The 72,089-nt window shown below is 40.1% G+C and overlaps 1 protein-coding gene across 2 annotated transcripts; it reads right to left on the bottom strand.

Moving 5' to 3' along the window:
* Positions 1 to 14,439: 14,439 nt before the first annotated feature.
* FRMD1 (FERM domain containing 1) lies at positions 14,440 to 67,072 on the bottom strand. Of its 2 annotated transcripts, none has more exons than XM_087718146.1 (14): positions 66,774 to 67,072; positions 52,213 to 52,412; positions 44,621 to 44,711; positions 40,985 to 41,064; positions 39,228 to 39,304; positions 33,360 to 33,546; positions 29,154 to 29,309; positions 26,785 to 26,850; positions 24,626 to 24,694; positions 20,727 to 20,901; positions 19,150 to 19,485; positions 18,900 to 19,016; positions 17,759 to 17,838; positions 14,440 to 15,204 (listed from the first exon to the last, which is right to left on the bottom strand). In XM_087718146.1, the coding sequence occupies exons 2-14, from the start codon at positions 52,306 to 52,308 to the stop codon at positions 14,917 to 14,919; spliced, it is 1,818 nt and encodes a 605-aa protein (XP_087574272.1). In that variant the 5' UTR covers positions 52,309 to 52,412; positions 66,774 to 67,072; the 3' UTR covers positions 14,440 to 14,916. The 2 variants fall into 2 exon arrangements, with proteins under 2 accessions (XP_087574272.1, XP_087574273.1); XM_087718147.1 differs by lacking the exon at positions 66,774 to 67,072 and adding an exon at positions 64,480 to 64,556.
* Positions 67,073 to 72,089: the final 5,017 nt, after the last annotated feature.

Genomic DNA, 72,089 nt, shown 5'->3' with positions numbered 1-72,089 from the left:
CGGTTCTCTCCGGTTCGGATGAACTGGTAGCAGAGGCTGCAGGAGGCTCCACCCTCCCTCCCCAATGTATTGCATGAGCACTGCACACACGCAGATGGTGGTGCGCATGCACGCACACTAGTGGTGGGTTGCAGGCGGTACGCCCCAGTACAGGTGTACTGGAGCCTGACCGGAGCACCAGGTACCGTTCCAGTACGGTGCTCCGGAGAGCCCCCACGCCTCTGAGATTCTTACCTGTCCTTTAAAGCCTATGGTGCTTCCGTACACATGCATGGTGCATACAGCACCTGCGAAACGCTCCACCGAGCAGCTGGGGCATCGCAGAGGCTTGCGGAGGTATCGCTGGCAGGTATGACGGATGAGAGTGCTGTGAACATGTGCGTGTATGCTGCGCGCGTCCATATGGATGACGTGGGGCCTGTTCCAACTGTACCAGTTAGAACGGGATCCGGAACCCACCACTGGCACACGTTCACATTTGCAAACCAGTAGGGAAGATAAGTGAATCCCACTACTGGTTCCCACTGTTCTAGGATGGGCACATTTCAGATGAAAAACAAAACATGCCTTTCTTCCAATTCAGTTCCTTAGCATTACAGCAACTCATCTGCTGTAAGCACACATTTTTACAGGTTGGTAACTGAAGTAATTCTGTCAGAAAGCATACTGATAAAGTTCAAGTTGCATATTTTGGAAAAAGGTATGTCTTGGGACATGATGCCTGTTGTATGTTAGATAACCATCACATATTTGTGTGAAATCATGCAGCTGCTCTTACTTTTTTCCCCTTGCTGTTTTGGGTGACTTCATTCTATTCCTAAGAGTATGGTCTCAATCCCATGCAAAAGAGAGTTAAGGGCTTACATCTGACTTTCTGGGATGGCCCCTAACTTATTGGTGTCATTACGTGATATTAACGATCAGCCAGGTATCCAGAAGTGAATTATGTGTTCCATTTCAATGCAACTCCCGAATAATTTATGATGAGAAGCAATGAGCGAAGAAGAACGGTACAAAAATAAAATACCAACATTAACAATATTGGGGGAAAGGACTTGACCTGCTTCATGGGGGTCTTTGTTTTGGCCTGGGGTTAAATGACTGCTGTGTCAAGTTGGAGCTGACTTAATATTTGGCAGCAGTTGAAAGCCTGGATAGAGGGAAACGAAAGCTGCACAAGCTTTGCATGTCAACATTGGGGTGTGTTGGAGCCACAAAACAGACAAGTCCAAAGTAAGCTATCAAAGAGCACTCATGAGTGTTTGCTACAGCTTAGTCTGCTCTGTGATCTTGGGACCTTTCCAAAGTTGGTGGTTTGCTGGCTTGTGTCTGTCTCTGTGTGGCTGTCATTAAGCTCTCATTCTTGTCTGTAGAGACATCAAAGGCCATTTGACAAGCCTGGCTGTTCTTGACATGAATCATTTTTCTCTACATTCAACTAATCAGAAAACCTGGGAAAGAACTTTTACCTTTATTTCAGTGGCAAAGAGACTGATTTACATGCTCACATTTCACTTCAGCCACATCAAATTCTATACCTTTCTGCCCAATATACAGTGTACATGAAGGCAGTATGCACCACTTCTCCACATGCAAGGTGGCCTCCCCCACACATCCTAGCATGGACAGAACATCTGAATCCTACCTATAAACATTTTGTTTCTTGTGCAAAACTAGAATAAGGAAAAGAGGTACCCAAAGGGATGACATATTATCTCACCTTCATTTTTCAGTGAACTGAAGCAAGTTTATTCTTTACAAAGGATTTTTCACTACTGGAATGCTCAGCTCAGTAATTGTACACTAGGAAGTATTTACGGTGAGGAAATTGCACAGACAAAAAAAATATTTTTATACATTAGATTTAGAGGCCACCCATCCCACTTGCAGAGTGACTCTGAATATCAGACAAGCTTGTGTCTAGAAGAATGTCAGAATATTCATGAACTGGAATAGGACATAGCAACAGGTCAGTCATTGGGGACTGACTGGAGTATGACATGGAAACAAGGTCAGGCAATGTATAAGCATGGCAACTGGATCAGCCAATGGGAACTATTTGGTGACTGAGAGCCATGTCAGATGGCTCAGAGCCTGGGCGTGGCTTACCTATGTAGCTCTGAGTCTGTGCAAGTGAACTAATCTAGTCTGCTATCTGAATTGAAACTGGAAACCAATCTTTCCTCTGCCTGTGTTTTGCTGGTAACTACTACCACATTGGAGAATCCACTATTGGTATTGTATATTTGCTGATGTGTTATTATGTTTATAAAGAGATTAATGAATCCTGCTGAATCAGTTATCTGCGTGTGCTCTCTGGATGTGATTGCTGCAACAAACTCTGACAAAGTACATATATATTATATATACATACATATATTATGTATTAAGCAAAAAAAAAAAGGATATGAAAATTTAAAATGTGAATGTGATTGTTAGAAATGTAAATTACAGATCTGTTCAAGAAACTGAAAGAAATAAACTGATGATACCTAATTCAAGGGTCCCAAGGCTGCATGAGTGGTGGGCGAGCATGGATGCAGCTCCACTTGCATGAGTGGTGGGCACTTGCACTCATGCATAAGTTCCATTTCTGTGATTGGTGTGTGTGTTTGTCTGCCACACAAGCAAATGGAGCTGAATACAGACCTGCTACCGCTCACACAGAACTATCCCCTCTCCTGCCACCCCACCCCAACCCGGTCAGGCCGCCAAAATGGAAGGGTTGGATACTGCTGACATAATTCACTCCTGTCTTCTTGTCAATATTCCACCCTTGTAGCAAGATATTTTGCACCGAATTAGGTCTGTGAAATGCTTTGAAGTGAATGGGAGCACCAAGTTAGCAACGCTCCGCAGCACTTTAAAATAACCTCACCGATTCCCTGGATCACATGGAAGCTGCACAGAACAGTTATGCAGTCCTGGACGAAGATGTGGTTGCTTTGAGCTAAGTCTGTGTCTCATTCACTTCAAAGCAGCGTTTTTGGATGTGAACCTAAAGCATTGCAGAGCTGTTTTGAATACGGCATTATGGGAAAGTCTGTAAGTTGCTAGTTAAGGTTATTACAATCAGAAATCTTTGGATACAGGTTAGAAGAATGCTCAATATCAATATATGTCAAGGTCTTGATTTTCTTTTCTTTACTTCTGCAGTTGCATCTGCAGAAATGACAGCTTGGCTATTCTTGGTGCCTTATTTGAAATATTACTAAAAAAAAGTTGGACTACATGAAATTAGTCATGTCCATATGCACACAATGTATATGTCAGCGTTCCAAGTGTCATCTAGAATTAAATCAGAGTCCAAGGCAAAACGATCCTTAAAGTTCCAATTTAATAAATCAGACATCTTAGAACATCTGTGTAATCCCAATTCCAAAGAGCTTCCTGAGATTCCACCCAGTTAAAAGTTCATGATCTTGTCCCCACACCCACAAATCCATCACATGGTCCAAGTGTCTTCTTCCACGTTGGTATCTCCACCCAGCTGCTTCCGGTCAGGTGCAAAGGTACGGAGACAAAAGATGACCTTGGTCTTCTAGAAAAGAATGACAACAACACATTCCACAATCCTACTCCTTTCTATTCCCCCCTCCCATCAACTATACTAATGAAACAGCATAATGAAATAAGAGAAAGTGCTACAGGCCAAAATTCTAAAAGGGATATAATTGCAGGCATGACAGTATGTTTTATTATAAATGGACTGAACTCATGTGTCACTGATCCACTTTCATAGTTACCTTTTGGTTTTGGTACAGGTATCTGAATTGCTTGTGCCATGGTCTCTTGAGTCAGACCCTATCTTATTCTATATAACTTATCAATCCAATGTCTGGAATGATAGCCATGAAAAGGAAAGGAAAGGGAAAGAAGAGGAGAGGAGAGAGAAAAGGAAAAAGAAAGAGTCAGGGACTCTTGGAGAATTTATTTTTGCTAGTTTAAACTAGCAAACGGACTGAACTAAACGCAGATAAGTAGACACACAACATACACACTGTGCCAGATTTAATATTGTTGCAAACTGATGAATGTGCTGTAATATTCTAGTCATGCCCTCTTGTGTTACAAAAGGATAATACAAGCACATTTAGGCAAATTAATTTGGAAATTAAAAAAGACACACTTTTTGTAAGCCAATAAGCCATCTCAGGTACAGAGTCAATGTTTGAAAGCTGTAATTGTTTTCTGAATCAAAGGGTATAGGAGAAAGTGCTTCACCACTATCTCCTTTTTTGTGCAAATCACTCAAAGAATATTCTTTCTTGAAACCAGATTCCTAAATAGATAGAAACTACAGGTTTAGTAATCAAAGCTATAACGACTCATTCTAACTATTCTAGAGGATTTCTCTTAAAAGTAATTCTAACAAATAATATATGTCAACAAAAGCATTCCAACTAGTCCCTGAATAGTACTGCAATGAATTATACTCACTACAGAAGTGTGAGGATATTCAATTCAAAGATTTGGATGCTAAAATATGCTACTATATACAGTAGGACACACAAACATACAAACATTATTTAACATTTCTCTCTCTCTCTCTCTCTCTCTCTCTCTCTCTCTCTCTCTCTCTCTCTCTCTCTCTCTCTCCCTCCCTCCCTCCCTCCCTCCCTCCCTCCCTCCCTCCCTCCCTCCCACCCTCCGTGTGTGTGTGTGTGTGTGTGTGTGTGTGTGTGTTAGAATGCTAGAGTATAATCTCTTTCAACTCAGCTTTTGATTCCTGTCAACTGCTTGGACTAGGCCCTATAGTTTTCTTGGCAAAGGATTTAGGAAGTTTGCCATTGTCTCCTTCTCAGGAGTGAGAGCAAGTGATTGGCTCAAGGTCATCAAGCTGGCTTTATGCTTAAGGTGGAATTGGAAATCACAGTCTCTCAGTTTCTAGCTTGACAGTTTAACCACTACACCAAACTGGCTTATTATAATATGCTACTTGCTAAAATTATTTATGACAATGCAAATTCTTTGGGCAGTAAGAACAAATACAGTTTCGTTGATATATGGATGTGTCAGGCTTGTGCACATTCATATTCAATTAAGCATACACCTAGGTGACCTGATCTTAATAAGCTAAATAGCGTGGGGTCTGGTTAATACTTAAATGTGAGACCACCAAGCCTATAGGCTTAGATTGTATGTAAAGAACCAAAGACATAATACATCTCCCAGTTTATGTTGTTCACTATTATGGCCCTGCTGGACATGTTAACAGAAGAGGAAGGTAGGGAGAAAATGGAGCCAGGGGCATCTAAGAAAAATAGAGTGGGTTAATCCAGTAATGTTGGAGCCAATGATTTCACTTTGACTGAGGCAGATCCAGCAAGCCCACAGGAGTCCGTGCCTGCACCTCCCGAAAGTGTCTCAGATTCTGAAGTTCAGCTACGCACCCTAAGAGTGGCATATTTTGAAGATCCAACAGCAGTGGCCTCCGGGTCAGACTGCTTGTCTAAAAACAAGCCATCACAATAGACTCCCATGAGAGTCAGCTGGACTTATTAATGAGGCTCACCATGGTTGGCCTATTGGCCTTAGTTCTGGAAAGAAAGTGTTGAGATCACATTTCAAGTTTCAGCTCTGTCATGTTTACCTTGCTGAGCTTTGCTTAGAGGTGGCGCAGTAGTTAGGGTGCAGTACTGCAGGCCACTTCAGCTGACTGTTATCTGCAGTTCAGCGGTTCAGATCTCACCAGCTCAAGGTTGACTCAGCCTTCCATCCTTCCAAGGTGGGTGAAATGAGGACCCAGACTGTGGGGGCAATATGCTGACTCTGTAAACCACTTAGAGAGGGCTGAAAGCCCTATGAAGCGGTATATAAATCTAACTGCTATTGCTATTGCTATTCTGGCTTCCATTTTAGCTTGTGTCCTATATCTCCTCTTGGAGTTGTTGCTCAAGTCCTGGAATTCCTGGTCTTGGCTCAGGCCAAGTCTGTTGACTAGATTGATGGTGGCCACCTTAAGATACTGGTGAAAGGACATTTTCCTTCCCAAAGATTGTTCTGCCTCAACTCTTGTATTGTTGGACATCCAAATTGCTATCTTGTTGTCTGGCAGCCAGCAAGACCTACCCATGAAGTAGGAGAAGGGGTATCAGACATAGAGTTGATTGATTGATGCTATATAGTTCTTATTCTTGTTAAAATATAACTTGTAACAATACATAACTTTTTGAATTTTTTTCCTACATCTTACAAAATTGATCATACATTTCATATTGTGTGTATCACTATGTGTTCTTTGCACACATTTTATTGCTGCTATCCATGTATTTCATGCCATAGGCTAAATAAATAAAACACTTGTTCTTACTTATGCCATGAGTCTAAACTAGTGTTTCTCCATCTCAGCGATTTTAAGATGTGTGGACTTATGTTGGGTGAGGAATGTTGAAGTCCACACAACTTGAAGTTGAGCTTGAGAAAAGTTGCTGATTGAGAAACACTGCTCTAGCTGAAAGGGTGAAAGCTTCAAGTTCTCTTCATTTGGAAGAGAACTTCAAGCTATACTCAGAACATGGAAAAGCTAAGGAGCCAAAGTTAATGGCTTCATAGATATTTCTAGCAAGATCAATCAATTGTATGGATCCATGTCAGACAGTCATACAATACTGTACCATTAATCCACCTTTTGTAACTCGTAATAAAATTATAGCTACAGAAACAGAAATTTACCAGTGTAGTTAGAAGAGGTGTGGGAAATTATGCCAACTTTATGACCTGGGGACTACAACTTCCAGAATTCTGGGAGTTGGAAGTCCACAGGTTGTAAAGTTGCCATAGTTGTCCATCCCTGAGTTAGGCAATAATTGAGTTCTTTGGGGAAAATAGCAAAATGCAGTAAAAGACTACTATAAGGGAACAAAGTAATTTCACTCTGTGATATTAGGGAAAACAAAGCTGAAGGGAAAAATACCTTGCAGGATATTTGAAAGGTAGGCTGGTTATTATTAAAGAAAGATTTGAAACGTGGACTATACTTGCTTGGGGATTAAAAGATAATTCTTTGCACAGCCAATCTATAAAGAAAGATCATGCATCTGTATAATCTGTTGGTTGCTCAAAAGTTTCAGGAAATGAAGATGCCAAAGAATAGCATGGAGAAGAAAAGCTCCAAGGAGGGGAATCTGGGCAGCTATTATCAAAAGTTTGTGGTGTGTTTTCGGATAAATGAATTAGTTCTAACAGCTATTACCACCCACTTCATCAGAAAAAAGGTTTTGTGTGTTTTAGAGCAGGGGTGCCCAACCCCTGGTCGGTGGAGCACTACTGGTCCACGGCATTCCAGAACCAGGCAAACAAGCGAAGCCCCATCCACGGGATGCAGGCAGCACACGAAACCACCACGTCAAAAAGAGAACCTAACTAGTGGATCAGAACTGCAGATGTGCTTAGAAAATCCCAGATTTGTGTATTTTGTAGGTTGAACAAAAACATATCTTTGCATTTGCAGAAATTCATATCTGAATACTTTTATTTGAATTATCCCTGAAATATATTGCTCAGCAAACTAATACATTCAGCAGATACTCACAGATGTCTGCTTTGTTTCATTTTATAATTCTGACATCTCCCTATTTTCATTATTTTTAAGCATATACCTTGTTTCTTCTCATTTCCCAGACAGTATCTGCTTTCTCCCACAAAACTGTGTGTCCAGATCTTATATCACCTTTTTTTCTCTAGCATTGCATTTCAAATTTGGAGCCATTCTATTTCTGATGAGGTGAGGAAAGCACAGGTATGTTTGACCACAAGTCAGCATTAGGCAGATGTTTGCCTTGTGGAAAGAATGTGGACTTCCCCCAGACTGGTTGGATTTGGGGTTTCTATGATTAAATGCTAGGTTTCATAGGGACATTAGCTGATCCAGCAATAACAGTTACATCGCAAGAATGATGATCAAAGAGATTAGCAGGCAAATATTCCCTTGGGGTGAAGTGACCTTGTTTTTTCATTGTTGTTTCGGTGTAGCACACATTTGTGTAGTTTTGGCTACCTTTTATTGTGTAACTAGATGATTGGTGTGGGTTTTTTAAAATAGAAAATATTTCCTTTCATAAAAAGGAAAACATTGGACACAAAAGATGGAGATGTCATAAATATTATTCAGTTTAGACAGCTGGATTTTCTATCTTCTATAGACTATAAGGCATTTTAAAACATAAATCCCATATATCAGTTAAGCTGTACATGAAGTAGAATCTCAGGATTGAAATTAGAAATACGGGTTGTAACTCTTGGATCAAAAGAAAGTTGCGTGATGAGAGTTTTCATTTAAGACTTTGCATCAGTTGAACCCAATTCTCATTTCCTTTCCAAAGCTTTAAAGATTCTGGGGGCACAGTCTAGTCAGAAATAAAACAATGTTATGAGTTTGATAAAAAAAGAATTAAATATTAAACAATGGCACCTGGAAATACTATTAAACTTACTACTGAATCTCATGGTTCTCCACAAGAACTCATCCTCATATTACCTGTGGTTTCGATATTCCTCCTTTGTCCTGTTCATCTCCTCATATCACTTGTGGGAAATCAAGACAAAATCTGGACAGTTTGCACATTTTCCATTCTCACTTATTGCAAAAAACAATAGCACTACTTATACTACAGATATATAACAGCCTTTTTGTAACGTGGCAGTATGTAAAGAAAGAGATTGGGGGGTGGATTTTTTTCATGCACAAATGTGAAAGTTGGCATCATTTATAATCACACAGATACAATAAAAGAATTGTTGCAAAAAATAATTTGAGCAATTGGTGCAGCTAAGATACTGCTTTAACTGGGCACCACAGAATCTTTCTCTGTGCAAGAGAATTTGTAGCAGAAAAGGCTGAGAGTTTGATGCTGTTCATCTGTGTACTAAATTCTTGTTGTCGTGCCTTTTAACTGGGCAAAATGGTGCATCAAAGAGCAACAATTTTTGAAACAAGGTGCTTCAAATGGGCTAATGTACAGAATGTGTCCATAATCTGAAACCCGTGATTCCTGAGGGGATGAAATTTGGACAAGTTATGGCTGTTTCAGTGTTACTAACTGCTGCTGGTGCTGCTGTCATGTGACCATTTTCAAAATTGTGACAGTTTCTGGCAACCACTCACTCCCCCACCCAGCAGCAGCTACTTACCTGACCGCTGGAAAGGAAGGAAAGGGAAATGGGGGAGACTCACAAGGAAATTCAAGGGGAAAACCAGCAGAAAGTCAGAGGTTGCTCCTACTGCCAATGCTTTTTTACCCATTCTGTTTTTCTGTTTAGTTAAGAAAAGGTCTCTAAAACAATGGCCAAACAGGGAACAGGTTGCCTAGTATTCTTTTAAATGTGGAATCATGAAAATAAAACAATGTTAACAGCAGCCTTTGAATGAATGAATGAATGAATGAATGAATGAATGAATGAATGAATGAATGAATGAATGAATGAATGAATGATTTCTTCCTCTGATTGAATGCAGGTAGTCCTTGCCTTATGATCACAATTGAGCCCAAAATTTCTGTTGCTACACAAGGCAGTTAGTTTTGCCCCATTTTACAATCTTTCTTGTCACAGTTGTTAAGTGAATTATTTCAGTTTTTAAGTTAGTAACATGTGTCAGCGCTCAGGCTGCCATCCAGGGGGAACCTGTCCATCACCATGCCTGCTCGGCCATGCTTATATGCCACTAACGCTGCCACATTGATGTAACTCTTTTGCTCGGATGTGGCTAACCAGGAAAGAGGCTATGATGACACTGAGTGGGGGCGTGGCTGAGGGTGTGGGTCATGGTGATTGGTGATGGTAGGTGGGTGTCATCTGGGTGGAGGTGTGGGTGGAGCTGTGTGGGTAACGGTATATATATATATATATATATATATATATATATATATATATATATATGTGTGTGTGTGTGTGTGTGTGTGTGTGTGTGTGTGTGTGTGTGTGTGTGTGTGTGTGCGCGCATGTATGTATGTATGTATGTATGTATGTGATGGTGTTAACCCCACCCAGCTCCACCCACAACTCCACGCAGAACTCCCTGGAAGTTATCAAGAGAACAGAGGGGATGGCCGGTCAGATAGCAGGAATACATCACAGCCCCTTTCCCAGCCTATCACTCGCTTCCATCTAGCCAGTCCAAAGTTGAGGTTAGGTGCCTCCAGTTGATATCACACAGTCTATTAGAGAGGCACTTCCACTAAGCCCTTGGTTCCAGGTGAATCAGCAGACTCTTACCAAAAGAGATGGTTTAGCCTGGAAAGGGCCAAAAATATATGTTCCAACAGAACAACTGATAGCAGTTTTACAGCATTGTCATGATGCACGGGTAGCAGGACATTATGGATTCCTGAAAACATCGCATTTGATGAATCAGCAGTTCTGGTGGCCAAAGATGAAGTGGGATATTGAGGAATATGTTCAGGGTTGTAACATTTGTGCAACTATGAAAAGCCAGCCAGGAAAGCCACATGGCTTGTTACAACAAGTAGCAAAGCCCACTCAGCCCTGGGAAGACATAGCAATGTGGAGCTGCTGGAAAGTAGGGGGAATACCGTTATCTGGACAGTAGTTGATTTGTTCTCAAAACAGGCTCATTTCATTGCCTGTCCAGGGCTTCTGTCAGCTAAAAAATTGGCCAAACAATTCCTAGTACATATTTACTGTGTGCATGGTGTACCTAAATGTATAACTTCAGATCGTGGGGTACAGTTTACTGCTCAATTTTGGTGCAATTTCCTGAAGAGGGTGGGGTCCTCTCAGGGTTTGAGTTCTGCATTCCATCCAGCTACCAATGGCACAGCAGAGAGAACTAGTGCTGCAGTGGAATGGCATCTCCGTTGTTCTGTGCATTACCAGCAAACTGACTGGGCGTGACTACTGCCATTTTCTGAAGTTGCATATAATAATGCAGTACATAGTAGTACTGGGTATACCCCCTACCGTATTGATTTCATGGCTATACCTGAATGTCCTCAAGCCACTGTTGATCTCAGAACTATAAAGAAATGGACAGACTACATGTATCCAGTGTGGGAAAATGTCTGAAAAGCATTGCGGGTTGCAGCAGACACGTGCAAGAGATATGCCGACAAGAAACGCAGTCTACAACCAACGTTTCAGGTCGGGGATAAGGTTTTTTTATCTACCAGGTATATATATATTTAAGGTATATATATATACCTTAAAGTGCCCTGCCGTAAGCTGGGTCCCAAGTTCATAGATCCATTCCCAATCATCAGAGTAATTAATCTGGTCACAGGAGAATTAAAGATGCCTCCCATGTTGGGGAAAACTCACTTGGTGTTTCACGGCAGTTTACTCAAACCGGTGACCACCACTGGGCTGCGTAATCTTCCAACACCATCATCTCTGGTGTAGGTTGATGGTGAACGCCATTATAAAATCGAATATATAGTAGATTCCCATCATTGTCATGGCACTTTACAGTATTTAGTAGTTTGGAAGGGATACCCGTTTACAGATGCATCGTGGGTGAGGTCATCTGAGGTGCGCGCACCACGCCTGATCGCCCGGTTCCATCATCGATACCCTGATAAACCTATAGGGGATACTGTTAATAGCGCTTTTTGTCTTCCAGAATCCTCTCCACTGGTAGGGGGGTGGCATGTCAGCCCTCAGGTTGCCATCCAGGGGAAACCTGTCCATCACTATGCCCACTTGGCCGTGCTTACACATCACTAATGCTGCCACGTTGATGTTGCTTCTCTGATGTCAATTGATCCTGTAGCTGCATGTGGCTCTTCTACTTGGGTGCAACTGCCTACTTTGATTTAACTCTTTTGCTCGGATGCGGCTAACTAGGAAAGAGGCTATGATGACACTGAGAGGGGGTGTGGCTGGGGGTGTGGCTGAGGCTGTGGGTCATGGTGATTGGTGATGGTGGGTGGGTGTCATCTGGGTGAAGTTGTGGGTGGAGTTGGGTGGGGTAATGGTATATATATATATGGGTGATGGTGTTAACTTGGTTAGAACTGACTTGGATTTGATTACCTTTATATGATTGTCATTTAGTGCTGGTTATCACATAGTTTCTTAGATAGAGATAAAAGTTTTTCACCAAACAAACTGAATCTCTGTTTGTGTGCAACGTGAGCGCTAGAACGTGACAACATGATTCTAACGTGAATCTAGCTTCCCCATTAACTTTCCTTGTCAGAAGGTTGCAAAAATTGATCACGTGGCCCTGGGACATTGCAACCATCATAAATAATACCAAGCAACCAAATTTTGATCACCTGACCATGAGGATGCAGCAATGCTCATAAGAGTGAAAAATGGTTATAAGTCACTTTTTTCAGTGCCATTAATAACTTTGAAGTCACTAAATGAAAGGTTGCAAGTTGAAGACTAGCTGTAATATAGGGTCCACATTGCCAAACTGACCATCTCAGATTGTCTTTCAAAACACACATTTCTTTGAGAGAAGATCATTTCCATTGAAAGAAAGAAGTAAAAGGAAAATTCTAACACAATCTAGCACATGCAACGGGATACCATTTATACTTCTTCCAGCCTTATGATTCTATGGCTCTTAGTCATCCATTTCTCCATTATTCAGAATAAAAACTCAAATTTTCTGGAATGGCATTCATATAATTTTAAAAGGCATCACTTGTTTTTTTTTTAAAAAAAATCATGTGGGAAGTCTGGTTTAGACCATGGCTAATGATGCGTGTTTGTATAAAGTGTGGTAATATGGTAGCCTTTTGACCAATGTGGTAGTCTTCTAAACATGTGTGTGTGTGTGTGTGTGTGTGTGTGTGTATGCAGGGGGAGACTTCTCTATCTAATGTGGTCCATAGAGATTCACCATCAAATACATGTTCCCTCAAAAGTACTAAAGGAGAATAAAAATTGGGGCAATAGTGATGAAATCTATGATAATTTGCTCAAATCTACAGGCTGAAATGTTCCCTTCAATGCTCTGCTTTTTAAAATGGTGAACTAAGAGAAAGTCAACTTATTGCTTTGGGGAGTGAAATTCCACCAATTAGGGAGGAGATTGGAAACATATGGGAATATAGGAAAAATGAGGACAAGAGCATATTTTTCTTTTTTCAGAATAGGTTTACTGCCAAGATATAAATGGCCCCTTTGCCCTTCCAACCCCATCCTTGGAATGACAATGTTTTATGACACAGCATTAATATAAGAGGCCACTGAGAGAGGAAAGAACAGCCACCAGCCCTACTTCCCAATTTAGTTTTGGAAAAAAAAAGAGAGATTCAGAACAGACCTGCTGGCATGATGCTATCAGCTCATCGTAAATAGATGGTACAGTTAATGAGCACTGAACTGTCTCTTAGAAGAAACACATGTTCATGTGTAATAACTCACAAAAGTTATGGCAATGTCATCTTTGTGAAATAAATCAAGCATTAGCAAGCCAACGTTTCGTAAGAATGAGTAGTTAAGAGATTCACGAAACATAGTGCCTTTCCTTCCATGTAGAATAATCATCATATAAAAAGTACACCTCGTCCCAAATCATGACATCGGGCCCTCTCAATTCCTGGCAAATAGATGGGGAAGAAATGGGAGGTAGTGACAGATTTTATTTTCCTGGGCTCCAAGATCACCACAAATGGGGACTGCAGACAAGAAATTAAAAGACGCTTGCTCCTGGGAAGGAAAGCTATGGCAAATCTAGACAGCATACTAAAAAGCAGAGACATCACCTGCCAACAAAAGTGTGTATAGTCAAGGCTATGGTTTTCCTAGTTGCAACGTATGGCTGTGAAGAAAGGACCATAAGAAAGGCTGAGCGCCAAAGAATTGAGGTCTTTGAACGATGGTGCTGGAGAAGACTCACTCCTGTGAGTCCCTTGGACTGCAAGGTGATCAAACCAGTCGGTTCTACAGGAGATCAACCCTGACTGCTCTTTAGAAGGCCAGATCCTGAAGATGAAACTCAAGTACTTTGGCCACCTATTGAGAAGGAGGGACTCACTGGAGAAGAGCCTAATGCTGGGAAAGATTGAGGGCAAAAGAAGAAAGGGACAACAGAAAATGAGGTGGCTGGCTGGAGTCACTGAAGCAGTAGGCGTGAACTTAAATGGACTCCAGAGGATGGTAGAGGAGAGGAAGGCCCAGAGGAATGTTGTCCATGGGGTCATGATGGGTCGGACATGACTTCACAACTACAACAACAACAAAGTCCCAAATCAATGAGATGTCAATACTGAATTGTATTATCCTTCAAAACAGGGGGATACTTTTAATATAGCTCTGAGTACCCTTTATATCAATAGCTTAGAACTTTTTAGTCAGTGACCTCATGATCATTTCTACAAAGGGGGCAACATTCGTTTGTATAATTGTTTGTGTTTCTTACATCTATTACACAGATCAGGCCCCTACATATATTACTGCACGTTAGCAAACTTGGACATGCTCCCTACATAGAAGTAAATAAAACAAGGAGAAGCAAAGCCTGAAAACAGTTTTCCCCACATATATTGATTTATTCACATTGAAAATAGGCAAAAAGGTTGTTTATAATTAAAAAAAGTTGGAAGGAGAGTCATGAATTTAACAATAACAACAAAAAAGAACAGTTTATAAAAACAATGGATATTCTATCTTGATGTAGCCTAGGACGATGGAAGTCACAAGCTTTGGTTGATCATTGCTGGCAGTAGACTGCCTTCACAAAAATAGAAATGTTCCCCTAAATTATACATAGTACAACCAGGTGAAGAAAAAGTGTCTGATGCACCATACTCAGGGGAAAGACTTTTAGATTGGACATTCATTATTTGAGGTCCTTTGCCAGCTGTATTCTTAGTGACAAAATGTTCCAATTGGATATAAAATATTAAAAGATATTTATGCACGTACTGTTTTCCAACAGTAGTAATTCAACTGTTTTGCAGAGGTTCTGAAAAGATGGTCCAGGAGGCTTCCGCCATGTGACTATACCACAAATTCTTCTGGGAACTGATCATCTCCCAAGAGATCTAACGACAAGCAGTTCATGGACCTTTTTCCATAGAGGGCTGACTTAGTTTTACAATCGGCTGTTGAATACACACATCCATAGCTGGCTAGCTTATCCTCTAAGGCACAACCAAATGTATAACTGTGAGACGTATCCGAAGACAGCATGGTACTCAGTGGTGGGTGTAGACATTTGCGGAGACGGACGTCATCTAGACTTTGGCTATACTGCTCTGGGGACTTTGCTGCTTTCGGTAGGGAAATCTGCCAATTAAAGAAGAGCACATCTTTTTAAACATTCCGCATTTAGCAAACAGGACATTGTAAATACGTTTGTTTATGTAAATTGCCCCGATTATCCCTCTCATCCAATACTACCAGCATTTCTTTTGTGAAACCTGTCTCATTGAAAAAGCTATGAACTAACTATAAACAATTATGAAATTGCTCAGTGCTCAACAGCTACATTCTAAGTTCCATATGTATCATTCCCGCTGATATATACACTAAACTAAGTGTTAAATAATCTGAATTAAAAAAATTGAGAAACACGTTTAGCAAATCACATGCATGCAACTTGCTATGAGCACTTTTTTTTATCACTGATTTAATATTTTTATTAATATATTGTTAATATAATTTTGTGTGTATTACGTGATCTAACTTGAACATCAGGTACTGACATTTTGATGTTCTGCTGGAGACTCAAATAGTAAAGTCTGGTAAGGTGGACTGTTTTCAGAAAGGGTCAAATAAATATCAACTGCATAAAAAAGATATGGGAGACAGAATTCCAAAATATATGAATTTTCATTTCTGCAGGTTATTTATGAAACTGTAGCAAATAGAACTTCTGTGCACAGGAGAGACCAATACGATTAAGGAAGATTATTCTAATGTTTGCTTTTCTCTTCATTCCTTTTGGATTGTATCCACTAGACCAGGAGTGTCAAACTTGATTTCATTGAGGGCTACATTAGGGATGTATTTGACCTCAGAGGGCTGGGGTGGGCATGGCCAATTCGACGTCACTCATGTTGGGGGCGCCTCTGACGGCCTGAGCGCTCTGCCAGCGAAAATGGGCTCTCAAGTTCCGTTTTTGCCTGTGATGGCTTCCTACAATCCTCTACCAGAGAAAACAGAGCTCAGGAGGACCACCCGCAGCAGTTTTCGCTGGCAGAGGCACCGCGGGCTGGTCCTTTGCTGTTTCCAGGGTGGCCCCACAGACCAGATCTAAGCACCCCGTGGGCCCAATCCAGCCCCAGGGCCTTGAGTTTGACACGCCTGCACTAGACTTTAAATAGACTTTATTTAATGTGTATACAAGGTTTTCACAGTGTAATAAATATAATGATGACAACAACAAAAATAAAAAAAGAAATGGGTCAGATGAAATATCATTTTGTATTCTGTTCTGACCACCCAGAGCTATCATATGAAGTTAGTAGATATCTTGAACAATGAGCTATATCCGAGAAAACCCCAGTTCAAATCCTTTGTAATCTATGAACTTCATAGGATGTTATTTTTTGTCAGTGTAGCTTATCTTTACTGAATTGTTGTAGGACTAAATAGGGTGTCCTTCCTTCCCATATACCTGCAAGGCAATGACTGAAAATATTAATACTGAGAAGCCTTCAATCAAAAGGACTCCAAGCCCTTAACGGTAACTAAGTTATACTTTATATATCTGGACATGCGCCACCAAATCTGAGCATTGTTATAATTCAACAGAAGAGATATGCAACGTTTTATTATATTTACAGAAATGTGCTACAAGACCACAATCTTAACTCCTTGTTTAGCTCTCATTCTATAGTAAAAAGGGATACATAAGATCTTCCCAGGTTAGGCTGTGTCTATGCAGCTGAACAAATTCAGTGTTACACCGTCAGCACTTGATATGTATCAACTGTTTGAAGAATTTCACAATTTAAAGAGAGTGAACTAAGCTACCTAGGATTATTGATTCCAGGGAAATTAATCATTTTTGCCTTTGCTAAGCTGAACTTGACTTCACTTTCATATCTTTGTTGCTCATGTATGTTAGGAAGTGAAACTTGGGAAACATTCTTCACTGAGCACTTTGAGCTCCCCCAATAAACTGAGAATAAATAGCAAATCCCACAAATATGTTCAGTTTCTTTCAGCCACACTTGGAACATACAGTAGCGACATTAACATTAAAGTGAAAAAATATAAGTATATTTCTATCTCTAGGCCAGGTTATTCTTGCTTAAGCATTTCACAGGACTCTACTTTGGAAACTAAATCCAAAAACTAAGACTTTCTATGAATTCTTTGTTTGGGATCGTATCCAGTTTCTAGAATAGGTTACACTAGGTTTTTAGGTGTAGAAATAGATGTGTCACAAATCCAGATTTCCTCCCAAATAAAACGAGTGGATTTCTTTTGTCAGATGGTAGCATTTTAAACTTCTACATTTTATGAGTAACTCTTCTGTAGCTAGGGAATTTTAAAAGTATGATTTCTGGGGGCCAGCCAGGAACAACAGGATGAAATGATGATGCATAAAATGGGCAATGTATGAATTTGGGCAAAAATATTGGAGGTAAGATTTCCCCCCGAAGTAGTTGATGTGAAACATGCTGTTTTCATTTAGATGTGCACTAAAAAACAAACAAAAAAAAAAGGTAAAAAAAGATTTCATTTCTCAGCACTCTGCCATCAACCATCGTGGCACAATTTTGTGATGGTGGCATTCTGGTGGACTCACAGAGGAATTAAAGTGCCAGGGTAGAGCAGAAGAGAAATGAAATGGGATTTAATTTCACTCTTTAATGGATCATGATCTTACCTGATTAAGCGAGTCCGCACTCTGGCCTTTGACCTTTATTACGGTGACATGTACCACAGATAGAGGGTTCTTATTAGTATCTGTGAGGGACAGAGAAGAAACCAGCAGAGTCGGTGACAGTCAAAAATGAAGACAGGTTCTGCAGCTTCCAGAGACAGAGTTGGAGCCAGCTCTCAACATACAAATCAATACAATTGTAATCAAAAGAAAAGATTCAATTCAATGTATGATAAACTCTGGGTTGCGAAAATGAGATCCTAAAATAGTTCAAGCAAGTCAGCCAGAATAGCAAGACTTATTTCTTGCAGAGGAACACCACAGGAGTAGAGATTGTAGATGTCCCATTAAGTGTAAACCTAATTCAAAGCTTGAGTACGTCTACTGTATAAATGGGCCAACGGTGCTTGGTTTTAGTTGGATCTGGATGCATTGATTTCATAGGTATGCCTACATACAGATTAGAATTTGTATTTATTTAAAAAAAAAAACTTCAGTCCAAAAGACAAGCTTTCCAGTAATATGAATCCCCTTGTTTTAGATTACTTCCTGAAGGTAAGGGATGATAAAATAACAATTTTTCACCAATTTTCCCTCCAATATAATTTATACCTACTGGCCAGTCATAATGGTATGCTGCCCAACAGTTCACACATCCAGTCTTATCTAATACACTATGGTACACTAATACTCCCAGGTAAATGCATCGAAGTATTAAACAACAATTTGTAAAGCAAGCTATAGAGAAAGCAAAAATATTATATATTCAAATTGACTTTAAGTTTCTAAGATTCATAAAAAGTGCCGAATGTGTGAATGCTTCGTTTAGCAATTTAGGAACCTCACTGTTTAGAGAAACTGATGAACTTACAACTATTCCTTATGAAATTCAGACCACACAAAATGTTGACCTTGCAGCTTTCTTAATCAACGGTGTGCAAATAAACCTACCCATACATGTCTTCCTTCACTCTTTACATACAAACCCTTCTAGTTCAGTGAAATGAAGCGTCTTACATAAAATTGATCTCATCTGAATAACAGGTAATCCAGCTTGTTTTAGTTAGAATTAAAGAATATCAACATTTTACTAACAGGAGACAACACTGACACATGAAAAAAAATCATGCAAATACCATCTTACCTTGGCACCAAATATCATCTTTTGCCTGACAATCAATAGATTCCTCATGGATCATTTCTTCAAAATGAGATTCATCTGCAGGTAAAGTGTCTGCCTCATCCACAGCCAATTCCACTTCTGGACACAATATAAGCACAGTTAGCAAGAACGCTGCCTTTTTATAAACCCACCTGCCTACCATTTTTCTGCTGTTTCCATCTAGTCTTGGAGACAAAATGGCTACTAGTGATTCTGTCCTTTCACAACTTACCATCATCATGCAAATCATTTTCGGCTTTCTCTTTGCTGCTGCTATGAATTCCAGAGCTACTATAACTGATGTTGGAACTGCAGGATTGCTCCTTCTGATGGATTGGATCCATCCCAAAGGGTTCGTCCACAGACATCTCCATGGAGATGTGTTGTCTCGAGTCAGCCTCAATGCCAGAGGTGTGTGAACTCCCATGGCTGTCAGTAGACTGTCGAGATAGGCGGTTGTTACTCTCACTTCCTCTGCTGCTCCCACTGTCATGCGAATGCTTATCTGATGGATCAAAATCTATCTCCAAAGTATCACTGATGTAGGATTCTCGATACCTCTTTTTCTCTAAAGAAAAGTGTGAAAAAGAAATAAATAAACCGAGTTTTATGTAACAATTAAAGTTAGATAAATACCAAAAGAAATTACAGCCACACGATACCAAAAATGATATAGGAAAAGGAGAAATAAAACCTAGCAACCAAGAACTAGTTTATTTTTAAAAAGGCAATATCCCATATAATATATAGCATTTGTTGCAGTGGCTAGAATGCAGTACTGCAGGCTACTTCTGCTGCCTGCTGGCTGCCTGTGATTTGGCAGTTCAAATCTCACCAGGCTCAAGGTTGACTCAGCCTTCCATCCTTCCGAGGTGGGTAAAATGAGGACCACTTTATTGGGGGCAATATGCTGACTCTGTAAACCTCTTGGAGAGGGATGTAAAGCACTGTAAAGCAGTATATAAGTCTAAGTGTTATTGCTATTGTTCCACATAGCAGTTTTCCTTGCTCTTCATTCAACTATACTTCTTTTGCATAGGGATTATTCCATGTATTGAAATTAATACAAATGGATATTCTTAGAGGAAAAATAAATTGGAAACAGTATGAATGCATCCCTACCAACATGCAACATTTATTCTGAATGTAAGATGTGATCTTTTTTTATGAGAATTTTATGCTTGTTTTGCAGCTGATTAATGTCACTGAATCAATCCGTGATTAATCAGTGATCAATCAATTAATCAGTGATTAATTTGGTACAAGAAACCATTGGTTGCCCCCTAACACCACTTGATGACATAGCCAAGTCTCGTTGTTTCAGCAGAGTAAGGAAGATACTTAGGGACGATTGACATCCTGGTCAGTGTCTTTTTTCACTTTTACCATTGGGCGGAAGACACAGTAGTATAGCCAGCTGGACAAACAGGTTTAAAAACAGCTTTTATCCATGGACTGTCAGACTTCTAAATACAACTACAATCACTCCATGCATGCATGGAAACATGACTGGTTTCTTTCTAATTACTTCTATAAGGACCATTTTCTACATTATTATTCATGTTGTTTTGTATTTTGTTATGGATTACATCAGTAGAGGCTAAATCAATTTCATTATATATATGTACAATGACAATAAAGGTTATTAAATTATTAAATATTGCTCCTGCTTGACTCAACTGGATCAAATAGTGTATGTGGCTTACCAAATAAATATTTACATATTCAACCCAGCCCACCAACCCACCCACTAACCAACTTAATTTCATTTTTTAAAACATTTTTATTGGCAGTATCATTTTCACATACCTTCTGCATCTTCCATTATCTGGATCTGCTTGAGTATAGGTTGGATATTAAGAAACAACCTGTGACTGTTGCTAAGCAGGTGTAGCAAATGCCGAGATCGGAAGGGGCAGCCTGTGTAGTAAACCAACTTACGGGCAGAAGGCAAGCCATCTGGCTGGATCACAAATTTTTTCCCCTAAATTAAAGAAGAAAAAAAGAAAAAGAGAAGAGAGAAGAGGGAAGGAAAAAAGTAAGACTTTGAAGGACACTACAAAGAGTCATAGAAGCTGTGCATTTAAAAAAAAAGGCCTTTACTATGATGAATAATAAAATTAGACTAGAATAGAATTCTTTATTGGCCAAGTGTGATTTGACACACAAGGAATTCGTCTTTGGTGCATATGCTCTCAGTGTACATAAAGAAATATAAAATACATTCACCAAGAATCATAAGATACAACATTTAGTGATAGTCATAGGTTATTAATGCGCAATCAAATCATACTAGGAAACAAACAAAACAATATAAATTGTAAAGATATAATCAACATGGTTATAGTCATAAGTGGGAAGAGATAGGTACTAGAAAGGAAGAGAAGAATAACAGTAATACAGTCTTAGTAGATCATTTGACAGTGTTGTAGGAATTAGTTGTATAGCAGAGTGATGACAGTCGGGGAAAAACTGTCCTTTTGTCTACTTGTTCTGGTGTGCAGTGCCCTATAGTGTCATTGTCAGGCCTGCAATTATATCCCTTTTAGGATTTTTGGCCTGCAACACTTTCTATTATTTTCCTATGCTGTTTCATTCGTGTAATAATTGGGAGGGGGAATAGAAAGGAGTAGAATTGTGGAATGTGTTGTTGTCATTGTCCGCACCTCTGCACCTGGAGGAACCAGCTGGGTGGAGATGCCAGCATGGCCAAAGAAGATTGGACCATGTGATGGATTTATAGGTGTGGGGATAAGATCATGAACTTTCAACTGGAATCCCAGGAAGTTTTCAGATTTGGGATTTTCCACAATCGTTGCCAACATGTCTGTCTTATTAAATTGGATAGCTCTGCCTTGGACTCTGATTTAATTCTGCATGATATTTGGAACACTGACAGTCATTTTGAGGGTAGAAGTTAAAACAATTTATGTCCAAGATGTGAGGGGTCTGTAGATATTTTCACAGCCCTCTTTTTGACTCGTGCAGTATTCAGGTCCTCAACGGAAGGCAGGTTGGTAGCAATTGTTTTTTCTGCAGTTCTAATTATCCTCTGAAGTCTGTATCTGTCTTACTGGCTTGCACAGCCAAACCAGACAGTTATAGAGGTGCAGATGATAGACTCAATAATTCCTCTGTAGAACTGAATCAGCAGCTCTTTGAGCAGTTTGAGTTTCCTGAGTTGGCGCAGAAAGAATATTCTTTGATGTGCTATTTTGATGACATTTTTGATGTTAGGAGTCCATTTTAAGTTTTGAGATATAATAGAACCGAGAAACTTGAAGGTCTCTACTGATGATACTGTGTTGTCTAATATTGTAAGAGGTATTCAGTATTATTGTAAGAGGTTCTAGTATTGAATAAAGTTATCTAGGGATGTTCAAGTACAACTTTTCTTGTTGAATTGTGACTGCTTCCTATCAGTAAGCTTATCATCCTGGTCCCAACATCTTAAAAACTTGGCTTCTTCAGATGTCAAGATCTTTTTAAGATCCAAACTACCCTCAACTATAAAAGGAGCATATTGGCACACAAGCAGGTAAAGAAACTTTGATGGGTTGAGGCTGTATCTTTGCACTATTGTCTGGGAATTTTTTTTTTTTTTTGCTAAATTCAAGCCTTTTCTGGGGTAAAGAATGTACCTCCACTACATACAAGCATTGATTCCTTTATACCAGGGGTAAGCAATGCATGGCTCTGGAGCCGCATGTGGCTCTTTCATCTCTCTGCTGCAGCTCCGTTGCTCAAAATATGCATCACAACAGCCAATGTGTGATACCTGCCGGCACGTGATTTCTTGAGTTTTTTGACCCCTGGTAGGCCAACCATGGATAAATCCAAGAAAAGAAAAGTTTCAGAAGAAAACAGAATGTTTAATTCAACTACATATGCTAGTTCTGTGGCGGCTCAGGAAATAGTCAGGCACGGGAAGGGTTTTGCGGCTCCCGATGTTTTCTTTTCTGTGGGAAACGGGCCCAAATGGCTCTTTGAGTGTTTAAGGTTGCTGATTCCCTGCTTTATACAGTTTCTCTCCGAGATTCCATACAAGCAATTACCTGTCAGTTCAGAGGCAGACAATTGGGTTTCTTGCACCTAGTGATCCTGGAAGGATCTGGCAGGTTCATATGCCAATGGAGAAGCTAGAGGGCTAATCAGAAGGTGACCATCCTCTTGTGATAAGCTTAAAGGAGATTCTATTCTAAGAAAATCATGACTGATTCTTTTTGACTTTGCTGTGGACATGGACCACCATAGTTTTTGCCAGAGCCAGAGCAGCAGGCATATCACATTTCTAGCACTCAGAATTTTCATCCTCTTCACAGAAACATAGTACAGGGGACTTGAAGCACATTACAATTTTGTTACTACTTTTTTCCCAAAGCACTTCAGGCCTGGACAGATTCATTTTTTGGAAACTCTCTATAAGGGAACCGCAAGTTCATTCCGAGCACATTTGGAGAATAGAGAAGGCTCAATGGATCCACCACTACTAATTTCCTAGGTTATTTAATATATGAGATGAAAGAAGTAATAAGTTAGCCATCAGGTTGACCAGTGAAGGATATGTTCTCTAGGTCAGTGGTCACCAACTGGTGGTCTGCAAGAAAATTTTGGTGGGCCGCAGAAAAATTATTTGCATTTTTTTATATTGCACTAAATCAGGGGTCCTCAAACTACAGCCCCTGGAGTGGATACGTGCAATGAATGCTTGTGGTGCTGCAGAGAGTGTCCTCCTTCGGGGTCTTTTTGTACAGGTTGGAGGGGGTAGAAATTCTGACTTGGGGTCTGCTTTGGCCTCCTGGTGCAGGGCTTTGGGCAAAGGCCAGAGGGAAGTGACGCTGGTGGCACTTCCTTGTTCCAGTGGGACTGCATCATGGTCTGGAACTGGCTGACAATCTCAGCCCATTGAGCCTCCAGGCCCTGCACTCCTGCAGGTCTTCCTTCTGCTTGGAAAGCCTATGCTCGTTGTCCTCAGTGAGGTGCTTCTGCTGAGCCTCCTTCTCTGTCATATCCAGTTTGAACTGAGCCAGCTGTTTTGGCAACTCTTTTTCATGATGGCTGCTTAGCTCCAACAACTGCTTCCTCTTGGGGCCCTAAGGAGCCCAGGTGAGCAGGTGAGGAGTGGCTGGGAGGGGTGGGGTGAGTAAAAGCCAGCGAGGCACCCCTTGGTGTGGCCACACCCACCCAGTCACATGACCACCTAGCCACACCTGCCCACCCAATCATTAGGAAGATCATATTAGTGGTCCACGGGATTTTAAATTATGAATTTAGTGGTCCCTGAGGTCCAAAAGGTTGGGGACCCCTGCTCTAGGTTATGTAAAAAGTCTGTTAGCGCTAACCAAAAATTGGGACCATTTTCACTTCAACTTACATATGTGTGCAGTTTTCTTTTCTCCTCCTATGTATTCACTGCCCTCTTTTGGCATTGCTACTTCAATTTATTTTATTTGAATACATTATCATTGCAATTCTATATAGAAGCTCACTTAATTCACTTGGATTAATTCCTGGGCACACGAATAGAGGACTACAGGATTTTATCTTTTATCTATTTCTTTTCTAGAATACACACACATACAGATTCATGTATGTTCATACAAGGACATTTTGTATTTGATTTATATGTGTCTGTTCTTATCCAAGCTTTTAACAAATAACATGATTTAAACTAAAAGTAGGTTTAAGAAGTCATATTTAACACTTACCAAAAATGCAACTTTTCCAATATGTGACCAAGGAAAATCATAAAGTAGTTGACGAACATGGTTTATTTCCTGTAACAATATTAAATGCATGAAAATCCATTTCCCCCCCAAAAAAACATGATTCTAAAATTTGATCCATGCAATATTAAAGGCTTTTTCTGCATCTAAAAAAAGTGCCACAATGACATTTTTACGTTGAATTTCTAAAATCATCTATTAATAGTTTAATATTATGGTGGATTTGCTTTACTTTTGTAAAGCTGGATCATGCAGGATGAATAACAGAAAGAACTGTATTTTTGAAATTTCCATGCTAAAGTTATTGTCAACATTTTAACAAGAACAGTTAAAACTGAGTATCAGTTCTTTACCTGATCTTAATATGAAATTCAGAATGTAAACCTCAGTAAAACGAGGAAAGAAATATTCTGGTGACATTAACTTCATTATATACTATCAACAATACTGAAGCCAAAATTTCCATTAAAATGTCTATTAAAAATCTATCTGGACCAGGGACTTTCCTTGTTTTTACAGATTTAATTTATAACTATCCAAAAGCTCCTTAATTTTCTTTTCAAAGATACTTGAAAAGTATCTTGAAATTCCTTTGACCTTTTCTTTCAAGATACATATGTAATAATTCAATGTTTAGCATATGTTTTGAAAGTATTCAACATACAGTAATTATCACATTTGCAGAGTGTCTATTAATATGAAAAGCTCATCTCACGTTCCTTTTTGAACTAATCAAGGAAATGTAAATCTTTTAATGGTGATACATTAATGGGTATTCTTAACCTCAAGTCATATTAGCAGAATGTGGCTGGATGTAACAGACTGTGCAATTGTTTCTGTGGTTTACTAAGGATAAAGATATTAAAAAATAATCCAGTCAATAACAAATCTTAAAAGGGGTTAAAACAAAAGGCTTATTTTTACTTTGGTGTATTTAAGGTTTATCATATAACTATCTGATTAAATTCAAACATATAATTTGAAAATACACTTCAACTATGTAATCAAAATCATTTAGAATAATATTGTGAGCTAATGTCAGAATAAAAATATAATTAAAATACACAGCTAATGTCATATAGCAGTGATGGCGAACCTTTTTTGCATTGGGGGCCAAAAGCGTGCCCACCTGCATAATTTAAGCCCCCCGTGCCATGCGCCCTGTGCATGCACATGTGATTCCCCCCACTGCCCCATGCATGTGCACATGGCTTTCTTGGAGCCTGGGGAGGGCAAAAAAAACGGCCTCCCCAACTCCCCAATGGAAACAGCCTGTTTTCCAAATTCCAGTGGGCCCGGTTGCTCAATTTTTCGCCCTGTCCATGGTCCAGAGGCTTTGTACACATGCCATAGATTCACCATCACAGTCATATAGTCTACTTTTTAGTGAAACAGATGAACAGAACATCTATAGAAAATTTCTGGCTTATCTTTTATTGGCTAATAATAATTAATAAAATTAATCAAACATTGATGAAATCCCAAATATTTTTAATATCCAAATCTTAAAACAAAAATTTTAGAACCTATCATTTTCTCCTACAATCTCACTGATGAAAAAGAAAGTAACACGAGTACTTGTGAATAGACCGAAGAATCAACACTAATTTTATTCATTTATATCCCACCTTTATTATTTTTATTCAAGGCAGAGGACATATCCAACATACCTTCCTCCTCCTACTTTCCCCACAACAAAAACCCTGTGAGTTGAGTTGGGCTAAGAGAGAATGACTCGCCCAAAGTCACCCAGCTGGTTTTCCTGGCTAAGGCGGGACTTGAACTGACAGTCTCTTGCTTTCTAGCCTGTTGTCTTAACCACTGGTCCAAACTGGCTCTGGTTATAATACTATATTATGGCTGAAACTCATGTCCAAGAACTGAACTGAAATAAATGTGACTTGTTTCTGAATATAAGCCTGCTCCAACATACATGACTCTTCTATTACGGAAAGACTTGTGTCTATAGGACGGACTTCCTAATTCTGGCCTGGCTACTTTGCATTGCATGGACAATACTCATTTGTATGTACTTGAACACTGAACATGTGACCCATGGAAACATTAAAGTCAAGCTTAATAAAGTGAGACCTTCTATACCTGAAGGGATATCTCCATTCCAATGCTATGGATGTTCCTACCTGATAGATGTGTATCCCTTTCAGTGTCAAACCAAGGATGATTGTGGGACGATCCTCCTTCTTATCCTGAGAAGAGAGATTCAGCATGATAAGGAGTTCTGCATCTTCACTTCCCTGAGAATTAGTGAAGATGCTACTACCCACCAAAAGACAGCCACAGCCTATAGTGATTCTCAACCTTACACTACGCAGGCTAGAACTATGGTCAAGGTTATCGCCCATCAGCAACATTTCTCTCCCGTAAGCAATACCCTCCTTTGGAAAAAAAGATTTTGTTACATTCATCCATGCTTTAGTAATCTCTTGAAGGAATGACTGAAATATTCTATGTAAAGAGCTGACCTTGAAGAGTCAGGAGACTTTAGCTGCTTGCCTCCAGAAGATGTGGACATGTGGGAGCATGTTGAACTAAATTGGGAGTGACTGCATCTGCTGGAGGGAGGCTACAAGTTCTGCTCAAGCTTCTGCTTTAAATTCTTAAAGTTGTTTCGAAGCTGAAATTCCTATGGCAACAATTATCTCAATGTGTCTCTACATTATCACTCTTCACCCTGTTTCCTGTTGAAATCTGCCTTGTAGAGCAGAGGTATCAAACTCACGCCCCGCGGGCCAGATGCGTCATGCACTGGCCACACCGACACCTGCTTTAGCAAAGGGGGGGGGAGGAAAGTTGCAATATGTCACATGACACCGCTGTGACAATGCGGGTTTGGCACCCCTGCTGTAGAGGTTACACCCTGTGGTTGTGTTCATACAATACTTTCAACCAAATCAGGAAAAGACCCAGCAGCTGCTTTTCCACACTTGATACGAATGCTAAGCTGGAATTAACATTAGCTGTTTCATGGCTTGCCTTCTCATGCAAACAGGTTAATTTGTAACTTAATACCTTGTGGTATATATTCTGTGATTGCAACCTATGTGAATGCAAGCTAAGTCCAGCGCTGTTATTTTCTGTTGTTGGGTCTAAACTAAAGAATGGTTTACTTGATCACTTTAAGGAGATAAGCAAGACTTTTTGCAATAGCATTTGAGAATGGAACTGGACATTTCATTGATTTTTAAGATTTTTGGGGAGGGAATCAACTAGTTAAAACAATACTAATGTTGCTGAACACTTAATTCTGTTCTGGATGCTGGGTCCTTTCTCTGTTAAGGAAAACAAATTATCAAGAAAAACCCTTTCTCTCAGATGTCCTACGAAATACTTCTTTCTAGCACTCAGCAGTTTGAGAGGGAAACAGCATAAAACACACACACACATATCACTATTTTTCTGTCCAAAGGGTAACTTGTATCAAACTTTTCCAGTCATTTCAGGACTGATGAAATGGAAGATGGAGTGAGAAAAGCTTTTTTTTTTTTTTTTTTTTTTTTTTAGCAAAAACAGGTTGTAGCTAATAAGCTAACAAGTCAAGCTCCAAAGGATTAGCCAAGACCATCACAAGATCTCTGAGAAAAGCCTCAGCAGGATGCATGGAAGCCTTTTGTTCTCCACCTTGGTTTCATTGCTAGGCAGCATCCACCCATGATAAACAGGAGCTATGAATTAGGGAATTAACAGTTTAAGGATTAGGTTTTGGCTGGAGCAACTCTGAGTAGTAATTCCAGATTTCTCTTTTATCCAATTACGCTGATTATGAAAGAGCTTCTTGTATGGGCAGTTTAACAAATGTTGTTTTGAAAACTTTGGTTGAAATCTATGCCTACTTAATAAACAATTTTCCATCTTTCTTCTTTTTCTTCTCCTTCTTCAACACCACCATCACAGAAAGCAATAGTGAAAGAGAAATAAATAGAGTTTGTCTAACCATCAACATATGGGAGATGGGGAGGAAGAGCACATACACACTCATAATCACTCCCTCCCTCCCTAACTCCAGTATTTCAAGTTAAGCAGGAATCCAAGTATTAAAGCAACCAATTTTCAACTTGTTGCATACTTGGGCATGAGGCATGTTAGATCTTGCCAGTTTTTAACACTTTTAGTTTACGTCAGGCAAAATCCATGAATATCTTAAAAGAAAAAGGAAATATGACAATAGAGGAAGATAGAAGGTTGACAAAAAACAAGATTTCTTTTACTGACTATTCTAGTGAGGTGCAAAGCCTTGCTGTAGAATAATATAATGTGATAGCTACAGCTCTTTCAAAATACATCTAGGATAGGAGCTCAAAAAAGATCTACTGGCAGGCAGAATATTATAAGCAGGGGTGTCCAACTTTTAAAACTTGCAGTCTTCAACTCGCAGAATGCCTCAGACAGCATAGCTGGTTGGAGAATTCTGGAAGTTGAAGTCCATAAATCTTAAAGCTGTCATGGTTGGACACCCCTGTTCTAAAGCTTGAAAAAAGGCCTCTTATTGCACCTTATGCAATCTGTAGAAATGGACAGGGACATCTTCCAGAAGACACGACTCCTTGACATACTTCAGAATTGCTTCTCTGGTTGACAGACCTTTCTGTTCTCGGTGCATCTCCGGTGCATGCTTCAGGATGTAATCACTCCCCCGTTTGGCAATTATCTATCCGAAAGGGGGGAAAAACCATAATCAGTTTCCCTTCAATAAATTGACAGGAGAAGGTAGCTAAAATTCAACACGTAATGATATTAAGCTAAAAGTAAATTGTCTCAGAAGTTCTTAACGGCCAAACTTTTAATTGCATTTAGTACAAGCTGTTTGTGAGAATGCATTTTTACATTTGCCCATCTTTGCCAAATAGAGAGCTTTTTCAGCGCTATTCCTGACTATGGAAGGCCTGACCAATGCCTTCATTACAATCTCTTTAATTTTGTAAACATATCTTTCCCAAAATATGTTAATCTACAGTTTTCTTGCAGCATTAAGGCTTTTATTGTGTACTTAGCCAATTTCTTATTTTTAATGTGAAAAAGAATTAAACTATACAGCATGTTGAACTCCAAACAAGGTGAAGTGCCATATTCAAATGTATAAAAAATAAGATAAAATAAATACAAATATGCATGCATCTTTCTTCTCTAAAGGAGTTAGCTATTATTACTTGCCCCTTGCCATCTGTAATATGAACTTTCTAACTTGGTTTCTCTTTAAGTACATGGCAAAACTGCTCAATAAATAATAATGAAAACATTTATGGTAGGTATATTTGTGATTTTCAAAATAATGTAAATTTAAGTAGTGTAAATTTTAATCTGGACTGGAGAGAAGTACAGCAAATGTTAGTTTTTCTATGTGATTGCAGCTCAATAAAAATTGAATATGTAAAAACTCTTGTCTTCAGAACACATTTTTGCTAATAGACAATTCTGTTCAGACTTCACTACATGGGAACCTTCCAGATGTGTGTATACTTAACAAATGGCCATACTAAATGAATTTTGGTGGTGCCCGAGTTGGGGAACTCTAACTTAGTTTATTTTTAAGTTTTTGCTATCTCATCAAAATGGTTATAACTGATAATTGACCTAATGTTAGCAAACATGGCTGTAGAAAGCGCTCAGAATGCCCCAGGTATCTTAAGGCATTATGGTGGGACTATCATCCTAGATTTGAATCAACAGCTTCTTAGCTTTTCAAAGTGTGTGAACCCAGAAGAATTTCTCCTGCATGCTGGCCTCTATGACAGTTGAGTACTCTGTAAGAGAGTAATCTAAGAAGGTTTAAGAAGTAGGGTTTTGCAGATCTTCAAAGGAGTTCTTCAATTCATCAGAAGTCTGAGCAAACACACCTTCAAAGCAATTCAGTGAAGCAAAGCAATGCCTTCCTCCTAATCGGCAGATCAGGGCCTCCTTGTCATTTTGCTTGCAGAAAAGTGGATCAACCAATCAAAGTGGAAGTAATCTCCACATATTCCCTCCCCCGCATTAAAGGGGCACCCAAATGCAGAGATATTCTTAAATAGAGGAAGAAATGTTATCTATGCTTCCTTGAACTCCTGGAGTAAAGGTGGGACAGAAATCTCATAAATTAAAAAGCTGGTTGAAACCAATAGATGGCAATAAGGAGAGTACAAGGCTCACTGACCTCACCTGGCAGTTTTACAAGTCACCTGGACACTTCTCAATGTATGGAGGCTGTGCCTATCTTTCAACTGGAGACATTTCCTCCAATGTTGTGTCTCTGTGGGTCACCCAGACTCTATGCAATTCTTAGCAGCTGGCCTATGTATGATCATGTTTGTTAGGGAGCTAGTATGGATTTAGGGGGCTTTTACAACTGAGACCGACTATGCTAGCATTCTTCTGCCTAATCACCGTCTGACCTTTAAAAAGCCCTTAAGATCTACCTTGGACAAGAATTCCTCCTGAATATCCTCTTAATTAGAGGGAGGATCCCTTAGGCGGCTATGGTATGTCTGTTCTTTGTGTGCCTCATCAAATTTCACACAGTGTTAATTATCTGGCTGCCTGGGGGCCTGATCTTTCTTAGCTCATCAGCTCAGCACCAAGGGTTTAGGAACCAGATTTCCAAACAAAATTGCTTGTTTGCTTGCTGCTTTTGGCCTCTTCCCCAACAGCTACGACCAAAATCACAATTCTTTGCTGCATGCTGCAACAATCCTGAAACTCGGAATCAACGGAGAAGTATTATATGCATAATCTCACTGCTATACCCTGGGGAATTGGGAGAGACATGTCCCACTGGATGCCATGCTCCTTTCTGGTAGCAAATTACCTACCTGTCTGATAGCAGGCAAATAATAAGATAAGAACAATGAGGTTTGGACTCTAGGTGTTTGCTAGTACCAAAACTGGCTCTAAGGACAGATTGATGCTATTCATTTCCCATATCACTTAGGTTAATTTTATTCTCAATAGAGAATATCCACAGGAGAGGAAACCGTGGTTGGCTGAGACTGAAATACTGTTTTAGGAAGATATGTGTATGCATAATATTAAAACCATCCTTTCTCGATATAAAATTCCCTCCTGATTCCCCAGGAATGTATTTCTGGTTCAGCCTAGTTTTCACAGTCTTCAGGAGAACAGGCTGCGGCCAGTGAAGTGTTTGCTTCAGGAGAATTCCCTGTGTCCCCTTTCCACCCTGCACTCTTAATGACCTTATTGGACGGGGAATTTTCAGGAAAGGCTGAAGATTGAAGGTTGCTGGTTAGGAAAAAACTTGATTCTATACAATCTTCTTTCTCAGTGCCATCCCCCTTTTTTTCATTTCAAACATATTCCAAAGCAGAAGCAGAACGTCCAGATCCAGTCACAGTTTTGTTCCATATAATATTAACCTTGTGAACTCTCAAGCTCCCTCTTTCTGATATGTACTCAAGATGGACAGCAGTAGTGGGCTCCTACCGGTTTGGCCCAGTTTGGCCGAACTGATATTAGTTTGGCGGCCTGGGTCACTGGAACCAGCAACAAACGCAGGCCTGCCATGCCTCCAAACCGGTTTTCCAGGTGGTTCAATAGGCACTGCCATCTTGTTTTTGTTTCTGTGCATGCGCAGAACAATTTTTATTGTAGTGTTCATGCGCACGTAATGCGCAGTGCAGCCATGAGCAAACTGGCAATAACTATTGCCGGTTTGCTCATGGCTGCACTGTGCATATACCCAGAAGAGGAACTGCCCAGGGGTCATGCACACCCCCAAAAATTAACTTCTGGTTTTTGGTGTGCGCATGTGCACCAGTCAGCTAGTCTTCCGGTTACTGGCACACATGTGCACATGATGCTCTGCTGGCCGGCACGCATGTTCACACTGGAAAATGGAAGACCAGCTCTTCCAGTTTCTGGCACTGTTGCATGCACAAAGACCAGCTGATCGTCACACATGCATGCATGCCAAAAACCCAGAAAAGGAATGGGCTATGCCTCACATGCCAGGTAACATGGCTCCGTGTTCCACTTTGGGCACGTGTGCCACAGATTTGCCATCACGGGTATATAGCATGTGTGCATGCATGTTATATATTTGTACACTTTTGAGAACAGGCAATAATTTCATTTTTAATGTGTGCCCGTGTTCCCACAGTAAAAATATGACAATAAAAGTTATCTATCTATCTGCTGAAGATCTGTGAAGAGAGACTCTGGGAGAACTCTACAGCTGCCATGAAAAAAAAACATTTGAGTGGCTCATCCCACAAGGATGTGACCAGCATGAATTGGAGACTGAATTCAGATTACTGCAGTGGTGGGTTGCAGGTGGTACATCCCGGTATGGGTGTCCCGGAGCCTGCCTGGAGCACTGGGTACTATTCCGGTATGGTGCTCCGGAGGGCCCACCCGCTCGCCCGAACTCCTTACCTGCCCTTTAAGCCTCTGGCGCTTCCACACATGGCACGTATGGCACCTGCACGATGCTCCACCAAGCAGCTGGAGCATCACAGAGGCTTCCGGAGGCATCACAGGCAGGTACAATACATGCGAGCGCCACACATGTCCATGTGGGTGACACCGGGCAGGTTCCAACTGTACTAGTTGGAACGTGATCCGGAACCCATCACTGGATTACTTGTATCCTGTCCAGGCAAAGGTGAAACAGGAATGCAAAGAAAGTGCAAAAGAAGAAAAATTCTTAAGCTTCTTTGAACTCACAATGCCTCAAAGCCTAGTGGTTTAGCTTCGTTTCCAGACTCACCCATTGAGGGAAGTATGTCTGAGGTTCAAAATAGTTCTCTCCATGGACGTTATCCTTGTAGTCACCAAGGTCAACCTGCAGACCATAAGCAGCCAATAGGAAATAGATTTCTTCTTTGTTGGTGCACCGTGACTTCAACACTTGTTCCCTCAGATGGCAGTAGTAATAATGCCGGGCCACCCTGTCACTGCAGGAAAGGTAAGAATGAGGTAGGAGAAGAGGACAGACCATTAGTTAAAAGCAAAACGGTAGAAGGGAAAAGAGGATATGTAACCAAATTCCCATCATTACAGGATTTTTATACTGATGAACAATCAATTCCAACCATTTATTGTTAGTTATGTTGTTTAGGGAATAATCTAAAATCTTCCTAAAATCATCTGAGAGGCAGAAAATTACTCCTTGGATATTATTTAAGGCAACCTCTTTACTCAATTTTCTCCTAAGATATCGAATACCGTTTTTATTATTCTCAGCAACTTAATCAATAGAAGCACTGGCCATACTAACTATGAGTGAAGGGAATTTTAACTATGAATTCGGTGAAGCCAGACCACTTAGAAGTTTAGCTAAGGAACAAACCCTATACAATGTTGAATAATTAGGCACAAGGGGAGATTATTCTGAGAGAGAAGAAACCTATAGAGGGACATATTCCATATTTTGTTGCCCTGATTCTAAGTGAAGACTTTGAGGTTATTTTGACATAAAACACATATAGAGCAACTGTGCTGCAAAGTTAATATATTGTTCATGCTAGGAATACGCAGCAAATCTCAATAAAGCACCTGAGTGCCGTTTTGTTCTTGAATCCTATTTCTTGACACACAAAAGAATGCTATGAACAGAGAAAACTCCAGTCTAGAAAATGTTTGAGATTTTTGCTTTGTACAACATATGCCATTCTGAGGATCTGGTTTCTCCTGGAATGAACAGCAAAGTATTTTTCTGATTTCAGAAGAGAATTATGTCTGCTTCAGTCATTCCCCACCTAAAACAGACAGAAATGGCACCTGCTTAGAACACCCTGAGGCATGTCTACAGAGGCCATGAACCTTCTTCTTGTGATTGGAGGTCCAGATCATACATGGAGATAACAGAAGCAGCCTATGTAAATTCAGAAGTCAATCCTTTTGTTAAAAAAAGGGAAGCCCTGCTGGGTTTCTGGTAACAGAAGTCAAATTAATTCATCACAAAATAACCACAACCAAATGATTCTAGTGGTTAAAGAATCAGGCTAAAACCTAGGACAGGACTTCTAGTTCCATTTTTAGCATGGTGCTAGTTAAGTGACTTTGGCCTTGTCAATTTCAGCTGTAAGAAGAAGGCAATGGCAAACTACTTCCAAAAATGTTGCCAAGAAAACTCCAGGGACTTGCCATGAGTCATCAATGACTCAAAGGAACCAAAAAAAGAGAAAGAGAAGACTCTAGGGCAGTATTTCTCAACCTTGGCAACTTGAAGATGTCTGGACTTCAACTCCCAGAATTCCCCAGCTGGCTGGGGAATTCTGGGAGTTGAAGTCCAGACATCTTCAAGTTGCCAAGGTTGAGAAACACTGCTCTAGGGCCATGATGGCAAACCTATGGCGTGTGTGCCAGAGGTGGGATGCAGAGCCCTCTCTGTGGGCATGCGTGCCGTTGCCAGCTGCTCCTCTGGTTTCCGATGTGTGCCAGCCAGTTGGTCTTCATGCGTGCAGGAGTACCGGAAACCCAAAGACCAACTGGCCAGTGCACATGCATACGCCGGCCAACTGGTTATCGGGTTTCCAGCTCTCCGGCGCACAGGAAGACCAGCTGGCCAGTGCAAAACCCAAAGACCAGCACACACACATGCACACACATTCTGATTTGGGGAACTTGGTGCTGAAAAAGTTTGCCTTTGGGAATTGAACAGAATTAAATTGAACTTTCCTTGTTACTGAGACAGATGATAAAGAAAGTTATTTTACCTGTGTCATCCCCACATTATAACAATGGGCCATAAGGAAGACAAACCAGTCAATTGTGTACAAAAATGACCTCTGAATGGCATCCTAAAGGGAGGTTTTCTTAGAACAAGAGAAACAAAGAAACCATTTCAACATGAAGCTACCTTTCTAGGATTGTGGCTAAGGATATATACTTTAAGGAGCGCTCGTAATTATAGAGTTTTGCTTTGACCAAGTGGCTTTGGAAAGCAGTAAGGGAAACTGTGAGAAACATTCTTATAAAGGCGGGGGAGAGATGCCCTCCATTCAGCCCAAAGGAAAAGAAGCAACATAGCCTTGTTCAGATCCAAACTTGAAATGATTATGCAAATGAAAATGCTAAGCTTCAATTTAGACATTTTGAACGTTTCTTGTCCTAACCTAAGGGCACAAATTCAGCTTGCTGTAAGGGACTATCACACAAATATGTTCTTTACTTGCCCATTTTTGAAAGGCTATCTGTCACTTGCAGGCTGAATTCATTCCATAAGAATCAAATCTATCCCAAGTTCTAGTTTCTTTTTCCTCTACTCGTACTGTTTTTTCTTCACTAATAAAACTAAACCTCCCCCACCAAAAAAATGTAATTAAAGATGAGTAGAAGATAGTTTGTAGCATTGTCAGATATTATTAGATATTAGTATGAAAGTGAGATAGCTGATAAAGAACATCTGAAAGTGTTCGATGCTTTAAACACCTATTGCGCTTCCTCGGTAGTGTTTCTGCAATGTATTTGGTGCACCAGTAGTTCCCATTCCTAGATTAGGGGCACTTCAAATGGCCACTCATATTCTGATCATGCCATGACTTGACTACTTCAATGTTCTGTACGTGGGGCTACCCTTGAAGACTACCCAGAAACTTCAATTGCTGCAAAATGTGGACATGAACAGTAATGGCAAGATAGAGTGACTATGGATATTTGGATCTTCAGAGACAAGGGTTTGTCCATCTTTAGTTCTGGATGAACTACTCCAGACAGACCCAGTGTGCAGACTGGGGGTCTTCCCAGACTTGTAATACCTGCTTGAAGAACAGGTGGCAGCCATGACTAGGAAGGTCACCTTGGCGTGGTGCACTAGTTGTGCCTATTCTTGGACCAGGAGCCTCTGCTCACTACAACTCATGCCCTTTCAACATCTCATTTAGACTACTGTAACATGCTCTACATGGGCCACCCCCTGAAGGGCCTTCAGAAAATTCAACTGGTGCAGAACATGGTTGTACAGGTATGGTTCCAAAATATACAACATGCATAGTACCACGTCTGCAGGGACTGTATTGGTTGCCAGTATGTTTCCAGGTGCAATTCAAGATGCTGGTTGTCACTTTTAAATCTCTATATGACTCCAGACCAGGTTACTTGAGAGATCACCTTTTCCCAAGAATCTTTACCAGTGCAACTTGATCTAGCAGAATTGGGCATGCTGCAGATCTCATCAGCCAAAGAGTATTTGGCTGGCAGGGTTTTTTCCACGGTGGCTCTTCTCTATGGAACATCCTCCCTTTGGAGATTAGAATGGTCCCAATCCTGTTAGCCTTTCTTAAGGACCTAAAAACCTGGATATATTTCCAAACCTGGGTCAAGGGCCCCTTTCCTGGCTTTATTACTAACGGGCCAGGTTTTTCACCTGCTATGCATATTGATTTTGAATGTTTTAACTGTGATGTATTTTTTGAATTGTAAGCCACTCAGATTAGGCAGCTATAGAAATGTACTGAATGAATGCATGGATGGGCATGCCTTGGCACTATAATACCTCTGCTTTATCAGCTGATTTGGTTACTGATTTGACTCTGAAAGTGATTCAAGGCTCTGGTTGTTATCTATAAAGCCCTTCATGACCTAGGGATCTGGTTACTTAAGAAACCATGTATCTCTCATAATATCTGCCTAGCTGGATTAATATGCTCCAAATTTCTTTGATTAAACAATGTCATTTTTCAGAATCCCATAATTATACTTATTTTCTTTTCACCCACAAAATATGGCTTGGGCCTTATTATGAGGGAAGGGTTGTTTTGGGATTGCTGAGCGGCTGTTCTATTCTGAGCGGGCTTCCAAAGAGCCGGGCACAGCCTCATGGGCGAATGGCTGTGCACTGTCACAGCAGAGCAACACAACAGCCATGAAGCGACTATGCTCATGAGCAGCAACCCGGCAAACCCCCTTTCCAGCTGGCACAGTGCCATTCACTGACCTAGGGGTATCACCAAGCCACATGAGCTTCATCGCTGCCCGGCTCCCGTGGCTTATGCACCTTCGAAATGCCAGTGAATGGTGCTCTGCATGACTGGAGAGGGCAATTGCATGAACAGCTGTTCTGCTTGCGCTCACGCACCTCCCAGCCTCACGATGCCTTAGCGCCGCTCTCCCTACAGAGCCAGGGCACCTTGGCTGCCGCCGCCGCCATCCCAGCATGGCTTTTTCGGCGGCTTCCAAACTGAATCTTCTAACAGTGGCCGCTCTGGGCGTACGCTCTATGGTTGTATGCTCTGCTGGCAGCTGGCCCACAACCATAGAGTGTATGCCCAGAGTGGCCACTGCTGGAAGACTCAGTTTGCGTGATCGCTTCATGGCTGTTGTGTTGTGCTGCTGTGACAGTGCAACATAGCCATTCACCCTTGAGGCTGTACCTGGCTCTTTGGGAGCCAACTCGCAAGAGGGAATCCACCCAGCAACCCCTCTCTTCAGCTGGGCACAGCACTGCTCACCAACGTAGCGGTATCCTGAAGGTGCCAAACAACGTGATCACCTTTGCCTCTCCCTCCGGTTGCCGCGGCTTGGCACCTTCGGGATACTGCTAGGTTGGTGAGCGGTGCTCTGCCTGGATGGAGGTGGAGGGTTGTCCAGGGCACTTTTTGTGGGGGAGGCTTATATTTTTGCCCACCAGAAAAATGTGGCATGGCCTTATTATCAGGACATGTCATATTTTCGGGGAAACACGGTAATAGTATCTGCCCTCTGAATCAATGCTCTCGCCATCTGGATGGATCCCACTCTGCTGTTGTTTAGAAGAGTCATGAAGCCCTGACTCTTCACACAGCCTTTGGCAAGGCAGGATGAGATACACATACACCATTTTGCTTGCCATATTTTCTTTATTTTTATATTTTAGTGACTTTATTGTAATTTCTTTGATTATTATGAATAGTCCATAGGCATACCGGGTTGTGCAGCATACAATATTAATAAATTATTATCATTTTTATATACGCAAAAATGTTTTGTGCAGGGGGGAAAGGTGAGTTGGGACTGCCTACAGGTATATGTGTTATACCTGCCTACATCACCTTAAATATGATTCATTTTTCCTGAAATCAGATAGCAGTAACCACGTGAATCCGGAAAAGACAAAGTTTCTTTGGATTTCATTTAAAGTGATGCCCAAGTGTCTGATGTGCCTTCTCACACATGGTACATATCACCTTTTCCTTTTCAAATCCAGATCACTGCACAACCCTGGTAGAGAATGCAGCTCTGTTAAAGGTGTGTGCACAGGTGTTTCCATGCACCTGCCATTCATACTTTCATGTCTGCTATGCAAAAAAGCTCTGCAAGTATGACAACAGGCCATTATAGGTAATACAGTTAATGAAAGAGTTAATCTAACTTCTATTGTGGAAAGGGAGCACCTTCAGAACTCTCTGACAGTTTGAAGAAAGGCAACATTTTTTTCTAGCCAAAGTCGTCTTATGACTTGTATGACTACCTTAGTGCGAAACTATTATTTTGTGTTTGACAGTGTAGGCTAAGCTACTTGAATCCAACACATTCACAATCCATTGCCTCCTAAGCAAACTGTCTACAGAAAGTAAATACGACATTATATTAAATAGAAGAACAAAAGGGTGACATTGATGTAGAGGATTTTTTAAAAAGTAATAATCAACAGTACCTTATAACGCGTCCATTTTCTACATAATACTGTACTCTGAAGAATGCAACCAAAGGAGGGATGAACTTTTCTGTTCCCTTTGAAATAAAAAACAAAAAAGTCAGACAACTTCCAGAATCAATCAATCTATCAGTCTATCTATCTGTCCATCCGTCCGTCCGTACATCCATCCACTAATCCATCTATCTCATTTCTAGGTCTTCCTGATCTCTCAAAACTATCTCCTGATTCTAATTGTTTGACAGTTTTATTCTCAGTCCATTTTGAAGCTATGCAACCATCAAAGGGCTCAATCACAATAGTCTACTGACATGCATGATCCCAGACAGAGGATCCTAAAGAGCAATCTGCAGGTTATATTTATTAAACTACTTTAAACTATCTCTGAACCTCACTCTCCACTAGTTTGATTTTCTGTAACAACAGAGATTAAAATTGTTTTAACTGGAGTCAGATTGCACTGGATATCTGCCAGCAAATGACAATTAGGTATAGGTGTGTTGATGCTTACTTGTATTTTATTTACAACATTTATTTTAAAATATTAAATTATTATACTTTAGTCTCTGTCTTTTTAATACTGATTTCTGAGAGACCCTACATAATCAAACCCACATATTTAACCAGGTATGTAACAGCCAACATGAAAACGTGGCTGCCAAAGTAGATAAATAAACTGATAAAGATACATTATACTTAAGTCCCATAATGACTCATCCTGATGTTTATGGCAGTGGCACCACAAACAGTGAAGCCTAAAGTTAAATAACATAAATAAATAATAACTGAAAAACCTTGCTGTGCTTACAGAAAAACACTGCAAACATGAGCATGAACATTAAATATTGGGACAAAAACAAGCCATGGTATTTTTGGATCAATTTCCCATTGAATGACATATTTCCTCAACAATCACCAACGTACATTTATATACCATAGGGCTTAATTCTGACTAGATAGGCAGTGTTGCATAGCAATTAGTGTTGGATTGGCTTTGGGAAGTTCCACATACAAGTCTACTTGTAACTAAATCCAGATACAAGGTACCCTACCTCAAGAAATTATTCTTGTAGGAAAAAAGGAGAAGGAAAAAATGCGACATACAGACATGCATGCATAGAGAGCCATTTTGGTCTAGTGTTTAGAACGCAAGAGACCATGAATTCAAGTCTTGCCTTAGCCATGAACACCATCTTTGTGACTTTGGGGCAATTGTTCTCTCTCTGTCCAACACAGGGTTGTTGTTGTTGTAATGAGGAGGAAAGTGTGTTGGATATGTTTTGCAAAAAATAACAAAGGCATAATATAAATACATATATACTATTGCCCAGGATCAAATACTTTGACCACCTAATGAGAAGGAAGGTCTAATGCTGGGAGCGATGGAGGGCAAAAGAAGATGACAACAGAGAATGAGGTGGCTGGATGGAGTCACTGAAGCAGTAGACGTGAGCTTAAATGGACTCCAGAGGATGGTAGGGGACAGGAAGGCCTGGAGAAACATTGTCCATTGGGTCGTGATGGGTCGGACATAACTTCTCAACCAACAACAATATTGCCCAAATAACTAAAGCATATGATCGCATTGTTAGAATTTTAGAATGCTCCAAGAGAAGAAAAATCATTGGAGCAGACAAATGTATGTGGACTATAAAACTGACATTGGACCCAAGTTATAATTAGTTTTAGTTCAATCAGATGCAGCGATACAACAGAGAAAAGAGTTGAATGTTACAAATACACACTGAAGGACTTACTCTGCTTCCTTCTTTCTTCCACTCCTTTACAAAATATTTACAAAGTTTCTGCTCCAGATCAATAAATACATATTCATTATCTAAAAAGGAGAGAGAATAAATGTTAGCAGGAACACCTGAAATTATTTAAATGCTCATGATTTTAAATATAGAGAATTTTATGAAATGCAGTTTTTGCAAGCCAACCAGATTAATATTATTATTTGACATACATTGTAAGTTTACCATACGCATATACTGAATATATTAAAATTCATTTTACATAGCCATCCACCTTCCTACCAGCTTTTTCCTAGCATAAATATCACTATAAGGTGAAGCTCTGTATTGTATTAAGATGGTATATTCCAAATTATAATTTTCCAGCTACATACAAAGATACAGGAAACCACAGCAGTTACAGGCTCAATATTACACAACTAGTTTCATCAGGTAGCTGATGATTTATCAGTACCACAATCATTTGGAGGGTTTCCGTGGGTTAGGATGTGGCTATAATAATCTTACTTTAATCTCTCTCCATTTCACTGCTAAGAAAAGTTGATTATTTCCTAGGGACAAATCTCCCTTTGGTATTAACCAGGAATTTTGCCTACAATTAGCTCATGAAAACAACATTTTCAGAACTGAAAAAAGGAAGAACTACTCCCCTTAAACTCTTTTTGCAAGGATCTCATTAATTATCAGCCTGCTTCCCAGCTGAAGGTGTTCAGATTTAGGGGGAAACTCCGTTATGCTTTATGTGGGTAATATGTCATGGTAATCCCTCCCTCCCTCCCTCCCTCCCTCCCTTCCTTCCTTCCTTGGGATTCAATTTTTTTTACTACCGGTTCTGTGGGCGTGGCTTGGTGGCATGGCTTGGTGGACATGGCAGGGGAAGGAAACTGTAAAATCCCCATTCCCTCCCTATCAGCTGGGGCTTGGGAGACAGAGAATAGATGGGGACAGGGCCACTCAGAGGTGGCATTTACCAGTTCTCCGAACTACTCAAAATTTCCGCTACCGGTTCTCCAGAACTGGTCAGAACCTGCTGAATACCACCTCCCCTTCCTTCCCCCCTTCCTTCCCTTCCCTTCCCCTCCCTCCCTCCCTGAACTAGCCTTGTGGGTTCCACCTGGGAGATTAGCTCCCGTTTTTTGTTAAGAATTGGCCTTTGAGACTATTTTGTACCTAAAGAGGAATTCAGGTGTTTAATTGCTTGGGTGGGGGAAGGATTGGGAAGACCAAACATAAGAGCCAAGCAGGATTTCTTTGCACCAAAAGTCAAACTTTGTGACTCACTAAGCCATTTTGAAATTTCTGTAAACACCAAGTGACCTGCCTGCCCTCTTCTGCCACGTGACCCCCCCTCCTTTTACTCCTCCATCCCCAACCTGTCTCCAGTCTCACCCTGCAGTTGCCGCGTGCAGGAATGCAACCTTACATTCCAACTCTAATGAGGTTAATGTTGTCAAAATGCCAACTTGCAGGGTAATCCTCCAGCTACAAAACCCCCACTGCTCAGCTATCCCATCCCCACCTTTCACAAGAAAAGCAGTGTGCAAGAATGTGTATTTCCAAGATTAAAGATAAAGTTTAGAGATCCTTGTCATGTGCTTAGGTTTCCTTCTCTTTGGCGGAGAGGAGGGGAGATATGTTCTCCTGAAAAAAATGACACCTGAATGCTCATTTAATTAAGCTGGCCTGTTTGGCAGATGGGAGGTGGGGGAGTGAGAAAACAGGCCTGCAAATAACTGCAAGTGTAATCCTGCTGAAAACATCCATCTTCAACAAAATGACACAAGGGGGGGGAGAGGTTTGATTCCTGTTCATGGCGTGGCCACAACCATAAATGACAGCTCCATCCATTCTCTTTCCAACCAAGTCTGATGCAACTGAGAACATGGGTGGTTATAATCTCCCATCATTCTTCTGACCAAAAAAGGAGGGCCAGGGCAGAAATCAGACTAGGGTAAAAGTAAATCCTTTCAAAATAATAATGAGCACGAAAGCAGGAAAGCCTCCTTGGAGGTCATGTCTAAACCCCATTGATTCAGTGTGACTGGACAACGCAGATTTGGGAGAAAAGCTGATTTTAAAAATGCATGTGACCTCTTGGGAGACCACAAATGTAATTCTGAAGTGTGTAATTCTCATTTTAAATGACAGGGGAATAACCAGTTTCATCCAGAGAAACTCTCATTTTAGTCTAGGATTGTGCCTAGTGGGCAAGGTTCAAACTGTCACGTATATAGATACTTTTGCATTATATTCACCTGTGCAAAAATCTCTATCTTTGAACCCAGAGAATTCATATTGAAATGCGAACCAGGGAGGAAATAATGTATTTTGAGGAACAAATCCTGATCCTCCTGCTTAACTATTAATTTCTACAGTGAATAAAATATGTCAAAGGATTATTATGTTCTTACTGATGCTAAATGAATTGGTATAAAGAAAAAAGTTAAACAATTGATAATCATTATCTTGGGCCAAAAGAAATAAATTTAATAAGATTATTAACACATAAAGATTAGGTCATCACTCTAGAGCAGTGTTTCTCAACCTTGGCCACTTGAAGATGTCTGGACTTCAACTCCCAGAAATCCCCAGCCAGCATTCGCTGGCTGGGGATTTCTGGGAGTTGAAGTCCAGACATCTTCAAGTGGCCAAGGTTGAGAAACACTGCTCTAGAAAGTCTAGTCTCAAATATTTTTGGACAAAGCAAATGGACCAGGTCCATTCATGGTAGGCTTTCATCCCAGGTATGGAAATGTTTGAGTTTCCATACAAAGCCCCTGCTACTGGATCATTGATTTCAATGGATAAAAAACCCCAATGGATTTTCCCCTCCTCCCAGGGACATCAATTACACAGAGAAGAAATCAGAGGTCATTGGCGATGGTGACTGGAGTTGATTGAAGCCATAACTTTGAAACGTACCAAACTGTCTACAGCTGACATGCAAAACCCGAGAGTGCTCATTTTTACCTCAGGAATACTTCACCATTATATTTTGAGGGAGACCTTTTTTTTTAAAAAAAAACCACAGTAATACTCTGACATCTAAGAGAGGAAATACTGATATAATGAATGAATATTTGTGAAGAGAAAACAAATTCCACACAACAGTCTACCCGGTGTCTACAAAATACTGGCTGAAGCAGACATCCAAACACCAAGGGTCAGTTTTCTCTTATAGAATCTCTTTTTGAATTATATCACATGCAAATATTCCCAGGGTATCAAGGTGACGAGGATTAGCTACAAAAATGCTGTTTAATATGTTGGAATGATTTGTAAGCCTTTCCCATGGCATAATTTAATAAAGTTCAAAGTCCTTCAGATTTTTGTAGAAACAACATTCTTTGTAAGTTATGAAAGAAACTGACTTTGTGATGACTTTGCAAATAGCCAGCCTTGTTACACAAACAATACTTTAAATTCTACCTAGAGGTGAAAAGAAAAGTTGGCAGAAAGAACAGCTGAAGGTAGGAAAGGAGAGGGAGAAAGAAAGAGAAATAAGTGCAAATAAAGTGACCTCTCCTTTATTATATATTTACAGGTCAGGGATGGAAGGGCATTGAGATGTCTTTCATGCCCACTTAAATCTCTCTTAGTTCAGGCTATGGATATCTGTCAAATAATTGATCTTACTTTTTACAACGCTGATGCCAAAAAAGTGAGGGTCTTTAATTTTCAGTACATCACAAACTTGGTCAAAGAGTTCCTGTCCTGTGGCTTTTACCTGCAACAGAAAAATAGTATTCAAGCAGTTTAGAGTAGGGTATTTCAAATCCATCACCACTATGCACTCCTTAGCATTATGGCATTACGGATATGATTGGAAAACACTGCTACAGAGTAAAGTTATGGATTATATTGAAGCATTTGTGGTAGGATTCCAGTGTAATTATTATTATGAATTATGTTTCACTCTAATCAAATGATTTAAATTAGCTTAATATAATATTAATTTCTAAACATTTTAGCAATGAGTCATGGTATTACTACCTAGTAAAACAATGATGCACAGTATTGTGTGATATCCTGCTTTGCTGTTGTACACCTGAAGGACAGGACAAACAGTGGGCATTGTATATATCAGAACACTATGAGCTACTGCTTTGGTTCACACAATACACTAAGCCAAAATGTGATTTCCTTAGTTTGGATTAATTTGTTCTATGAGTCTAATCATCTACGAGCTGAGTATAAGTAATCAATTAATATTATAATGATTTAACATTTCAGAACTTTTATGTTCTTCACTAAGATAGTGAAGTGATTCAGGTATGAAATGATCATGAAATGATGATAAGTGATTCAGGTATGAAATGACACATAGACTATGTTCACTCGGCACTGAATTATCTGATTCTCTGTTGGAGTAAAAATGTCCTGCATCAAGAGTGCTTGATCAAAGATATCCCAATCAAATTAAGATTGCCCATGTTTGATAAACTTCCAGATACTGTGAGATGACTGAGAGACTATCATATCTTCCTGCATTGCTTCCCAGGTTAAACATAGAGAAATTATTTTATTGCAAACAATGAAGAAGTCTTATGGAATACTGCAGGAAATCTGACTACCGTACTCCACATCCTACTCCACATCTGCCTACACCAGATATCGTGCCCTACATATATACATCAGCCCAAGATTGAAATCCTAAGCTTTTTCACTCTGCCATTTCAAATTAATAGACTTTGAACATTGTTTTCTAAGGCATCTGTTTCATTTTTATACAATGGTTCAACATGGCCTGAGCATTGTTGATTCTTGCCTCAGTAGATCCATACCCTACAAATCCAGGGGTAAGTATTTAAAAGGGTTTTAATTACTTAATTGGCCAAGGTGGCATGGGTTTTAGGTCTAGAAATTATCTGCAGGTGACAGTTTAACAATAGCACTTATATTTGTATACAACTTCAGAATACACTCTAAGTAGTTTACAGACTCAACATATTGCCTCCAACAATCTGGATCTTCATTTACCTAGGTAACCCATTCTTGCTTTCCAATAATTTCTGTTTTATATTTAATGCATGGCAAATCATGGCCTTGATTTGAAACCAACAAGTCAGAGTTTGAAATTGAAGCTTGTTCTAATTGTATGTTACTCTTATGTCTGAATTAACACACTTTTCCTTTTGACTAGACCTCAGCTCCATCTCAGAGAACTTTTGTATCTGCTCCACCACAAGAATACAAAATCATACAGATGGAAGTGAAGCTTTGCTTCTATAGATGGAAAACAAAACAATGAAACAATGGAAAACTATGCCTGTTAAACACACCATATTTTCAAAGCTATGGAAAAGAAAATCCAGCCATATCTTAATTCTCATCCTATACTCAATGATGCTGGGAGGAAAAATGGGTAAGGAATGATAATTCCTAATTGTGAACAATTACAGAAATAGCTAAATATCAGTATTTACCCCAAAGGGAGATAATCCATTGTTCCAAAAGGGAAAAAACTGGTCTGCTTCCATTATCATATTCTCAACAATTCTAAAATGAAACTCCCATTTTAAGGAGAAATTATACAGGGGAAAGGCTTTTAGGTAAATAAAGCAAGACATTCCAGAAATCAAAAGGAAATACTACATTTAGTACTATGCATCAGCATATCTACTGTTTTTCTTCACAATTTATACAGAGACTACTATATCCACAAACAAGATTATCCACCAGAAATGCAATGCAATTTAAAAGCCCTTCCATTTCTCTTGAAAAATGGATATAGCCCACCTCAATACTGCATATTGTTTCTCTTAAAAGCTATTTAATTACCATATTTTTCAGAATATGACTCAAAAAAGAGGGTGAAAATCTGGGTGGATCTTCTATACCGAATACAGCATTTTTGGCCTCCCGAAACCCTGCCCCCTTCACCAAAATGGTCGTGTGTAGCCTTTAGGAGGTTTCCAGAGGGCTCCTGGGGGCTGGGGAAAGCAAAAATGAGTGGAAAACAAGCAGTTTTTTGCTCATTTTTGCCCACCCCCCAGGAACACTCTACAAGGCCCCTAAAAGCTATTCATGCTCTTTGACAAAAAACGGGGCTGTTTTCACGAAAAATGGGCCATTTTTGGCAGAGTGCAGAAACTTTTTAAAAAAATTTGCCTCTTCAATTCTTGGTGCATCTTATACTCCGGTGCGTCTTATACTCCGAAAAATATGATAGTTGTTAAATGGGTGTACTGTTCTTCCACCCTGTTTCTCCAGGGTAGTTTATCATTTTCATGGCTCTAGCCAAGGTGATACTGAAAAGCATCCAGAAAAAGCAAATTTGATTCAGACAAATGTGAAGAAAAGGATCTTGGACAATTTCTGAAAAATCATTTTGAAACCATCATATAATTTAGGGGTGTCAAATTGGATTTCTTCAAGGACCCAATCAGTATAGTAGTTTCCTTTGTGGGCTGGCAGGGGGAACAAAACGGGGCACAGGAGGCCACATGAGGGCACATGCATCCCTTTTTCAGCCTGGATAGCCTCTTACAGCACTCTGCCGGCCAAAATGGGGCATGGGAAACCTCACATTTTGGCTGCCAGAGGTACCGCAAGCTGGTCTTTTGCTATTTCCAGGCCGGCCCAGCAGGCCAGATTTAAGCACCCCATGGACTGGATCCACCCCGACCCTGATATAATCTAACCTCAGGGAAAGATAGAAACTTGAATATCACTACATTAAAACAAAACAGTAGAATTTCATGCATCAGCAGGGAAGTAAAAGTAAATAGGACCTTTTGCAAAATCAGGAAAAAGAAGAGGAATTTTAGAAATAAGGGTCCTCTGGCATCCTGAACCCTCGTCATTTATCCTCCTTGCCCGGAATATCACAAGCATTAATTAATATTTGCTCAGAGGAGAAGAAGACCGGTTATTCCATTTTCATTTCTAACAACTTTAGGAGATCTCCAACAAGAATGTCAAATTCTTGTGAACTGAGGTGATTATTTATTTATCAGATTTCTAGGTTGCCCTAATCTGCTATAAACCTGGGTGACTTACAAAATGCAACAATAAAAAACAAAGTAAAAATTAAGAATGAGATCATGAAAAAGGAAAGTCAGCAAAATCTACTATAGCAACATAGATTGTAATATATACTTTGTTAAAAATGTATTATAACAAAAGATATTAATTGACCAGTGGAATGCCTTGCCACAGAGGCTGTGGGTGCCGCATCGCTGGAGGCTTTTAAGAACAGACTGCACAACAATTTGTCTGGAATGGTTTAGGGCAGTGATGGCGAACCTTTTGTGGCTTGTGTGCTAAAAGATGGGGGAGCGCAGGGGGGGGGGTCGTGTGTGGGCATGCCACACCCATAATGCTATGTGCCTGATCCTAGGGCATATGCACGCACAACCAGTGCTCCCCCCCATTTTTGGTGTGCCTTTTTGCCCTCCCCAGGCTCCAGAGGCAAAAACAGCTTCCCGTGCTCCCCCTGGAGGCCCTCCAGAGGCTTCAGGAGCTTCCCCGAAGCCTCTCGAGCACGAAAAATTGGTCCTATGGGCAAACCGGAAGTTCGGGGACAGACTTCCGGTTTGCTCATAAGACCGGTTTTAGCCTTCTGGAGCCTTGAGGGGCCTTCAGGAGGCTTCCCTGAAGGCTCCAGATGGCAAAAAATGACCTTACAAACAAACCAGAAGTCACTTTCGGTTTGTCCGTAAGTCCAGGTTTTTGCGCTCTGGAGGCTTCAAGGAAGCCTCCAAAGGGTGAAAAATGGCCTCAAAAGAAGGCCAAAGTCAGCTGGCCAGCGCAAGCGTTCCATAGGTTCGCCATCACAGGTTTAGGGTCTCCTGCCTGAGCAGGGGGTTGGATTAGAAGATCTCCAAGGTCCCTTCCAACTCTATTCTATGTTCTAAAACACACATATACACACAGAGAGAGACACTGAGCAAAGATCAAAATAGTACTGGTCTGTAACTCTTCAAAGCAACTGCATCTTTTACCAGGATCTCATGACTGCTTCTCACAGCTGTTGCATGATTCCATAAAAAAATACAGATACTTTAAATTGGTTCAGACATATACTAAAAATAAGCCCTAAACATTCCAAAATAGAATCTCTTTGGTTGCAAACTGATTTAGTCGTGACCCGAATCTAATTTTGGAAATTTGGTGCTTACAAAAAAAAATGGTGTGAAAGGGGAAATCGGCTGTGAAAAAAAAATGATTTTTTTGGTCAGAACCCAATTTGGTCATGGTCTGAAGTATTCGTGACCAGAGGTTCTACTATATTTGGAATAATTATCCAGTCAATTAGGAAGAACTAAATTTCAGACTTCCTGGATATAGTTGGACTTGATTTAAACTGGTGGTCTACAAGGAATTACTTCAAGTGAAAGTCAGAACAAGACTGGTGATTAAAGTCTGCTTATATTTTCAGTTTTAAGTTTCAAATGACTTCTAGTTACTACTAGTAATACTGGTGATTACAAATAATTGAAGGCAATGTGAGCTATGTGGCTTCTTAAAGTTCTTAACTCTTATCTCTATATAAAGGTCCATTCTGAAGTCCTATGAAAGACATCGTCCTTGACATAAAACCACAATTGATCCCAAAATTCCTGTTGTTAAGCGCAACATTTGTTAGGAGAGTTTTGCCCCATTTTATGATCTTTCTTGCCAGTTGTTAAGTGAATCATTGCAATTGATAAGTTAGTAACCCAGTTGTTAAGTGAATCTGGATTCCACATTGGCTTTGCTTGTCAAAAGGTTGCAAAAGGGGATCACAGGACCTTGGGACACAGCAGTGGTCATAAGTATGAACCAATTGTCAAGCATTTGAATTTTAATAATGTGACTATAGGGATAGTGCAAAGGTCATAACTGTGAAAAACGGTCATAAGTCACTTTTTTCACTGCCGTTTTAACTTTGAATAATCACTAAATGAAATTTTGTAAGATGAGAACTACCTGTATTATGGAAATAATAGGAAATTTGAATATTTTAAGCATGATTCCATTAAATAGATTTTTCATTTTTAGGGAACAATTTTATAAGAACATTTTGCTTATAATATATTGTAACTACTGAAAGAGATAATTTGAAAGCAGAAAAGTTTAATATGAAGCAAGCTATAAAAGACAAAGTGGCCATAATTTTTTAAAAAAATCTTATTTTAAACTGGAGGGAACCATAATTTGACTTTCTAACATTCTATATGATAAGTCACGATATAGACCTATATCCCCCATGAAGAAATAAAATCCTCCTATCTAAACAGAATGAACATGTTTAGGAATATGAATGCAACACCTGTATGCAACTCATTAAAGCAACCATGTCTTTTTTCAGAATCAAAAAGATACTGTGGAGAGGCTGCTTTAGCAACCATGAAATCCTGAAATAAGACATTCCTGAAATTCATCTATGGGAAGAGCATCAGTAAGGGACATCATATTAGAAGCAGAAATCCACTCTAGGTTAGAGGTGGGTTGCTGTCGGTTCTGCCTGGATTGGCTGAACCGCTAGTAGTGGCGGTGGGAAGCTCCGCTCAGCCGCCAGGACGCTTCTGCACATGTGCAGAAGCATTGCACGTGTGAGGGGTGCGCGCCCAAACTGGTAGTAAAGAAATTGGCAACCCACCTCTGCTCTAGATAATTTCCTATGGGTGATCTGACTGCCCCCACTCCTCAGAAAACAGCATGATGAGCTCTATACAGAATCTAGACTTCAAACAGGCTTAATATTCGTTGTGGTATTCAGTCACAAAGCTAAGTTGAAGAACTCTGTTTATAAAGTACAAGTTGAATCTAGTAAGGGTTAATATTATTAATAATAAGGGTTATTAGTATTATTACAAATTCACAAAGGTTATGAACTCATTGTCATCCATGGCAATTTGCTGAATAAGAAATGTATATACAAAGTTAGACCACCCTTCCAGAGATAATGGCTTTGCACTCTTCTTTTCTACTACACAGCCATTATTCAAAGTGGGTCCATTTTGATGAACTTTAATTCAGTTTTTTAAGTGCAGCAATTTGAGGAAGGATGAGATAAATAGTAGAATAACAAAGTATGGGAAATTGATAATAAAATGATGGTACAAGAGAGACAAGAAAAATAAGCCAGCTAGAGTTTGGTTTATGATAAGGGGCTCTATATATGATAGAAGTAAGTAAGTAAGTGCTAGATCAGTTCTCCTCAGGATGTGCATTATAACACATAAACATCAAAAGAGAAAAAACTACTTTGAATATCCAGCATTAAAAAGAGTGATAAAAATTATGGTATTTAGAAGCGAGCAGACACAAATGTATGAAACCACATAAACAGATGAGCTGCAAAGACATTAAGAAATTCAACAAAATTTATGTTGTTTTTTAAAATACTTTTTGAAGGGCCATGTTATTCAAAACCAAAGTGGGAGAATGAATTATAGTCCTGACAATTTACTCTGAACACACAACTCCATGGTTTATCTTCCCAGATGATTTTAAAGTGCTCAGTAAGCTTCCCATTCTTTTCTTTCTTTGATACTTTTCTCTTCAGTGATAGAACAGATTAAAAAAGAAAGAAATAGACGGGTCTATGCATGACTAGAAATAGAAAATACACATTTTGAATCAGGCAGCTAAGGGGAATCTACCAAAACAGGTGTATCTTGCACTTAAAAAAAACTACATGTAAATCCTGAGAGAAGTTTAACTTCAGTGATAACATTTTTTATTAAAATACAGATCTTTAAACACATGAAAAAACTGGACATTCAAACCTGCAACACTATAGAGATACATAATTCTATTGATATCTCCAATAGGCGTCATAGATTCCAAATTACTTCATTCTCTACCTTACTACCTGCAGTACTTTTCAACTTTTATTTTCCTACAAGGAAAAATTCTGAGAATATAATGCTACATAATTTTGTTGGAAGATATACAGAATAATAAAACTTGCAAAGTATGATTCCCCAGGTCCACCATGTTGAAAAATTAACACAATGAAATCAACAGTCTCAAAGGAAAAACTTTTTTAGAGTTCTAACACTACAAAAACATCAAACAAATATGAAAAGAAGTTTCAGGGGAAAAAAGATCCAACTTATGCTAATATGGTTCTATTTTTAAAAGAGACTTATTTTTCAGTTTACAAGCTTTTTTACTTCTTTTTCAAATTGCAAATCCACGGAACCTCTAGTTTATTCCTTACACTTTCTAAATAACACAGGTACCTTATCTGTGTTATTCATAAGGATTTCCAAAACAAGCTTAGATACACTTACCCCGACAGTCAAACTGAGCTGGTCTCGATTTGGCAGAAGGACGCAGACATTCCTAAAATCCAAAGGCATCTTCTTTGGTAATAGCTGTTTGCTCATTGCAGAACTGGTTGTAAACTTCTCATACCGCTCCGTCAAGTAACAACACCGCAATCAGAGCCTTGGGAATCAAGCCAACTTTGCTCGGATTTTTTTTTCCCAACCTGAGGAATAAAAATTCTTAGAATGAAAAGGTTGGATGATTTTGTACCAAGAAGCCTATACATTAAACAAGGATTGTTCAGAGAAGCAGCTCTAACCACCAAACATCCCTGAGCTCTGGCATAGTTATAACTAATCTTCTCATTAGTCAGCTCTTTTACTGATTAGCAGCTGGTTACGTTACACAGTAGGTGGAGACACTAACCAGCCGGGAAATTTATCTCAGGGAGGCCCAGAAAAGTGCCATCCACATGCTTGCATTCCCTTCTTTTGAATCAGCTACTTTATCCTGTGTGCCAAGAATCTTAATCCAGAATTACTGGTGGTTGATTTTATTTTTTCGCTCACACTTCCCTATGTGATACTCAGCTTTTAGAAAGCAAAGTCCTGAGTCATTGGGAAGAAAGAGAGAAAGCAGCGTAAGGGGCAATAAGAATAATGGAGAAAAAAATTACTTAGACCATTGGACCCGAGATTACAAAGTCATTAGTAAATACCATTAAAGGTGACTCAGAAGAGGGAGCAATCATGTAGGTTTTAAAGTATTATTGGAAGTATGTGGGTAAGTTTTTCTTTGTAATCTACTGTAGCATCTGATTTCATTGGAACAGAGGGAAATGAGACATGCAGTAGAAATGTACGTAATATGGCACCATTTATTAGTATCTCTTTCTAAGTAGGCAGTGCCTCTACAGATGGCAGTATTTAAGCAGGGATAAATTAATCCTTCAATATGAGAGCACCTAATCAGTGTTTCTCAACCTTTTAAGACACGTGGACTTCAACTCCCAGAATTCTCCAGCCAGCATGGCTGGCTGGAGATTTATGGTAGCTGGAAGTCCATTTATCTTCAAATTGCCAAGGTTGAGAAACACTGATGCTGTTGGATAGATGAGCAAAAGAGTGCATTGTAACCAATGAAAGGGACTGGGGGACAGATCCATATTTTCTGTTTGGAAATAGTTAAGACTCTTTCATTGTTAAAAGTGTCCTGGAACTTCTGCATTGATAATTGTTGCTTCATTGTTGCTCCATTCTATCTAGTCAATAATTCTTGATTTGCAACACACTAACAGAAATATATTGGATCCACTTTGTATAGTACGTGTCAACTTCATATCCGAAATGGAAATTAATGGGATTTTTCTTCCATTTTTCCACTTTATAAAGACACTAGATAACAATGTCTATTTTCTACTTTGACCTTTAAAATTTGTCTGGAACCCCAATGTGTTCTATCAGACAAGATTAAATAATTCATATTTTATATTTTAATTCTGCAGAATATAAATTACATACTGATATTTTATAGTTGATTTCTATGTTCCATGCTTCAGTTCTAGTTTCGATGAATTTAATAATATGATGAGGAAAACAGCAGGATATTGAATTAACTGAGCCAATTCAGAATTTATGCCAATAGGTAAAAATCCCTTTCATGAATTTATTAAGCAATTATCGTTTTAAGATGTGCAGTGAATATGTTAACTGTCTTGGAGTTATTATTTTACATGACTGTGACAGATAATCACTTTAAATATAAATTAAAAATAAAATCTCTTTGGATTTAAGTACATGGCAATCTTCAAATCTTATCCTTTGGAGCAAGATTGATACTCATACCATGAATGGTTTAGAATATTATATATTTTATCTAATTTTGAATGAATCTTGGTTGAACTCAGAAAGTGTGGTTACCCCAAATTTAACCAGTGAACTCCCATCCACCCAAATTGAAAGTGGGGTCCAAAAAACTCAGTACAGGAACTTGAGAGTGCATTTAATTAGTGCATCCTCTCATCCAGTTCAGGATCCAACAACAGCATGCATGGCTGATATCATCCAACATCTGTTAAAATACCTTAAGCAGAAGTACACCTTTAGTTGGCTTCTAAATCTAATTTAAAGTGACAGACTTGAAAGATTAGTATTGTGGAAGACTGACATAGTTCAAGAAATTGTCTTTGTTGATTCCAAGGTTTCAAGTTAGGTACTAGTTCTCTTTAAAAATGTGCTGATGACCAACAAATGACCCTTAAGCACATCTCCTCTGTTAACCATCTGATGTACTTTCCCTGAAAAGCTGAGGTCAGCTCAGGCCAGAAAAAAGAGATAACCTTGATGAGTATCATTTAGTTTCCAGATAAACTTGCAGCTAAGATCATCAGTCCAAACCTGCCTGTAGTATATCAATGGTTCCTAAATGATGGATTAGGTTTCAAAACAAGATAATTTCTGGAATGCATGAATGATAACTAGCATGCAAAGTTAAACCAAGAGGCATTTCCTCTGAAGTCTCAAAATAACTCTCTGTCCACTCACCCCAAAATGCCAAACTCCAAATCAAACAAACAACCAAAAGAACTTGGCATCTCTTGCTCTAAAAATATTGAAAAATAGGTAATTTCAGAGGGAAAACAGCATTTAAAAGTTCCCACGTTTTTCTTCTTTTGGATGCCGTTGAAAGCATCATTCTGGTTCTGATATTTAAAAGGAAAGATGCTGGATTGAAGAGATGTTTTTTTTAAAAAAATGCATTTCAGGTGGATGAGTTAACAGTTCTCAAATGTTCCGTTTCAGACATCCTCTAACAGTTCAGCACTAGAAGTTGAACAAAGTTGTATGGGCAAACAATCCTATCAGTCATTTCAAGAACCATAGTTGCACAATAGGCATTAATAATCAGTAGTGATGATAGTATGATGTATATATAGTATGCAGTAGTGATAATATGATGACAAGCTGGAAGAACAGATTAATAATCAATAACTCTGACTGCTGAGCCAGCTTGCTGCATTATTAGGTCACTGGGCTAGTCCTGCCTTTGGCACAAAGCCAACTGGGTGACTTTGGACCAGTCATATCTTCACGGCTCTAGGAAAGAGGCGATGGCAAACCACTTCTGAAATCTTGCCAAGAAAACTGCCAAAATTGCAAGTCTTGTCCAGGCAGTTACTAGGAGTCAACATGCGCTCAGACAGCCCCTGCCATCCCCCCCCAAATTTAATCTTAGAGTAGTGTTCCTCAACCTTGGCAACTTGAAGATGTCCGGACTTCAACTCCCAGAATTCCCCAGCCAGCGAATGCTGGCTGGGGAATTCTGGGAGTTGAAGTCTGTACATCTTCAAGTTGCCAAGGTTGAGAAACACTGTCTTAGAGGATATAGAAATATTTCACCATATGACCATCCAGTCAGAAACATCTCCATTTATTAACTGAGCAACAGCAGACTTTACTTACTTACTTACTTACTTATTTTATTTGCCATGGTGACTCAAAGCGGCTTACATAATTTAAAACACATTAAAAAAACAACAAAACTAATGAAAGAATCAGATAATATAAAATCACCCCCCTCCATTCTCCCCTGCCCAGTGATAGCAGCATAATATAGGAGTATTTGTCCATTCTCTATATTAATAAAAAGGGAAGAAAACCATGATTTTTGTCAGCTGTAAAGAAGTGGGAAGAGGAACACTTAGATGTTAATCTAGCGGGCAACTATCCCTGAAAATACCGATAACATGGAAAGATGCTCAATAGGTTGGAAACAGAAGGGCCACAAGGCAAACAATAAAACCACAGTGCGAAATAATCATGCAGAAAGTGCCAGCCATTCCTCTTCTAGGATATTCCTTTCCACCCCCTTCCCATTTTACCTCCTTCTCATATCATGAGGCTGCATGAAATCTTTGACACACTCTAGATCACGGGTGTCAAACTTGCAGTGTCACATTGCCATCAAGTGACGTATCGTGACATGTGGCCTGTACATGGTGCATCCAGCCCATGGGCCACCAGTTTGACACTCTGTTCTCAATTATTCTACACCTATAAACTTGGGGAGTTAACCTGAATCTATCACTATCTTCTTTTGTGAGTGGATGTACAAAAATGAGGTCTTTGTTATCTAAATTCAGTACAGATGATAGATCGATTGATAAAATATATATGGTAAGTTGGTAGAATAGAATAGAATAGAATAGAATAGAATAGAATTTTATTATTTGTATGCCGCCCTTCTCCGGGAGGACTCAGGGTGGCAAACAATTCAAGGGGGAAAAAGGGGAACATAAAAAACAAAATACAAATAATAAAAGTAAACAACAGTCGCACAACCATACATATCGAGAGGGGAGGGAACTCATCACCCCCAGGCCTGCTGGCAAAGCCAGATTTTGACGGCTTTTCGGAAGGCCTGGAGAGAGGTGAGGGTCCGAATCCCTGCGGGGAGCTCATTCCAGAGGGCTGGAGCTGCCACAGAGAAGGCCCTCCCCCGGGTAATAGTCAGGTGGCATTGGCTGGTAGATGGCACCCGGAGGAGGCCAACCCTGTGAAATCTAATGGGTCTGTGGGAGGTAATTGGCAGCAGGCGGTCTCTCAAGTACCCAGATCCAATACATTGAAGGGCTTTATAAGTTACGACTAGCACCTTGAAGCGTATCCGGAGACTGATCGGTAACCAGTGCAGTTCGCGGAGGATAGGTGTAACGTGGGTGTACCGAGGTGCACCCACAATCGCTCACGCGGCTGCGTTCTGGACGAGTTGAAGTCTCCGAATACTCTTCAAGGGCTGCCCCATGTAGAGCGCATTGCAGTAGTCCAGTCTTGAGGTCACGAGGGCGTGAGTGACTGTTGCGAGCGCCTCCCGGTCCAGGTAGGGACGCAACTGGTGCACCAGGCGAACCTGGGCAAATGCCCCCCTGGTCACACCCGACAAATGGTGTTCTAAAGTCAGCTGTGGATCCAGGAGGACCCCCAAGTTGTGAGCCCTGTCTGAGGGCCGTAGATTTTCACCCCCCACCCTGAGTGATGGAATATTGACCAAGTTTTTGGGAGGGAAACACAACAGCCACTCAGTCTTGTCTGGATTGAGTACAAGCTTGTTAACCCCCATCCAGACCCTAACAGCCTCCAGGTACTGGCACATCATGTCAACCGCTTCACTGAGTTGGCACGGGGCGGACAGATACAGCTGTGTATCGTCCGCATATTGATGGTGTTTTATCCCGTGCCGTCAAATGATCTCACCCAGTGGCTTCATGTAGATATTAAATAGCAGGGGGGACAGGACCGAACCCTGAGGAACCCCGTATTTCAGGGGCCTAGGGGTCGACCTCTCCTCCCCAACTAAGTAGGTAGGTAAGTAGATAGATAAGACAGACAAACAGACAGACAAGACATAGATATATACAGATTATATATATATATATAAAATATATATGTGTGTGTGTATATATATATATGTGTGTGTATGTATGTATGTGTATGTATGTATGTATGTGTGTGTGTGTGTGTATATATATATATATATATATATATATATATATACACACACACACACACACACACACACACACACACACATACATACATACACACACACACACACACACACACACACACACACATAGAGATTCGCACATCCACCCACACAGCGTGACACCACAAAGTTTTGGGAGAGTACCATAATTGTGAACTAAGTGGAGGTGCATCCTGAAATCAACCCAAAATTTAGCAGTGAAGTGAGAGAAGATTCCTGTGATGAAGGGAAAAAAAGAATTCCGGGATCATGATGATTGACACATGCTTATCCCAAGCATGTTTAAACTCAGTTAGTGATGACTGACCTACTACCTTTGCTGGAAGTTGATTCCAAGCTTTCACTACTCTTTCTGTGAAATAATACTTTCTAATATTACTTTTGAACTTCACTCTACAGATTATGCCTATGTTCTGAATTTTTTTAAAAAATCAGGAGATGCCAGTCAAAGCGACAGCATATATATAAGCAGAACATATGTATGTATGTATATGTGTGTGTGTGTGCACGCGCATGTATGTATGTGTGTGTATATATACATATACATACATAAACACACACATATACATACATACACACACATATACATACATACATATGTTCTGCTTTCCCTAATTTCCATATCTACATAAATATTGTTGCTTATGAAACAAATGGTTGATTGCATCACCTCCTCTAATAAATTATCAATTAAAATTTCTTCTGATGCACAACAAACCAGATATCTTTCAAAGCAATTGATTCTCATTAGAATTCAGTGCTTTATTTCAGTGAAGCTCCTGGGTTCAATTTCTGGGTTCAATTTCTTTCAGTTAAATCCGATTATGAAGGCAAGTCTGATTTATTAGATGACTGGCCCATCTAGTTGAATACTTGCACTTGTTCCAGGAGTTCAGAGAGGGCCTTTTCCCAGCCCTACCTGGAAGGCCAACAACAACAAAGGATTAAACCTGAGAAACGTGCATGTATCTTTGCCATGGAGCAAGCCACACCCAAACATCCCTCATTTGAGTCTTTGATAACAAGAGCCATGAACATGGTTACTGCTATGCTCCTGAAATACAATAGAGCATCAAAGGCTTAGGTTTATTGACCCATTAGTGTATACCAGAAGCCAAGTTTTTATTTTATTTTATCTATAGCACTGTTCAGTACAAAAGAGTCCAGTAGCAACAGTTCTGACTTTTACTGTGAAAGGAGGGAAATTAACCAGGTGATTTACTCTTGATTTCAGTCTTCCCTTCACTTTCATTGTTCTGAATAATAATAACATCCTTCTTGTAAGCAGCAGCTAAGTGAAAATTGCTTGGCCAAAAGCCCAAAAGTCAATCAATGGATCTGAGGGTGTCATTACTCATGAATACTTGAAATTAACAAACAAACAGCACAAAAGACCCACAGTGTCAGACAAAAATCCGAATTCACTAGTTATAGTTTTATTGACTTTAGGAACTCCCTTTTCAAGAATGGAACACAGAAGGTTGCACGATTCCTGTGGTAGTCACACATACTAGGAAATTCCTTGGTTCCAAATCTAAATACAGTTAAATAGACTTTGCTCTATCAGCAAAGGTTAAGTAAGTATTGCTGTTGAAAAATTGAGCAGTCAATCAAGACAAAAATGGGCAATCTCTTTGTTATGACAACACATCTTTGTTTCAATACTGCAGATTTCAACATTCATGATGTACTGAAGAGAAGCACGACATGCAAACAAAATAGAATGGGAAGATATATAGTAAATTAAATCCTTATGGCCTGCCTTCATCCATAAAAAAATTGATTTGAACAGTGGGGCAAAGAGGTATAGCTCTGATGTACATGAATTCACGTGCAACATTTAGAATCTAGTATGTTCTAGTATGCAATACAACCAGGGATGAAATAATGTTAGAACCTTCATAGGTGGTAACTCTGAGGAATCTCTTGAAGAAAATGCAACTGCAGTAAATGAATGTCTGCAATCACTACAGGAAATTCTTGACTTATAATTGATATAAGTTCTTGATATAATAGTGATTGAAGTTACGATGAGCCAGAAAAAGCTCCTTATAACCAGTATTCAAATTTCTGATATCTGATCACGATTGCATTTTTGGGACTCAGCAGTTGGCCCACATTTATGGCCATTTGCAGTGCCTTGAGATCACATGATCACAATGTATTGGATTTTTGGCAGAAACCAGCATTTCTTTCAAGTTTCCATTAAAAAAACCATGTCCTAAGCGAGCCATGGGTTCACTTAATGGCATTCACTTAATAACTGCTGCAAAAAAATTTTTTAAATCAATTATGGTCACATGGTGAGCTGCCTTATAATTGTCACAACATACAACCAGAATTGTAGGCTCCGTTACGGTCATCAGTCAAGTACAACCTGTGTTGTTCCATGCACAGTCAGCTCACTGGAGACAGAATAATGAGAAAGTTCCTTTCTGAGCTCCCCACAATCATCCACGTTGGTCACCAGTGAAAATATCTCTGAGAAGTAAATGTCCCAGCCTCATTGCAACATGTGTGTATGAGACAGTTGACCTAGTCAGGGTATTTATTATACCTGGAATGCTGGAAATTGCCCCAGAAGACTATGAACTTTTTCCTCCCGTTTCCCATGTTCAACAACAGCAAATTTCCAGAAAAGATTGAGTAAAAACAGAGGAAGGGAACGCAATGCTATTGACCCATGTTGAAAGATGTTGACTAGTCATAATATGTAAGATAGTTCCTAAGAGCCATGGTGGTGCAGTGGTTAGAGTGCAGTACTGCAGGCTATTTTTGCTGCCTGCCGGCTGGCTGAGATTTAGCAATTCAAATCCCACAAGGTTCAAAGTTGACTCATCCTTCCAAGGTTGGTAAAATAAGACCCAAATTGTTGGGGGCAATATGCTGACTCTGTAAACTGCTTAGAGAGGGCTATAAAGGCTGTATGTACTATGTAAGTGTAAGTTCTAGTGCCAGTGCTAACACATTTTAAAGAACTTTTTTTTTAAAAAAAGAAATGAAATGAATTGGATTTTTATAAGTTTTGATTCGTTTTCTTTTCTTTTTTAAAAAAGAACACAAAGATATAGGTAAAAGTAAAAAAGATCAAGGCAAGTAAAACCACCATCTTTTCTCCTATATATTAGCACAACATGCAAAAGCAATAAGGTGAACTGCATTCAAATTCATAGCATTCATTCCTAGCAGCTTCTCTGCTCTGTTCTATAATAATACAGTAGCAGTGCTTTTCCTAACTATTACTGTGGAATGGCAGGATGTGTCATGAAAGAAGAAGAAGAAATCCTGAATATATGGGGGCGGGGAGGGGGAGAATCCAACTATAATGAAAGGGAGGAAGCATGGAAGTCTTCAAACAGATATCAGTTCTTAATCATTTTTCATACCCCTAGTTCAAGGTGAGAGTAGAGCTTTTACTCTGTATGATTTTGGCTTTTGAAGAGCTGTGGGGAAAAATGCTTGAGCAAATTGCTACGTAGTGTACTCGTTTTGACAAAATTATTATATACACCAACCCACTTAAGATTTCCTTAACATTTTGCAAGATGCTTTTAATGCTCCCTGCCTAGCAAAGATGTGGAGCTTCTTATAAATTCTATCTTGTATCTCTTGCATTTTGTATCTCCTCTAAGCAGAGCAAAAACTCACCATTTTCTGCACTGAATAACCAATGCTGTAGCCAATATCTATGCATTCCAGCATATGCGGTACCTCCCAAGAACATTCAGTTGTAAATAAAAGTTCGTCCTGGTTACATAAAAGCTCTGTATTCCGTTGGAAACGTGCACATTCTTCCACCCCAAAATCAGCCAATTAATAAACATTTCGCATTCTTTCTTTCATCAAAAACAGTGCACAATCCTGTTGGGTTTTTTTTTTATTACAACAACCACTAAAAGAGGGTAAGGCTTGAAAAATTATTGGCCTATGCAACATAGCAGATACCATACCTATTGAGAGAATGCCTTTGGGATGGTTAGAACTTAATGTTATTACAGTACATTTATAATTTAACAAGATTTATTTTATTATCCTCTGTCAATCCTTCAGACAGGGATTTATAACTAAACGTTTCAAGTTAGAAAATAATCCTGTTTGGGGTGGGGTGGGGAAGGTTGGAAAGCAAAAAAAAAAAAAAAACAACTTAGAGGTCAAAAGAACTTAAGACAGCTTTTCCCAACCTGGAATCTTTTAGCCATGCTATACAACTCAGATCACCCTGAGCTAGTACTATGGCTTGTGATGCTGGAGCGCACATGGGAGCTACAGACTAATGCTGGGAAGAACATCAGGTGGAAAATTTTTGTTTAGATGTCTGCCCAACAGACAATGGAGGAAAAAAAGGATGGAAATGCCTTTCATAACAGTGTTTCTTTCTTAGCTAATGGGAAGGATGACCATGAGTTGATAGTCAGATGAATGTGTTACAGGAAGGATTCTATTTTATATACATAGATAGCACAAATTCCTCTCAAGGATTCCACTGTCCCCTTCAGGTTAACTCTGATAAATTAAAGTTTCCTCAAATTTGGCACCTTCAAAATATATACATTATGACCATGCCTGCTGAGGAATTCGGGGAAGTAAAGTCCATACACTATAGGATTCTGGTTAGGAAAAATTTAATTAATCATTACTAGGGATAACCTTGAAATTTTCCAATTCTTGAGATTTTCCAGTCCTTTACTCAGTATCCATCGAGTGTAAACATCTGAGTCACTGAAATCTATGAATATAAAGTCTATATCTATCTATCTATCTATCTATCTATCTATCTATCTATCTATCTATCTATCTATCGATCGATCGATCGATCGATCGACCGACCGACCGACCGACCGACCGACCGACTGACCTACCTACCTACCTACCTACCTCTCCCAATCTAATCCATCTAATCCATCTATCCATCCTCTATCTATCATCTCTGTAGGAGCTTGAATCCTTATGCAGAATCTGGTTTACATAAAAGTTTGTACATAACTTTTTGAGACAACCATACCTCAACACAAGATATCAGAACAAGGCTAGGAAATCACAAATTGGGCCAACATCAGGGTTACAGTTTGCTTTAATTTGAATTCCATGAAGACCATGCACACACCATATTGTGTGCCCTCTTTACTGTCTATTATTCAAATTGAACATTAATTCCCGGAGGTAGAAAAATACTTTTTACTTCTAGTTTTTTTTAGTAGAGTCCTAGAGCTAGTCTATTGAAACAAACAAATCAGTCCTAGCAGTTTAATACTTCCATAGTAAGTAGGAGCATTCTTCATTGTAAGAACATCTTGGATTTAAAACCCAGCTCAACCATGAACCCTTGGGGACCCCTTTTGCAATAAATAAATAAATAATGAGGTGAACCTCAATCAGGCGCCAAGGAAGGAAGGAAAGTAAGTTCGAATTGCCCAAAGCACCAGAGTTTTACTGAGCCAGCAACTGCATCTTTTGCTCTGGTGCAATTATTTTCTTACCATAGGAGAACCTGCTTGCTATTGCCGCAATAAAGTTTACATCAAAATATCTTGGCAACTCTGTAGGTTTTTTTTTTCTTGGCATCGATCCATTTCTTTTCTTCACTTGTGAATCATTTTGTTGCCATTTTTTAAAGGTAATGAAGTTGCTGCTTCTTAGCTGTAGTTTATTACCCATTAAGTATATGGAGCAAATAATACAGGTAGGACCCAAAAAATGAGCCCCAAATTTATGTTGCTAAGTGAGGCATTTGTTAAGTAAGTTTTGCCCCATTTTATGACTTTTCTTACTGCAATTGTTAAGTGAATCACTGCAGTTGTTAAATTAGTAACAAGGTTGTTAAGTGAATCTGGCTTCTCAGTTGACTTTACTTTTGAGAAGGTCACAAAAGGGGATCCTAGGACACTGTGACCGTCATAAATATTAATCAGTTGTCAAGCATCTGAATGTAAATCATGTGGCCATGGGGATGCTGCAATGGTCATAAGTGTGAAAATTTTTGATAAGTCACTTTTTTCAATGTTGTTGTAACTTTAAACAGTCACTAAGCAAACTGTTGTAAGTTGAGGACTACCTGTACAGTTTTTTAACCTGTTAAATATATGGGGAAAAAATACTGGCTTACACCGTGCATACATAAGCTCAGTTTGCAGTAGGAAAACAGCTTCACTCTGACGTAGACCTCATCATGCTAATTCTGGATCTCAGTGAGAAAATAACTCATACCATCCATTCTTTCCTCTTCTCAGGAAACATCACTAATTCCAACATGCTCCCATTTACCAAACTCACCTTCTCTACCAGTTACACATATACATCTTGTACTGATAGTGAAAGTTAAATCCGGGTATAATTTGTCCAAATGCCAAAACGTATAAATCAAAATTGAGGAAGAATATGGGAACTAGTGCCAAACAATAAAACACTCAAGGTGATTTTATAGATAGATAAACAGAACATCGCTGAAAATAACTTACAAAAGCAGAGACTGATCCTTGGACAGATTATTCAAGACATGAGACTTAATATTCGGTATCTGTTTTTGTATCTGCTTTTGGAATCAGTTCCCCAGGAAAAAATTTTCAATCCTTTGTAGGAGACAAAGGCTGTGCTTTAATCAGATAAGATGAAGAAGGTATTTTTATATAGTTACAGACCAGAAAATCAGACCGTGAAAAAAAGTAACTCGCAATTGTTGGAAAACAGACAGGAAATAGAGATAATTTCTGACATATTTTGATTCTCACTACTTTTACTATGAGATGTACATGTTGTTGTGGTGGTTGAAATCTGGATCATCTCAGTTAGGACTGAAGATGGAGCTATTCCCATTTTATATTCTCTTCTGTGTAGAAAAACAAATATTAAAATTGTCCATCAGGGAATTGGTTTTACAGAGTTTGTTTTATATGTCACAATATTATCTATACCTTTTTTAAATATTTACTGGTAAAAAAAAAATATTTGGCCACCTGTGGTTCCAAATTCTGTGACTTCTGGCTTTTCTTCATAAGCTACAATTCCACATATTAGCAACATGTGGCACAGGCCACCCTTTTGTGCTTCGTTCCCCAAATCCATCCTTCTCCCATAGGTCCACCTTACTAAAATGTCCAGTTTTCTGCCTCTTCTTCCCAACATGCAAATAGCTTCTATACAAAATGAATACAATGCAACTTTTATGACAAAATATCATTACAACACCCTTCATATCTTTTAGGAACTAGTATGGCCAATGGCACAGGGGCACACTCCAATTGCTCAACTTTGTGGCCTTTCAGAATGACAAGAGGGAGCTCTAAAATTGGGAGGGGGGCAGCATGCCATACTCCCTAGACATGGGGCTGCCACAATGAAGATTTGCCTCCAGGTCCAGCCCCTCTTACGCTATCTTTCACGTGCTGCAAAGCAAGTCTACAAGAAGAATCAGTCCTAGTTTAGTTAAGCTATCTAGGTGAGTCCCAACTGTGCAAGATACCTAACTCAATAAATTTCCAATAAATGCACAGATCCCATCCACTGAAGATAAGACATCTATGATGTAGCTTGAATGTCTGTTCCTGCTTTCTTCTTCACACGTCCTCACAATACACAGAAAAATAACACATGAAAGCCTTCACCCACATCTGACTCCCCATTCCTATGTATACAAGCCTGCAAGAGAGGATAACCTTAAAATCTATACTGTACAGAAAATCTTTTAAAAGGGGGCAGATCTCAAAGCAATCCGCCATGAGATTTAACCACATCCATTGGTGATTATATCATTAAGTGATATGTGAATGCGGGATTCTATATACCTTAAAGGAGCCTCGTGAAAGCAAGATTAATAATTTATCCAAGTAGGTATTTATTTTATTAAACCAATTTAGATGCCGCCCAACTCACACACAGGTGACAATCATGTTCACAAGAAACTAAATAGTTGGGTTAAATCTCTTATTACCTTTCATTCTTAAAGGAGGTAATGTTGCTTATTTGGTATGTGGGCAGTTGGAGGAAAATGACTAACTTCAGGAAATATGCACACATGATATTTCCAGGATGACAATGTTCCTAGTTTACACCTTGCAGGTAAAACAAAACAAAACACCAGTGTATGAAGCAGCCCTAAGCACATAATTTTAATTGAAGGAGTACAGAAATTTCACCTTCTCCACTGAAAACACTTATCTTTAAATTTAAATGAACCCCCTTGAACAACACATTTTCATAGCAATTCCTAAATTCAGTTGTCTGATAAATTTGTGAGATGCATATTCTATACATATAGAATATATTTGGAATTTTTAAAATAAGTTTCAAACTAAAATACTGTGCTGCATCTCAATACTGCTATCGAAAAGGCACACCCCATCTCTGTAATGCAGTTGTCTAATACTATTGATACTCAAGAACAGCATACAAAAACTCAGGGGAAAACCCCAGCGGGGTGGAGTAGGGCAGGAAGATTAAACGTGGAGAAATTCTGAAGTTTTTCAGGGATTCAGCTGAGCGTTTGCATCATTATTCTAAACCTGTTTATCTCTTCAAGGTTACAGCCATGGAATTTATAATTATAGTCATTGTTTCTTCTATGGTAACTTTTTTATTTCCGACGCTTACTCTTAGAAACTACCACAGATCAAAACCTAGAAGTAAAATTAAACCATCATTAGCGGGGCTAGGCTACCTTACACATTTAAAAAAACACACTCGCACAAAGCATTCTTCGGGAAAGCTTTATCCGCAAGAGCCCAAGAAATGAACACTCAAGAGTTTCTCCGAAGCCGATGCCTGCTTAAACCTGTTGCTTGGCACGCGACTCTTAAAACGCTAAGCACCGCCGAGCGAACGTTTTACAACAACACAACAAGTCTAGGAGGCAAGCAGCAAGAAAGACTTTAAGCTGGGTGCTTAACCGGGAAGTTTCACAAAAGCGTGCTGGAAAGGGGAACGGCGCCCTTCGTTCTACCCGACCGATCGTGTGAAACGTGGATTACACGCCGCGCGCGTGCATGTGTCTGCACACGTAGAAAATACGCGTGTGAGGGACGAGGGGGACGGAATAGCTAGTACTTACGGCTAAGTCCTGCGTGCGGAGCGGCGAGTAGCCGACGAAGGGAGGGAAGGAGGGGGGAGTGAGTGTAATTAATTTGACTCTTGACAAGCGCGGTCGCTTCTGTTTCTCGGGCGCAGCTACTAATCTCCTCCTCCTCCTCCTCTCCCCCCTCCAAAGGAACTCAAGAGGAGTCAACCTGGATCCTCTTTAACGGCGAGGTAGCGACGACCCTTCAACAAAGCGGGGGACCCGATGGGACTTGGCGGAGGGCGGAAATTCAGCCTCGGCGGGCGCCCTTCCAGCTGGCCCTTTGGGATTAAGGGTGAGCTGGGGGCGGTGGAGCTCTCGGCCTGGCAAATTGGCCGCCAATCGCGGCGCTGCTCCTGCCATTCCCCCCTCCTCCCTCTCCCGGTGGCGCCTTCCAAAGCCGACTGCTTGTAAACAGCCGAGAGGGCGGCTTTGTCGCTTTCTCAAAGGAACCCCACGTGGAGAGGCGGGGGTCCCCAAAAGACGGAGTCCCCCCAAGAAAGCCCAGCATCCCCACTTCCTCGATGCCCCTCTTGAACAGCGGCGGGCATCCCCCTTTGGGATGAATGGGGGTGAGTGGGTTCGTCAACCCAAGAGATCGCGCAGCCACTATAGTTACAGTTCAGGTCGATGCTCCTGACGCTTGGGAAGCTCACCCAGGAACCAGCCTCGTGGAACTGGGCAGCCGGAGCCCAGAAACAGCCCCTTCCCACTTTTCAGATATCCTTCTTCCTGCAGGAGCCAGAAGGGAGATTAGAGGAGAATCGCTGAAGGAGGTGTGGAGTTGAGCTGGAGATGTTTGCTGAGGACTAGCACCTTGCAGTAGGTTTTTAGTCCTCAGTCCGGTGATTCAGACCTCATGATTGGAGTGGGTTGATTCATGAGTCAACTCATACATGGATTCATTTGTGGGGGGGGGGGAGGAGAGTCAATGGTCACCTGCCAATGGGGTAGGAGGGCAAAAAGGGAAAATGTATTTTCTTTTAAGACAATGAAAAATGGGGTAGTGGGGAAAGCTTGGTTAGCTTGGGGATCACTGGGTTACAGATTTCATGAGAGTAATATATGAGAGTAATGTGAGAGCATTTGCACCAAAGACAAATTCCTTGTGTGTCCAATCACACTTGGCCAATAAAGAATTCTATTCTATTCTAATTGTTACTTGCTGGGTGGAGATTTGTTTGGTTATTTAAAAGCCACCCAACTTGGTGCTAAAAACAATTTTAAAATAACAATGACATAAATAACATAACAAAAGCCAAAGTAATGCCATGTCGCCAACAATTGACTCAGACTCCACCAAAACATGGTCAGCATGCTGATCAAACTCACTGAAAATCCTGGCCTAATATACAGGTAGTTCTCAATTTACAACAGTTCATTTAGTGACTGTTCAAAGTTACAACCAGCTAACCAGTCAGGTGTCAATGGCATTTCTGCCTAGCATTCAATTCCCCTTGGTCTAACTACAGGTAGTCCTCAACTTACGACCACAACTGAGCCCAAAATTTCTTTTGCTAAATGAGACATTTGTTAAGTGAGTTTTTCCCCATTTTACAACCTTTCTTGCCACCGTTGTTAAGTAAATCACTGCAGTTTTTAAGTTAGTAACAAGTCTGTTAAGTGAATCTGGGTTCTCCATTGACTTTGCGTTTCAGAAGGTCGCAAAAGGGGCTCCCATGACCCTGGAACCGTCATAAATATGAGTCAGTTGCCAAGGATCTGAATTTTGACCACGGCAATGTTGCAATGGTCAAGAGTGTGAAAAACAGCCATAAGTCCCTTTTTTTCACTGCTGTTGTAACTTTGGTCACTAAACAAATTGTTGTAAGTCGAGAACTACCTGTAAAGTTTGCATTCTGCACCACAGCCACATGCAACTCATCAAAATAATATAATTCCATTCTATCGCCATCTTGTCACCACCTCTGTAACCAGAGGGGAACCAAACAAAATTCTCCAGCGCTAGGCTGCACCAGAGGTGGGTTGCTACCAGTTCACACTGCTTCGGGCGAACTGGCAGTGGAAAGTGTGACTGGATCGCCGAACCGGTAGGGGCAGCATGCTCGCCACGGCCCCAAATCTGTTTCGTGGTTGTCCTACCACGTTGTTTTTGACATTTTTAATGTGCTGCACATGCACAGACCTATTTACAGGCAACTGCACACGCATGCAGAGCAAATTGCATGTGCACCAAACTGGCAGTAACGCTGGCAGAAACCCACCCGGTGCTACACCTTTCTCACACAAGGGTGATCCCATGACAGACAGCAATAACCCCTCAACATTAACCCAAACCAGTCCAAGCCAACAGTTCCAAAACCAAAGTTTCTCCTCACCAGTCTTCTGAGAGATGGTGATACATCACTCCAGAGCCACCTAATGGTGGGATACGTAGGACAGATACCAGTCCTTACAGATCCTCAGCTTTGTGAATCAGATGAAATGGGCAACATAAATGGGTCGCCAACCAATAGAGCTGGTGACCCAACTGCCAAGTTGACCTGCTCTAATATGTACAGTCTACTCACCTATTCAAATTTGATAGCGCTTGGGTATTTGCTTCACTTGTCCCATCTATGGATTCCATCAATCAAAGTGTGTCATTGATATGCAACGGGATTGTGAAAAATCACAAGCTTTCCTTTTACCAAATCAAAAATTACATGCTTTGGTTTTTATCAAACTTTGGGAAAGAAAAGTGGTCCATGTTGTATATCTAGGACAGTGATGGCAAAAAGGGAGCACTTGGAAATCATCTGGGCCATGACCAGGAAGAGGAAAGAAGAACCCAGGGAAGTTGCATGCACTGGGAAATGAACTTCCTGTTTCCGGCACATGCATGTGCGCCAGCCAGCAAGTCTTCTGGTTACTGCCATGCATGTGCACACGCCAATCAACTGGCCGGTGAGCATGTTTACACTGGAAAACAGAAGACCAGTTCTTTTGGTTTCCAGCACTGCCGCATACACAAGGGCCAGCTGATTGTCGCATGCGCCAGAAACCCAGAAGAAGAACGGGCAACACGGTGCCAGGAGACATGGCTCTACGTGCCACTTCGGGCATGCATGCCATAGGTTCGCCATCACGGATCTAGGACTGCAGTGCATTAGGCTTTAAAATGGAGTCCATTTTTTTCCTTCAGTTCCAAATTTCTTCAGCTGTGTGCCAGTGATGTCAACAAATGTTGGAAGGTGTCATTACCAGAAGTGTTCTTTAAGTAGAGGCCATTATGGAAATGTCCACATTTCCTCTCAGAAGTCAGCTTAATCAGAACAAATTGGAATTAATTTAATTCTGTTGCTGAATGAATATCATTCTGCTGAAATATAATTTAGACAATGACACCAATTTTCCTTGAGTTTAGGCACATGTTACATAGGAATCACACTTGACAATTGGCCCTCTACATTCTTTGCTTGTTACACACTGCATAAAGATCAACAGTAAGGTATTAACTATATGAAGTTGAAAAAGATTGTGTGGTTTGGAGTCCTTGGTGCTCTCTGAGCTTGGTGGTTTTCCTGCATGTGTTTCATTACCCAACTGGGTAATATTATCAGTGCGAATGAGTGTGGGGTTTTCCCTCTGTTTCTATACAGTAGCTTTCCCTTGACCCTTCTGTTGAGAAAACAGATGGGATGTTGTAAAATGGGAAAATGAGTAATGGGGGGAGGATTGATAGAAATATTTATTTATATTCATTTATTGAATTTATATTGCCGCCTATTTGCCATGGTGACTCAAGACGGTTGACAGAGTATAAAACCACATTTAAAACAATAAAACTACTAAACAGAATCAAATACATTAATACAATAAAATAAAATCACCCTCCCCGCCCACATACACCCCATTCTGGTGACAGCAGATCATACTAGCCATTTAATGGGTTCCATCCCGCTCTGGGTTCTCCAGGCCCGCTGGCAGAACCAGGTTTTCAGCACCTTCTGGAAGAGTATTAGAGTGGGGGCCATTCCAGTCTCTGGGGGAATGATGTTCCAGAGAGAGGGAGCTACCATGGAGAAGGCCCTACTTCTGGGACCCATCAAATGTATCTCCCTTGGGGATGGGACCTGCAATATGTAAAATCATTGATGCTCTAGAGCAGGGCTGTCAAACTCACGGCCCACGGGCTGGATGTGTCACATGCTGGCCAGGCCCATGCCCAGGTTAGCAAAGGAGAAAAAAATCACGGTACATCACACGATGATGCAAGTTTGACACCTAGACTAGAGAAAGTGACTAGGGAAATGTTTTTTTTTACTCTGCCAGAAAAGTAGAATTCAGGAATATTGAATATTGAAACTAAATGGAAAAATAGATAAAAACTTGGTTCGTACATTAATTTAAATCATGGCTTATTTAACCATGATTTACCCAGTGTATCACAGTTGACATTTGCATATGATATGCCCTAAATATTAGTCATATAATATTTTAAGTTCAGACAAGTGTAGACTATGGCAAGGGACCCGAACCCCAGGACCCCAGCCAACTGTTGGGCTGTGAGTGGTTCACAACTAGGCTGTGAAAGTGCATGTGAGTGGTGCATGCATCCCCAATTGCGCGAGCAGGGGACGAACACGTGCATTCCATTTGCTTGAATGCCGGGCACACATACCCGCCATTCACACCAATGGAATTGCACATGTGTTTGCCAGCCACTCGTGCAGAACCATCCCATCTCTCACCCCCGCCATTCTGCAAAGCTGGAAAGGTTGGGGAACTCTGGATTATGGCTTTGCATAATGTACAAATCTAGCTCTTAGTAAGTCCTTCTTCACATAACAGTTACTTGGTAGTGGTAGGAAAAATATATATGCAATAATACATTTATTGTAAGACTTTTAATTATTTATTTCTCTGGAAGCTAATTGAAGAAAAATCTTGACTCTTTGTTGTCATCAGCCATTCAGTCATGTCCAACCTTCAGCCACTCTATGGATCAACATTTTCCATGTCCCTCTGTCTTGCCCCACTTCCTTCAGATTCATCATGGTCATCCCAGTATCATCCTTTATAACCGTGATGGTGAACCTGTGGCACATGTGCCACAGGTGGCACGTAAAGCCATATCTGAGGGCATGTGAGGCGTTGCCCTATGTCAGCTCCAGCGCACATGTGTCTGCTTGTCAGCTGATTTTTGGCTTTCTGGAGGGCGGGAAAGCCTCTGGAGCCTGTGGATGGCAAAAAATAGGCCCAACAGGCCTACCGGAAGTCCGGAGGCTTCAGTGAGGCATGCACACCTGCATGGCGGGAGCGTGGGTGTTTGTGTGCAAATGCACCAGGGGAAGGCATTGCATTATG

Source organism: Thamnophis sirtalis, unplaced genomic scaffold (assembly GCF_051295495.1).
Source record: "Thamnophis sirtalis isolate CommonGarterSnake01/CBP01778 unplaced genomic scaffold, rThaSir2_p1.2 scaffold_6, whole genome shotgun sequence".
NCBI lineage: Eukaryota > Metazoa > Chordata > Lepidosauria > Squamata > Natricidae > Thamnophis > Thamnophis sirtalis.
This window is presented reverse-complemented; position numbering and strand designations above follow the sequence as displayed.

Coding starts and splice junctions, on each gene's coding strand:
- FRMD1 (XM_087718146.1), bottom strand. CDS start 52,308: ATGAGCAAACAGCTATTACCAAAGAAGATGCCTTTGGATTTTAGGAAT. Junction 44,712..52,212: donor AGCTCAGTTTGACTGTCGGG/GTAAGTGTATCT, acceptor TTTCTGTTGCAG/GTAAAAGCCACAGGACAGGA. Junction 39,305..40,984: donor GGAAGAAAGAAGGAAGCAGA/GTAAGTCCTTCA, acceptor TTTATTTCAAAG/GGAACAGAAAAGTTCATCCC.